The sequence below is a fragment of the Sabethes cyaneus genome, chromosome 2 (genome assembly GCF_943734655.1).
Source record: "Sabethes cyaneus chromosome 2, idSabCyanKW18_F2, whole genome shotgun sequence".
Lineage (NCBI taxonomy): Eukaryota > Metazoa > Arthropoda > Insecta > Diptera > Culicidae > Sabethes > Sabethes cyaneus.
Window position 1 is genome coordinate 8285515 of NC_071354.1, and position 72089 is coordinate 8357603.

Below are 72089 nucleotides of genomic sequence, written 5' to 3' on the forward strand. Positions count from 1 at the left end.
AGTCGAGTTGAGCAGTTGAGTTGAAGAGTCCATTCGAACAATTTATTCGAGCAGTTGAGTCGAGTAGTCCAGTCGAGCAGTTGTATCGAGCAGTTAAGTCGAGCTGTCGATTCAAACAGAAGTCAATCAGTTGAGTCAAGCAGTCAAGTCGAGAAGTCTAGTCGAGCAGTTAAATCGAGCAGTCGCGTCGAGCAGTTGAATCGAGTGGTCGAGTCGAGCACTTGAGTCGAGTAGTCGAATCGAATGATTTAGTCAAGCGGTTAAGTCGAACAGTTGAGTCGAGCAGTTCATTCGAGCAGTCGAGTCGAGCGGTTGAGTTGAAGAGTCCAGTCGAACAGTTTATTGGAGCAGTTGAGTCGAGTAGTCCAGTTGAGCAGCTGAGTCGAGCAGTCGAGTCGAGTAGTTAAGTCGAGCAGTCCACTCGAGCAGTTAAATCGAGCTGTTCAGTCAAGTGGACAAGTCGATCTGTCCAATCAAGCAGTTGAGTCGAGCAGTCTAATCGACCAGTCCAGTCGAGCAGTCCAGTTGAGCAATCCAGTCGAGCAGTCTAGTCAACCAGTTGAGCAATCGAGCAGTCCAGCAGTCGACCAGTGAGGTGACTGAGGATAGAACTCATTGCTACGAAAACATGATGTCCTGTCAGGAGCCTGTTTTTAATTGACCAAACTCGTGACTTTAGTCATGACCTTGAAATGCGGTCAGGCATATATAAATATTTATTTTGAAACGATGATTCTACAATTGATGAAGGGACGGTAAGGGAAAGTAATGAAGAAGGATTTTTTCGGGAATGCAGGGGAAGGGTGGAAAGGAAGGGGGGGGGGTAATAGGTAGCTATGGTTAACAAGTTGTCGCTGTGACTCCTATCTTTTGTCCAATGCTGGAAGGTGCATGGGTCGAACCAAGCTGTAATAATTATAATCTCTGATTACAGCTTGGTTCGACCCATGCACCTTCCAGCATTGGACAAAAGATAGGAGTCACAGCGACAACTTGTTAACCATAGCTACCTATTACCCCCCCCCCCTTCCTTTCCACCCTTCCCCTGCATTCCCGAAAAAATCCCTCTTCATTACTTTCCCTTACCGTCCCTTCATCAATTGTAGAATCATCGTTTCAAAATAAATATCTGTTTTTAATTACCGATAAGCCTTTTATGACGTCCTGTCAGAGACCTGATTTTCGGTACAGACATAAGCCTCTTATATAAATATAGATAGATAGATTGTATCTATTATTTTCTTCCTTTTTTATAGTCATCTTCGTCTTTTTTTATTCTTTTACTAGTCTTATTTAGGGGTTTGTTCTTTAGGGTGTTCTTTAGTCATCTTCAATATTTTTTTATCTTCTTTCAGTTTTTTCCATTATGTTTGCAATTTTTTGTATTGTCCTTTTCTAGTCCTTTTTTCCTTAGTTTAGTGTTTTTATTTTTAATATCCCATTCGTGTTTATTTCTCACAAGTTATGCTTTCTGAGCACTTTCACATCCGTTGAAAACGCGCACATATTAGGCCATTACAAATATTTTATAAAGTTTTTGTTCTTCCAGTGTTCGGCCACTGAAGGGGGGGGGGGGGGTCGAAAAAAAAACCAAAGTGAATTTTTTAATCGAGCAAAAAAAACATGGATTTTAACAATTTTTATTCAAGGTTTAAACGTGAAAACCGAATCTATTCTTGCTTTTAATATATACGTTACTAGCTGACCCGACAAACTTGGTATTGCCACAAATTAACCTGTGTTGTACATAAATCATGAATCTCGGATGATCTTTGTCACAATCTCGAGTTTTGCAAGCCCCCCAGTGGGCGGCGTTTCCGACGGCGGGTCACCGGCAACACTCGCGACCGTCTCGTCCTGAATGATCTAGTGTTACTATAGATAGTTTATGTGGTCTTGTATTGACTAATGTTTTATGGAAGAGTCTCGAATTTCTCGAGTTCGATTAGTTTTTGAGTTTCGCAAAAATTTCCGTTTTATTTGTACCACAGGGGTGAGAGGTCACTAACTATCGTAAAATAAATTCAAGACTCCAAAATCTCCCACATGCCAAATTTGGTTCCATTTGCTTGATTAGTTCTAGAGTTATGAGGAAATTTGAATTTCGTTTGTATGAGAGCCCCCCCCCCCTCTTAAAAAGGTAAGGGGTCTTAACTCATCATATAAAAAATGGTTGCCTCCAAAAACACCCACATGCCAAATTTGGTTCCATTTGCTTGATTAGTTCTCGAGTTATGAGGAAATTTGTATTTCGTTTGTATAGGAGCCCCCCCTCTTAAAGTTGGGAGGAGTCCTAATTCACCATAGAAAATATTTTTGCCTCCAGAAACCTCCACATGCCAAATTTGGTTCTATTTGCTTGATTAGTTCTCGAGTTTTGAGGAAATTTGAATTTCATTTGTATGGGAGCCCCCCCTCCTAAAGCGGGTAGGGGTCCCAATTCATCATAGAAAAAATTTTTGTCTCCAAAAACACCCACGTGCCAAATTTGGTTCCATTTGCTTGATTAGTTCTTCAGTTATGAGGAAATTTGTATTTCGTTTGTATAGGAGCCCCCCCTCTTAAAGTTGGGAGGGGTCCTAATTCACCATAGAAAATATTCTTGCTCTCGAAAACTTTCACATGCCAAATTTGGTTTCATTTGCTTGATTAGCTCTCGAGTTATGAGGAAATTTGTATTTCATTTGTATAGGAACCCCCCCCCTCCTAAAACGGGGAGGGGTACCAATTCATCATAGAAAAAATTTTTGTCTCCAAAAACACCCACGTGTCAAATTTGGTTCCATTTGCTTGATTAGTTCTCGAGTTATGAGGAAATTTGTATTTCGTTTGTATAGGAGCCCCCCCTCCTAAAGTGGGGAGGGGTCCTTATTTACCATAGAAAATATTCTTGCCCTCGAAAACTCCCACATGCCAAATTTTGTTCCATTTGCTTGATTAGTTCTTCAGTTATGAGGAAATTTGTATTTCATGTGTATAGAATCCCCCCCTCCTAAAACGGGGAGGGGTACCAATTCATCATAGAAAAAATTTTTGTCTCCAAAAACACCCACATGCCAAATTTGGTTCCATTTGCTTAATTACTTCTCGAGTTATGAGGAAAATTGTGTTTCTTTGGTACAGGAGCCCCCCCCTCTTAAAGTGGGGAGGGGTCCTAATTTACTATAGAAAATATTCTTGCCCTCGAAAACCTTCACATGCCAAATTTGGTTCCATTTGCTTGATTAGTTCTCGAGTTATGAGGAAATTTGTATGGAAGCCCCCCCTTTTAAAGAGGGGAGGAGTTATAATTCCTCTTATAAAGAGGGGAGGGGTCTCAATTTACCATAGAATAAATTCTTGTCACCGAAAACACCCACATGCCAAATTTTGTTCTATTTGCTTGATTAGTTGTCGAGTTATGCAGAAATTTGTGTTTCATTTGCATGGGAGCCCCCCCTCTTAGTGGGGGGAGGGGTTTCTAACCATCACTAAAACCTTTCCTGGCCCCAAAAAACCTCTACATGCATATTTTCATGCCGATTGGTTCAGTAGTTTTCGGTTCTATAAGGAACATACGGACAGACAGACAGACAGACAGACAGACAGACAGACAGAAATCCTTCTTTATAGGTATAGATATCCCGCATTTTGCACCTTACTGGACACCGCAGTCTAAAAGTGCGACTGGCACAAAAAGTGCGACAATGCGAATGCTGTGAGTAAGAAAGAGAAAGACTGACAATTTCAATCTTGCTGTTTTGTTTTGTCATATACATTGGCATTAGAGAAAATAATCTGGATTAATCCAGGTACAACTGCAAAGCACAATAAAAGGTTTCGATCTTAGTTAAATTAAGAAAAGTCATGTAATATATACAAATTAGTAGTAACTTGTACAGTGATAGATTACAATGCAAGTTATTGCGATATGTTCAAATATAGGCAGTGACTGTTAATTTGCAGTTTGCGATTAGTGATTCGCGAAATTTCCACAATTATCGAGCAAATTGTATCGGTTAGCGAATTAGCGAATTAGCGGTGCCCAACACTGCTTATTTTGCATTTTTTTCTTTTTTGTTCACCTTACGTCCTCACTTACACACGCGGATAAGACTGCGAGCCCTCAGCTGCTTGGATTGCAATGACGAGCGAGAGAAATACACACTCGCAAAAACTTGTCGCAGTGCATGAAAAAATAAGAGCGAGAGTCCGTAGGAGATACTCATGCCGGCGTGTTCGTTACAACTAAAACGCGCGTGTGAGAAAATTAGACCACACGAGTGCGGTCTTGCAACACTGGAAATCAGTATGGGGCAGACCGGCACCTAATTTTGGCACCAGTCAGTTTACAACCGCGAAATGAAAAGCAATACTAGCTCTCACCATTCCGCTGTTTCTCACCACTCTAAAAATTTCATTACTTTCTTCTACCGTCCCTTCGTCAATTGTAAAAGAATTACAGTTTCAAAAAATATTCTTTTTCCTTTTTCTCAAGCTGCGATTAGTTTACAAAGCACAAAAGTTATAAAAGTCTTTGCCAAGCTTCTACTAATAAAACTAAAAAAATTTTTTCAATACGGTGTGTAGTTTCTGAGGTACATAAAGCTTGAAAATCGTGGTTTTACAGGAGTGGCGTTTTATTCCAGCGAGGTTGTTCCACGCCGCAGTAGAATGCTTAGGTGTTCGATCGTTTTTCAGTCACTTCCCGTGGTCGGATCATTACAAAATTAGTATCGAAATAAGCAAAAAAGACTGCAGAATTAAAATCTGAAATAGAAAATTTGACTTTTTCAAAAATTTTGGTCGCTTATGTCTCCTTAAAAAGTAATGAACACCGGGAAGCAAGACAGAAGTTGTATGTGTATGTATGTATGGGGATAGCCACCATCACCTCAAGGGTTTCCCATTGTATGCAAGTAGATTTACTGCAGAATCGAATTTATTTACTAAGTAACTTTCACGCCAATGCTGTTTGTGAAGGACCAAAAGGGGTTGGGTGGACCTGTAAGCAAAGTCGCATACAAGATTCCACGGGAATATAAGACATTCCTTCCAGCATAGATATCCGGCTACTTGATAAATAACTTCGCCGTGCAAACTTAACTTGCGTGATGATTTGTGTGTTAGAAGGGCGCGTCAAAATCCTCTCCGACCTTATATGACTTGGGCTGGTTACCACATCCCTCATCCAGTCTTCGATTCATTCGATACCCTGGTGCTTACAATTGTAATATATGTATCTATATATATCTATATCTATATATTATATGAGTATATTTATATGAAGAAAATATAGTGTAGCGTATAAATAATAGTATAATCATGTGAATAATAATATTATATTAATAATAAAACATATACTGCAATTTAACCTGTTTTGAACGCTAAAAGTCAAGTTGTTTGCACTGCTATAAGAATTTGTTTACGTGCGTATTGCGTATTGAGCAAGTCATTAAATGCATGATTTTAGAAGATATGTCAGGCCCTGCTCACAGTCCGGATAATTCGAGGTCCGTTGCCAATCAGTACCTAATCATGCTTTTTCCACTGTTCATCCATAATCCACCTATTTTCGATGATGGAGTTCCACGATCTCTTTTAATCTCATAAACTTCCCATATGGCACATGTGTGCAAAACTCTGCATTTTTATTTCTATCTTTTGAAATCTTTAACAAATTATTCAATATCATAACTTCGTCAACGCGACTACCGCGACTACGCGATAACTAACAGTCACTATCATCACAATAACCGCTTTATATAACTAGCTAAGCGCTCATTTATCCCCAATTCACACCACAGTATGCACTGCAGCCAAACAGAAATAATCGCACACACACTTAGCATATAGGTACACTGTTATTCGCAAAAGTCACCATCATCTAACTAGCAGCTCGCTTCGCATCAATATGCGTTCTACACAGTTCACCTAAAGAAATATGTAAACAACTGCTATCGCGATATACACCTATCACAAGCAAAAATTAGACAAGCTTCACACCAACACAGTCAACGCTTTTCTTTCATGTTTTAAAGCAAACGAATGCTAGCGCTATGCCCCTTTCCCAACATACAATCTTTCCTTTAGACAGTCACTATTCAAAATATGTTCCAAAGCAATCACTAAACGATAATACAGGTTGTCCAACCATAGTAACTAAGTAGTCTAAGTAACCGTATATTTTGAGACAATAACTTAGCTGATATTTTTCTCTTCATTTCTTTCTGCACCAAGCGCCTATCATTTTACAGCGACCGACGCCATGTTGTTGGGCAAACTCCGATTTTTCACTTCTAATAAAAACCGGGCAGCAAACACATGTACTTATGAACTTAACTAATAATTTTAAAGCTTAATCACTTTTGCCAAAAAATCACAACACATTCACGCGATACACAATTTGATTCGAACAGGTCAAAATCAGCACCATGCAACAAACAGGCAGACGTGACTATACCAGCTTACACTTCGAAGCGAACTGACCGGGAAGCAAGACAGAAGTTTGACAGAAAACGTCATGCTAAAGTTCGTTTACGTTAGGTTTTTCGATTCGCACTCAGTTGGACGCATGGTAGCAGTTTAATTGAATCTAAATTAAAGGTACATTATAAGAATGAATTCACAAAACGGGTTCACTATGTGCTGTCAACATGTTGACCCGCATTTTTGTCAATGTTGGACTACATCGTCGGCGTGGGTAAATGGCTTCGGCGGCGTGGGAAAAAGGACCTAGGCGGTGCGCCGGTTCTAAATCATCGGCGGCGGCGGCGCGTGCAAGTGTCGGCGGCGGCGGCGCACACCTCTAGTCGAGCAGTCAAATAGAGTAGTCTAGTCGAGCAGTTAAATCGAGCAGTTAAGTCGAGTAGTCCAGTCGAGCAGTTAAATCGAGTAGTCGAATCAAATGATTTAGTCAAGCGGTTAAGTCGAACAGTTGAGTCGAGCAGTCCATTCGAGCAGTTGAGTCCAAGAGTCCAGTCGAACAGTTTATTGGAGCAGTTGAGGGGAGTAGTCCAGTTGAGCAGCTGAGTCGAGCAGTGGAGTAGTTAAGTCGAGCAGTCCACTCGAGCAGTTAAATCGAGCTGTTCAGTCAAGTGGACAAGTCGATATGTCCAATCAAGCAGTTGAGTCGAGCTGCCGAATCAAACAGTTCGGTTAAGCAGTCCAGTTGAGCAATCAAATCGAGCAGTCTAATTGAGCAGTCCAGTCGAGCAGTCCAGTTGAGGAATCCAGTCGAGCAGTCCAGTCGAACAGTCTAGTCAACCAGTTGAGCAATCGAGCAGTCCAGCAGTCGACCAGTGAGGTGACTGAGGATAGAACTCATTGCTACGATAACATGATGTCCTGTCAGGGGCCTGTTTTTAATTACCCATAAGCCTTTTATGACGTTCTGTCAGAGACCTGATTTTCGGTACAGACATAAACCTTTTATATAAATATAAATAGATAGATTGTATCTATTATTTTCTTTCTTTTTTTTAGTCATCTTCGTTTTTTTATTCTTTTACTAGTCTTATTTAGGGGTTTGTTCTTTAGAGTGTTCTTTAGTCAGCTTCAATATTTTTTTTGTCTTCCTTCAGTTTTTTCCGTTGTGTTTGCAATTTTTTGTATTGTCCTTTTCTGGTCCTTTTTATCCTTAGTTTAGTTTTTTATTCTTAATATCCCATTCGAGTTTATTTCTCACAAGTTATGCTTCCTGAGCACTTTTACATCTGTTGAAAACGCGCACATATTACTAAACATCTATACAAAATTTGAGTTGCTGCTTTTAAGCAGTTTTTACGTCATTGACATTTGAAACGTTCCTGCGGTAAACGTTCCAGAAGGACTAGTTGACCTCGACACCTTTGAAATTACCCCAATAATGGTTATGGAAGCAGCACGTAAGTTGAAGCGATCCTTCTCTGCGGGGCCCGATGGAATTCCTGCTGCTATTTTTTGCCGCTGCGCATCAGAATTATCAACGCCACTGTGTCGCATTTTCAACAAATCCTTTACGCAAGGCAAATTTCCTGTTATCTGGAAACAATCCTTCATGTTTCCCGTCCATAAGAGTGGTGATCGCCGAAATGTACGGAACTACAGAGGTATCACAAGCTTGTCTGCTGGCTCCAAGCTTTTCGAAATTATCGTAAGCAGCGAAATTCTCAATCGTACGAAGAACTATATATCCTTATACCAGCACGGGTTTATGTCTGGGCGATCGGTCTCAACTAACCTACTCGATTTTGCTTCCACGTGCATTGTGCTACTCGAGGAAAAAGCACAAGTGGACGCAGTATACACTGACCTGAAAGCTGCATTTGACCGTATCGACCACCGTATCCTTCTACGAAAACTTCAGCGACTGGGGGCCTCACAGCGGCTATTGTTGTGGATTAGTTCATATTTGAGCGACAGAGTCTTGCAAGTTAAATTAGAATCTGCCGTATCGAGTGTGTTCGCCAATAAATCTGGTGTCCCCCAAGGAAGCAACATGGGACCTTTGCTCTTCATTATATTTTTCAACGACGTGACTACACTGCTTGAAGCCGGATGCGCACTTATCTACGCTGACGACCTTAAATTGTTTCTTCCCATGCGTTCCATCGACGATTGTCTCCGGCTGCAAGAATTACTAGACGTCTTCGTGAACTGGTGCAAGTTGAACTACTTGATTGTAAGCACAGGAAAATGAGAGGTAATCACATTTCACCGCATCCAGAGCCCAATTATCTTCGACTATAACATAGACGGGAGTACCCTCAGGAGGGTGGATCACGTTAGCGACCTCGGCATCAACTCGACTCCAAACTTACGTTTAACCTTCACTATTCTGCTATTATTTCGAAAGCATCTGGACAGCTTGGGTTTATTGCCAAAATAGGGAGAGATTTCAAGGATCCTCACTGCCCAAAATTGTTATACTGTGCGTTAGTCCGTCCTGTGCTTGAAAATGCAAGTATGATCTGGCAGCCCTATCGGCTCACCTGGATTTTAAGAATCGAGTGCATTCAAAGAAGATTCATCCCTATGGCCCTAAGGGATTTGCCTTGGAGAGATCCTGATAATCTTCCGCCGTATCAAGAACAATGTCGCCTGCTAGACTTAGACACTTTGGAACGGCGCCGCAAAGTTCAACAGGCAACGCTTGTGGCAAAAATACTTAACCATGACATTGATTCACCGACCTTACTGACAAAACTAAACTTTCGTGCATCGCAAAGACATTTACGCACCACGGCGCTATTGCATACCGAGTTTCATCGAACCACGTTTGGGTACCATGAACCAATGGCTGCATGTATCCGGACATTCACGCAGGCTGAAGGACTGATCGAGTTTGGTGAATCTACCGGAAAATTTGTGCAAAAATTAAAGAGAACTGACTGGATAAAATATTAATTTGTTGACTTGTGCTATATGTTTCATTAAGACTTAGTCAGATGAACATAGTTTATAATAAATAAATAAATAAATAAATAAAAAAGCATATTGTTGTTAGAAAAAATACCTGTAGCTTCAGTACTGAAGGAGATTCCTTGAAACAAAAGGAAGTTTTCTACTATTCTTTATATTTTCTTTTAGTCGGTTTCTAGTCTGTTTAGTCTTTTCCTAGTTTTTTTTTGTAGTTCTTTTCTACCTTTTTCCCTTTTTTTACACCATTTTTCTAGTTTCCTTCTAGTCTTTTTGCTAGTATTTTTCTAGTATTTTTCAAGTCCGTTCCTAGTCCTTTTCTAGTATTCTTCTAGAGTGAGTGTTTAGTGATAATGACTACATTTCAAATTTGTTCTGACCTTTCAACAGTCTTTTTTTAAATTTTAAATCTTTTTTCTTGTTTTTTTTTTATTTTTTATAGCATTCTGCCACTCTTTTTGTAGTTTTCTTCTAGCCTTTTCCTAGAATATTTTTATTTTTTTTCCTAATACTCATCTAGTTTGCTTCTAGTCTGTTCTTAGTCATTAGATAACCTTTTTTAGTTTTTGACTGGTCTTTTTTAAGTCTTTTTGTGGTGTTGTATTTGTAGTTTTTTTTAACTTTTGTTTTGGTTTTTTAGTTTTTTTAATATTATTCGCCTAGTCTTCTAGTTTTTTCTAGATTTCTTTTAGTCATTTTCTGATCTTTTTCCAGTATTTTTCGAGTTTTTTTAATCTTTTCCGTCTTTTTGAATTTTGTCGTTTTCAAGATATTCTAGTCTTTTTCTAATGCTTTTCAAGTATTCTTCTTGTCTTTTTCATTTTTCTAGTCTTCTTGTAGTCTTTCCCTAGTCTTTTTTCTAGACTTTTCTTAGTCTTCATCTAACTTTTTTATTCTTTTACCGGCCTTTTTGATAGTCTTTTTCTACGTTTTTTTTGCAATCTATTATCTAGTCCATTTCTAGTCTTTCCGTAACATTTTCACTCTTTTTTAATCTTTTCCCTTCTCGGTCTTTTTCTAGCATATTTCCTTCTCCTAGCCTTTTTCTACCATGTTTGTAGTCCTTTCGTAATGCTTTTGTAGTCCTTTTCTAGTCATTTTCAAATTTTTCAGGAAGATAACTGATACAGGGGGTAATTCCAAAAAAATCGAAAAATAAAGGATTTTGAGCGCCAATAGCTTAGCGGTTTCCAGATCGATTTTAAATATTTTTACGCCAATCGATCGGAAAATCTTTTACGCATCCACACCAATAATGAAACCTATTGATTCCAAAGTAAATACTATTGAAAAATTGAAAATAATGAAGCACTGTCCAAGTGGAAATCCTTGCTTCGTAATTGGTTGGAAGATTCTTTACGATGATCCAAACCTATACTATTTTGATATCTGTGTTTGGGAAGTAGGCCAAAACAAGTGACAAAGCTTCCTCATTTCACCGCGATTAAACCTAGACCATTTTGATGTCCTTGATTGGGAAGTACGCCGGAAAGAGTGACAAAGCCCTCTCGTGCCAACAAATTTCTTTCGAACGCGATCAAACCTTGTCCAATTTGATGTCTGTGTTAAGGAAATGTGCCAGAAAAAATGACACAAGTCCCAACAGATCGCAAATTCTTTACTGCGAGACTATTAAGCCTAGGCGAAGTTGATATCTGTGTTGGAAAAATCTGTTTCAGCTGTAGTGTTCGGTTATAACACAACTCTGTATGAATACGCATGCTTGCCGTTTCATTAGAAGTGTAGTGAAAAGATGTGCTGTTGATAAAATAGGATTGAATTGGTAAAATCTCTTCAACGTGGGGAACCATGGGTAATAAAAACAATCTTTAATTTCTGTAAGGTAGCAGGAAAGCAATAGTTTGTGTTCTTGGTTTTTATGTAAAAATATAGGCCCACCCAAGATCAGAATTCGACTAAGTCCACTCAAGATCATTTACGCTACTAAAAGCAATGCATGAAAAAACGAATTTCTGAAACATATCCGAAGGTTTGATGCATGCAAATTTCAAATTACTAACACAGTAGGGATAGGAAAACAATCATTTTGCACCATATATATTTGGATTTTATTGCCAAACCGGGTAATTTTGTAGGTCGGCTGGGCATCGCAGAGTTTCACGAGAGGGTGATGAAGTCCATCAGAACTGGCGTGGGAAATATAAGAAAATGAATTTTTAAACATATCCGAAGGTTTGATGCAAGCAAATTTTAAAGCCGTAAAAATAAGAATCACGTTTCAACCGCCGAACGCCCGGTTCATTCGGATGACCGTTGGTGTTGATGTCTGTGCTGGAAAAATTGTGATCAAAATGCAGAACTTATCGCTAAGTCCCCGTGTAAAGTGTACCCTGTACAAGACGCTAATGAATCATGGAATATTACTGCCAGCAACAATCTAAATTTTAGCGAGCATCATCATTGACCCACTAAACGCCGCGGCCGTTAATTTTCCTCTCACCTGTCATTGTCCAGTCCAGTCCCATTGCAAGGCGTTTCAAATTCAACTCAACCAAAAGTCATTTTGCATTACTATCCTCGGTTGCCGCCGCCCCGACCAGTCAGTGACAGCCAGAACGATCAAAAATTTGTCCCACTTATTAACAACGCCTGCTCGCTCGCTTGACACGTTAGCATCCTTCGCGCCACGGTTGCTGCTGCATTAAAATCTCTTAATTATTTCCATTGTAGAAGAATTTGCTTCTTCTTAGTTCAATTTGTGTCCCCCAGCCGCAGCCCCAGCCCCAGTCCCACGCCCTCGGCATCCGTCATCGAATCGAACGGCAGTAAATACAGAATGCCGCCACACGCATGATCTTTCACTCGAGTCGAGTTCCGTCTTTCACACACCGTTCCGTTGTCGCTTCCGCGAACAGTGACACGGCTTCGGGTCGGCGGGCATCCAAATCGCAGCAACCGACGACGCAGGACCGACGACCGGGCGAAAAATTCTCAATTCGCTGCCCACGCAGCAGCTTCCTTCCGCCAACGTCGTCGTCGTCGGATGATGCCGCCGATGATGGTTGGTGTGTGCCGGTGGTGTTATAAAGTGGTTTAATTTTAAAAACACTGGAGTTATATTTCACCTCATGTTTCGCTCTTTTCGCTCAAGTAGGTCCTATCTACTGTTGCAACCGGCACGGCACGGCAGTCGGCAGTGGGGCTGACTGGGGAGAAATGAAATGAGCTGCTGCTGGCTGGTGTGTTTCGGTTGATCCAGTTGTTGTTTTGCTCGAGTAACTTTTCCGATTCTCTGACACTTTCTCTGCATACCTTTGGGATGGATTTTCGAGGGGTCTTCCCTATACTTTGTTGCGGTTTGCTCTTCCCAAGTTTTTAGTGTAATTTAGCTATTCTAAAAATAGGATCATAACCCTAAAAATAGTTTGCTTTCAGCAAGTTTTCCATTGATAGGCCCCTCGTTCGGAAGGAATTTTTGATATAAAATACCGTTCTAATTAGATTGTTTTTATTTGCACCAAAGTGTCGTACGTACGTACGTAACAACATTAATTTATCTCTCTCATTTTCGCCGCCAGGTCGAAGCCGCCCAAGTTGACAGCGACTGCCACCCACCCACCCATCCACCCAGCAATCAACAACGATAGAGAGATAGATAGCTCAACCGAACCCTGTCGCCGGCACATCCAAGTAGTCCGGGGCTGCGAAAGCAAAAACATTCCAAAACACGAACGCACCATGCATGGTTGCAGTTGTTTTGGTTCGTGTTGTCGTCGTCGTCGTTGTTGTTGTTGTTGTTCTGGTTGTTGCCGTTGTTGAGTGTCCTCCGGAGTCCGGCGGAATATGGCGGAAGGGACTCTGCCATCTCCATCACCATCGTCACCTTCAGCAGCATCGTCAGCAACAGGGCCGTCCTCGGCGGCAGCAGCCGCAGCCGCAGCAGCAGCAGCCGCGACAGCAGCACTGCTAGACACACTTTTACTGGAGAACAATAATAGCGTCGGCGGCGGCGGTGGCAACGGGGGCATCAACAGCAGCTGCAGCAGCAGCAGCATAGCCATCAACAACAATAGCAAATTGTGTGGAATGCTCGGGATCAGCATGCCCTGTGAGGTGGCAGGACATGATTTCAGCAGCACGAGCAGCAGCAGCAGCAACGTCCGAAAAGAACTAGAATACGCCCACTCGATTGCATCCCATTACTCGGCCGCGGGGCTGGTCGTGGAAAAGGGCGACCTGAGGGAGCATCGCGCAACGAGCTTCAAGATTGAGGTAAGTTTTTTTTCTTATTCCACATTGAATTGATTCGTAATTGATACCGTCGTCGTCGTCGTCGTCGTCGTCGCCGAGGCATGGCACACTTTGTCGTTGTTTTATATCGAATCTAACACGGAGTTCGCATTCCTAACCGAATATTTCTATGCAAATTATCCGAGTACAAATCGAATTGTTGCTACTGTTTCACGCTAAGGTATTTGCCCAGGAGAAATAATACATATTAAATGGGACCAGTCTTGAAGGTGTTCGGCGTAAACTGCCTCGCTAGTCACCGAACCAGGTATCGATATAATTTATGCACAATAATTTCAATTTGTTGGGAGATTATAATTCCTCGTGGATCCGAGTGAGCCGTTCGTCTGTTCGTACTGCTGCCTTTACTTTGCGCGTATGTGTTGGTAGCAACTATGGTTATCGGGGCGAAGCCTACTTCGAGCCAAACGAGCAAAATAAGGGTATAATTATAAATCAATGCTTGATTTATATTAATGATTGCGTTCGTTGTAAAAAGGAAAATGTCCATGTGCAATACTTAACGAACGCTGTTCACTCACACACACAGTCACACGTGTGGGTTTGCTGGCTAGTGAAAGACGTGCTGCATACTGGCAGATACTCTAACGGATACGTGACAGTTGGACAAGAATTTGTTTATTTTTTCCTCGCGGCCCGGCGCGGCTACGGCCGGCCACTATACACGCATGCATAAAGGGACCAGTTTTGCAGCCGTCCAGTTTGTCGTCGCGGTTCACTTCGGCCACTGCTGGCAGGCACCGATAGGCGCGGCTTCGACGACGGGACGCGACGCGACGGAGGGAAGGGAACATGATTGAGAACATTAATATGATTTCTGGCGTTCAATTAAAGGCAATTGTCGTCAATCAATGAGTGTGTATCGATATGCCCAGCAGCAACAGCAGCAGTAGCAGCAACGCGCGGTGGCGTTCGATCCCGTCGATCGGTACACCGCCCGGCTTGACTGGGGGTTTTGAAATTTTAAGAAAGCGAGGGCCGAGCTAAACGAACGGTTGTTGCATTGAAATCGATTTTTGTACTGGAATTTTAAGCACTTTGGACGTGATTATGAGTCAGCGCTGATTATTAAATATGCTGGGGGATTAATTTCAAGATATATTGACAAGAAGGGATAGAAAAGTAAAAAGTAAAAGGTAAAATATAAAGCATAAGCATAAGCATACTCCGTTATTGACCAGGACCGAAGAAAATTGGAAAATGATGGCTGGAAAAAGGCAAAAGGTAAAAAGTTAAAAGTAAAAAGTAAAAAGTAAAAAGTAAAAAGTAAAAAGTAAAAAGTAAAAAGTAAAAAGTAAAAAGTAAAAAGTAAAAAGTAAAAAGTAAAAGTAAAAAGTAAAAAGTAAAAAGTAAAAAGTAAAAAGTAAAAAGTAAAAAGTAAAAAGTAAAAAGTAAAAAGTAAAAAGTAAAAAGTAAAAAGTAAAAAGTAAAAAGTAAAAAGTAAAAAGTAAAAAGTAAAAAGTAAAAAGTAAAAAGTAAAAAGTAAAAAGTAAAAAGTAAAAAGTAAAAAGCAAAAAGCAAAAAGTAAAAAGGAAAAAGTAAAAAGTAAAAAGTGAAAAGTGGAAAGTAAAAAGTAAAAAGTAAAAAGTAAAAAGTAAAAAGTAAAAAGTAAAAAGTAAAAAGTAAAAAGTAAAAAGTAAAAAGTAAAAAGTAAAAAGTAAAAAGTAAAAAGTAAAAAGTAAAAAGTAAAAAGTAAACAGTAAAAAGAAAACAGTGAAAATTCATAGGTCAAAAGACAGTTAACATTACAGGTCGAAAATCGAGAGATCGAAAAGTCAGTTGATTGAACAGTTGAGAAGCCGAAATGTCTTCAAGAAGTCGAAAAATCGAAAAGTTAATGAGACGATAAACAAAATTTTGAGAATCAAAGTGTCAAAACCAAACTGGTCAAAGTGGCCGCCCAGTTTGCTTCGGGGTACGATGCTGTCGATGCTAACGAACCAGTCGTCGTATGTTCGAATCCCGGTTGGGAGGTGCTGCTATAGAGTCAGCTATAGAACCGTAGCACTTGAACTCTAATAGCCGGTTGTGAAGTCTGTCGATAAAGAAGGGTCAAGTTCTTAACAGGACGTTTATACCCATGGCTTTGCTTTTTGGAATGGTTAAAATGCTGATGAAAAATTGAAACGTGGAAAAGTCAATGAATCGAAAATTGAAAAAGGCGATAAGTAGAAAAGAAAAGTTTGAAAAAGGTCGAAAGTAAAGAAGTCGAAACGTCGAAAAATTAAAAAATCGAAAAGATTAAAAGACAAGTACAAAAGTATGAGAATCGAAAAAGCAAAAGAAACCAGGTTGAAAAGAGCCTTTTCGGATAAACGAAAGTTTGAAATTCTAAAAGGTAAAAGTCGTCGTGGTCGTCGTCGTCGTCAGTTGAAAAGTAAAAGTTCCAAGGTCGAAAAGCCGTAAAGTCGAGAAAACGAAAAGTCGAAAACTCGAAAAGTTGAACAGTCGAAATGCTCCAAAGTCGAAAAGTCGTGTAGTTAAAATACTGAAATGTCGGAGAATCCTAAAGTCGAAAATTCGCAGTCAAAAAGCCAAAATATCGAAAACTCGAAAAGACAAAAAGCTGAAAATTAGAAAAAAAGAAGCAAAGTCGAAAAACCGAAAAGTCGAGAAGCCTCAAAATCGAAAACTTGAAAAGTCGGAATGTCGAAAAATCAAAAATTGAAAAGTCGTAAAGCCGAAATGGTGAAAATTCGAGAAGTCCCAAGGTCGAAAATTCGAAAAGTTGGAAAGTCGAAAAGTTGCGAAATCGCAAAGTCAAAAAGTCGAAAAAACAAGAATCCCTTAAGTCGAAAATTCGAAAGCTCCAAAAGCCGTGAAGTTGAAAAGTCGAAAAGTTCCAAAGCCCTAAAGTCGAAAAGTTCCCAAAGTCGTATAGTTAAAATGCAGAAAAGTCGAATATTCGAAAAGTTGAAAAGTCGAAAAATCGAAAGCCGAAAAGTGGAAAGTCGAGAAGTCGCAAAGTCGTAAAGTCGAAATGTTCGAATAGTAGAAATCGCGTTTTTGGATAAACGAAAGTTTGAGAATCTAAAAGACAAAAGTACAAAGGTGAATAGTCGAAGTCGAATAGAAATGCCGAAAAGAAGCAAAAATTAAAAGTCAAAAAGCCGAAAAGTCGAAAAAAGGCAAAAAGTGCTGAGGATGGAAAAGAAGAAAGTCCGAAATTAGAAAAGTTCGAAAAGATCAGAAATCTGAGAATCCAAAAGGAGAAAATCAAAATGTCGAAAAGACGAAGGTTGTGAAGTTGAGAAATTGAAAAGTCGAAAAGTTGAAAAGTCACGGAGCTAAAAAGTACAAAAAACTAAGAATCGAAAAGGTGATAGTCCGAAAGTAGAAATCGAAAAGAATCGAAAAGACGAAAACTGAAAGGTCGAAACGTCGAAAAATAGAAGGTCGAAATATTGAAAAGTCGAAGAATACAAAAGTCGCGAAACCGGAAAGTCGGAAAGTGAGTCAACAAGACGAAAAGCTGAAAAATTAAACAGGCGATAAGTACAAAAGTTTGGGAATCGACAAGACGAAAAAAACAAGTTTAAAAAGCCGTATAGTTAAAAGTTCGAATAGTAGAAATCGCCGTTTTGGATAAATGCAAAATTGAGAATCGAAAATGCCAAGTAAAAAGGTTGAATAGTCAAAGTTTAAATTCAAAAGTCGAAAAGTTAAAATGTAGAAAAGCCAAGAAGTCGTAAATCCGAAGAGTCAAAAAGTACAAAAATCTGAGGACAGAGAAGGCGTAAGTCGAAAGTTCGAAAGCAGAAAAGTTCGATAATGAAAAATTCGAAAAGACGAAGTTTCTGAGCCGATAAAGTGAGAATCGAAATGTCGAAAAAACGCATGTTCGAAAGTTGAAAAATTCGAAAGTCAAAAAGACATTGAAACGTCTTAGAATCGACATGGCGAAAAACGGAAGGTCGAAAAGTCGGAAAATCGAAGGTCGAAAAGACAAAAATCCAGAATTTGAAACGTCGAAAAGTGAAAAAATGGGAATGTCAAAAAGGCGATAAGTACAAGAGTTTGAGAAACGACAAGACGGAAGTAACAAGGTTGAAAAGTCGAATAATAGAAATTGTTTTTTTGGATAAACGAAAGTTTGAGAATCGAAAAGGCAACAGATTGAGGAAACATTAAAAGCTGAAGTCGGAAAGTTTAAAAGTCGAAAAGTTGAAAAGTCAGAAAACCGGGAAGTCAAAGAGCTAAAAGGTACAAAATTTTGCAGAGAGAAAAGGCGAAAGTCGAAAGTTCGCAGTTCGAGAATCAAAAAATTCGAAAAGTCAGCGAATCTAAAAGATGAAAATCGAAACAATGGTCGTGAAATCCAGAATTCGAAAAGTCGAAAAGTCGAAAAACGGAAAAATCGAATGGTGGAAAAGTTAAAAGTCAAAGACGTCCAAAGCACAAAAGTCTAAGAATCGAAATAACGAAAGTCAGAAAGCTTGAAAATTCGAAAACCTAAAAGTCTTAGAATCGAAAAGGCGAAAACCGGAAGGTCGAAAAGCGGAAAAGTCGAAGGCCGAAAAGATGAAAATCCAGAAGTCTAAACGTCGAAATATCAAAACGACGATAAGTATAAGCTTTTGAGAATGAATAAGACGGAAGTAACAAGGTTGAAAGGTCGAATAGCTAAAAATTCGAATGGTCGAAGTCACTTTTTTGGATAAACAAGTTTAAGAATCTAAAAGGCATAAGTAGAAAGATTGAAAAGCAGAAATTATAAAGTGTAAAAGCCGGACAGCTGAAAAGTCGAAAGGGCAACACGTCAAAAAACCGAAGTGGTGTCGATTACTTGGCTTTAATTTTTCGACTTCTCGACTTCTTCTGAAAATTTTCAGTCAAACAGGTCAAAGTTTTTTTTGTCGAAAAGCTGAAAAGTCAAACAGGCGAGAGGTACAAAAGTTTGAGAGTCGAAAGCCAAAAGTTAAAAGTTAAAAGTCTAAAGTCAAGTCAAAAGTCAAGAGTCGGAAGTCAGAAGTCAAAGGTCAAAAGTCTAAACTCTAAACTCAAAAGTCGAAAGTTGAAAATCAGCAATCAAAAGTCAAAATTGAAAAGTAAAACTTAAAGACTACAAATCGTTAATCGAGAAGTCGAAAAATATAACAGTCAAACGACGATAAACCTGAGAATCGAAAAAAACTAAAGACGAAAAGACAAAAATCGAAAGTTGTGAAGTCGAAGAGTTGCAAAGTTCAAGTTTATAAGGCGTCCGAAAAGTCGAAAAGTGGAATTGTTTGAAAATTCGAAAGTCAAAATATTGATAAGTCGAAAAATAGAGAAATTGAATAGTCGAAAAGTCAATGACTCGTAGTTTAGAAATGTCGAAAAGTCAAAAAGCCGAAAAGGAATAAAATCAAAGCAAAGTAATGGGTACAAACGTCCTTAAGAACTTGGCCCTTGTTTATCAACAGACTACGCAGCCGGTTATAAGTTTTATTAGTGCAAAGATCCCATTGACTCTATAGCGGTACCGACCAGTCGAGACTCGAACATACGACAACTGACTTGTTAAGGCTAGCATCGTCCCACGGAACTAACTGGGCGGGCATTCACGTGCAAGCCGAAAAGAAAAAAATTCTAAAATTTAAAAAGTTTGAAAGTCGACGAAACGAAAAACTAAAAATCTGAAAAGTTGAAAGTCAAAAAGCCACAAATCGAAAGTCGTAAACTCGAAAAGTTGAAAAGTCGTAAAGCCGAAAGTTGATGGTTTGAAGCTCATAGTTGGAAGTTAAAAATCGACAACAGAAAGTTGAAAGACGAAAAACCCAAAACTTGACATGATATAGATCGAATAGCCGAAAAGTCGCGAAAAGAACGTAATATCGAATAGTCAAAAAGTCGGCAAATTGAACTTCGGAATGCAGATAATCGAAAATTGAAAGTTCATCAATCGAGAAGAAAAGTATCGAACAGTCCAAAGGCGAAAAATTAAAAATTTGAACAGTTAGAAATTCGAATAGTTGAAAGTCAAAAACTAAAATTTAAGAGTCAAAAGTTAACAGTCAAATTTCTTAAATCAAAAGTTAAAAATCAATAGTAAAAATGCGAAATATCGAACATGTTAGAAGAGTGGGGATTGTTACAGAAGCAAAACTAACGTCCAAAAACTCTAAAAAGTCTAAAAATGTAAAAAATGTCAGTCCAATAAGTCGGACTTACTCAGTCTGTCGAAAATTCAAACAAGGGATAAAATGTAAAGAATTAGAAATAACGAAAAAGGAAATTTTAGAATTAGCAAAAAAGCGTATAATAATATAAATGTATAAATAATAAAATAAAAAAAGTAAGTATAACTCAAAAGAAAGGATTTCAAAATAGTAGAAAACAGTCAAAACTAGCATAAAAGTACGAAATTTTGAACAGTTAAATAAAATCAAGTGAGTCAAAAAGGAAAAAAACTAAATAGATCAAATTAAAATTAAAAATTAGAAGTTTAAATTGTTAAACTGAATAAAGTTAGGAAAATGCAGCAACTGAAAAAGAAACTTTCAACCAACAAGTTATATTGAAGTTAACAAAAGCAAAAACTTGTACTCAAATAAAACCAAACGCAAAAAAGTTGAACGATTGAAAAGTTGAAAATTTGAAAAGTTTAAAGGTCGAAACAAGAAAAGTCAAAAAGTTAAAAAGTTGTAACGCTAAAAGGTCGAAAATCCGATAAGTCAAACAGTCGAGAAGTCGAAAAGTCGAAAAGTAGACAGTTGAAAGTCAAAAAGTTAAAAAGTCGAAAAGTGGAACGTTAAAAAACCGAAAGCTTGCGAGGTCGCAAAGTCGAAAATTCGGAAAGTGGTGAGGTCGCCAACTCGAAAGTCGAGAAACTCCAAAGTCAAAAAGTCGAAAGCTCGAAAATCCAAAAAGTTGAAAAGTCGTAAAGTCGAAATGCTGAAAAGTCCAATAAGGCCATTGCAAATTATTTTTAAAGTTCTTGTCAACTCCCGCTTGGAAATTGGCTTTAAAAATCGGGGGGCAAAAAAAATGATTTGTAGGATACGAGTTAATTTTTTTTCTATAAAACCAATTTTCTGTGGACTCTACAGCTTGAAAAACTCGAAAAATGAGTGTACGAGTTGAGTTAATGCTTCTAGCATGAAACAGAAATGGAAGTTTGAACAGTGGAATTTTCGAAACTCGGCCAAAAAAAATTTCTTTCGTTTTTGTCTTTTTGTTCGTAGATTTTTACATGAAAAATAACAACGTATTTATCAAAAGCAAGAATAGATTTGGTTTTAACGTTTAAACTTTAAGTGCCTAAAATTCATATTTCTTTTGCTCGATTAAAAAATTCTCTTTGTTTTTTTACGCCCCCCCCCCTTTCAGTAGCCCAGCATCGGAGGGACAAAAACTTTTTAAAATATTTGTAATAGCCTAATCTCAAAGTCGAAAAATCGCAATGACGAACGGTCAAAGAGTGGAAAGTCGAGAAGTCGAAAGTCGCAAAGTTACAAAGTCGAAAAACCGAAAAGTTGAAAAGACGAAAATCGAAAAGCCTTAAAGTAGAAAGCTCTAAAAGCCGAAAAGTTGCAAAGTCGAAAAATCCCAAAGTCAAAAATTCAAAAAGTTGAAAAGTCGAAAAATCGGAAAGTCGAAAAATTGAAAGCCGAAAAGTCGAGAAGCCGAAATTTGAAAAGTAGAACGTCGAGAAGCCGAAAAGTGGAAATTCGAAAAGTTGCGAGATTGCAAAGCCAAAAAGCCCAAAAGTCCAAAAAACGAAAAATTGAGAAATCCCAATGTCGAAAACTCGAAAGGCAGAAAGCGAAATCCAAATGTCGAAAAGTCGTAAAGCCGAAATGCTGAAAAGGCGCAAAGTCGAAAAACCGAAAAGTCGAAAGCTCGAACAGTCATAAAGCTGAAAATTCGATAAGTACCAAAGTCGAAAATCAAAAAGTTCCAAAGTCGTAAAGTCGAGAAACAGAAAAATCGTATAGTCGAAATGCCGAAAAGCCGGAATGTCCCAAAGTCGAAAAGTTGAAAAATCGAGAAGTCGAAAGGTGGAAGGTGGAGGGTCGAGAAGCTCTAAAGTCGAAAACCCAAAAAGCTAAAAATTAGAATAGTTGCAAAGTCCCAGTGTCGTAAAGTTGAAAAGACGAAAAGTCGAGATGCCTCAAAGTCGAAAACTCGAAAAGCCGAAAAGTTCCAAAGTCCCAAAGTCGAAAAGTTGTATAGTCGAAATGCTGAATAGTCGAAAATTCGAAATGTTGAAAAGTCGGAAAGTCGAAAAGTACCAAAATCCCAAGTTCGACAAGTCGCATAGCCGAAATGTTAAAAAGTTGAAAATTCGAAAGGTCGAGAAGTTCGAAAATTGGAAAGTCGAAAAGTTGCGAGATCGCAAAGTCAAAAAACTGAAAATCGAAAAAAAAAACGAAAAGCCAAAATGCTGAAAATTAGAAAAGTTTCAAAATCTCAATGTCGAGAAGTCGAAAAGTCGAAATTGGGGCATCTGATCGAAAAGTCAAAGTCCAAAGCTCGAAAAGCCAAAAAGTTGAAAAGTCGAAAAGTCGGAAAGTCGATTAATCAGAAGTTGAAAAACCGAAAAGTCGAGAATTTGGCGCTTCTCGAAAGCAGAAAAGTTTATAAGTCGAAAACTCGAAAGCTTGAAAAGCCAAAAAGTTGAAAAGGCCAAAAGTCCCAAAGACGAAAGGTAGTCTAGTCGAAATACTGAAAAGTCGGAAAGTCCCAAAGTCGAAAATACGAAAAGTTGAATATTCGGAAAATCGAAGGTCGAAAAGTCGAGAAGCCGAAAAGTCGATAGTTGACAAGCGGGAAGTCGAGAAATCGAACAATCGAAAAAGCGAGAAGTCGCCGAGTCGTAAAGTCTGAATAGTCGCAAAGTCGAAGAGTCGTAAAGTCGAAAAACCGAAAAATCGAGAAGCGCCAAAGTCGAAAGCGCGAAAAGCCGAAAAGCTGATAAGTCGGAAAATCGAAAAGTCGAGAAGCCGAAAACTTGAAAGCTCGAAAAGCCAAAAACTTGAAAATTTCCAAAGTCGAAAGGCCGTATAGTCGAAATGCTGAAAAGACGGAAAATCCCTAAGTCGAAAAGTCGGAAAGTCGAAAAGTCGATAAGTCGAAAAATCTAAAAGTCAAGAAGTCGCAAAGTTAAAGTCGAAATGCTGAATAATCGCAAAGTGGAAGAGTCATAAAGTCCAAAAACCAAAAAGTCGAGAAACCCCAAAATTGAAAGCTCGAGAAGCCGAAAAGTCGAAAAGTTCCAGCGTCCTAATGTCGAAAAGTCGTTAAGTCCAAGTACTGAAAAGTCGAAAAATCGGAAATCAAAGAAACAAAACAAATTACACAAAATGCGGGCGTTCGGAGAAAGCCTTCAAATCAAAATAATCAAAAGGTCGAATAATCGGGGAATCTAAAAGTCGAAAATGCAAGAAGTATTAATAGCCTTGACAAGTCGAGAATAAGAATAGTCGAATTCGTAGTTTAGTTAATTAATAGTAGTTAGTTAATTCGAAATGCTGAAAAGTTCAAAAGCTAAAAAGGGAAAAATTCTAAAAGTTAAAAACTTTGAAAGTGAACAAATTGAAAAGTTCGATAGTCAAAATGCTGACAAGTCGAAAAGAAGTAAAGTCGATAGTGGAGAAGTCGGTATTTGACGGCGTCCATAGTCGCAAGTTAAAAATCGAAACCCGAAAATTGTAAGATGAAAACCCAAAACAGGAAAGGATAAAAGACGAAAAATTCAAAACTGAACCGATTGGCCGAAAAATCGAAAAAAAAAGAATGTTGGAATATCCAAAAGCTAAAACGAAAAGTTGAAAATTAGAATTGAAAGACGAAAAGTTTGGAAAAAATTGTTGAAATGACGAACAGGCCTAAATTAGAAAAATGGAATGGTTGACAAAAATCAAAATTTAAGAGTTTAACTCTATGAATAGTCAAACTCAAAATATCGGACATTTTAGTTGGGATTGTTACAAAAAGCAAAGATTAGAAATAGCGAAAAAGGAAATTTGAGAATAAAATCCATGATGTCGGAAGAGGTCGAAAGAAAAACTTGAGAAAAGTAACATTTTTTGATAAAGCAAAAAAAAAGTTATATAGAAAAAAATCTAGAAAAAGAGAGATTTTAAAATAGCAGAAAACAGTCAAAACTAACTTTGAAAACGTTAACTAAAATCAAGTAATTCAAAAAAGAAAAGGAAATAAATCGAAACAATCAGAAGAGTTTCGTTTATCAATAAAACTAGGGTCAAAAGGAAAAATTGAAAGTTTAACTTGTTAAGTTGAAAAAAGTATGGAAAGTACAATGACTGAAAAAGAAGCTTTTAACTAAAAAGTTATTAAAGTCGACGAAAATAAAAACCTGTAAGTAAATAAAACAAAAAGCAAAACTAGTTGATAGATCAAACAGCTCAAAAGAAACGAAATTTGAAAAATGAGAATGAGTGTCGAGAAGTCGAAAAGTAGACAGTCGAAAGTCGAAAAGTCGTAAATTGGAAAATCGAAAGACGAGAAGACGAAAAGTCGAATAGCCGAGAAGTCGAAAAGCTAAAAAGTTGAAAAAATGTTGAAAAGGGTAATAGTTTCAAAATCGAAAATTTAAAAGGTTGGAATGCCGAAAAGTGGAAAATCGAGAAGTCGGAAAGTTGAAAAGTGCAAAGTCGAGAAATTGAAGAAAAAGACGAGAGGTCGAAAAATCGAAAAGTGGAAAGTCGAAAACTCGAGAAGTTGAAAGTCACAAAGTCAAAAAGTCGACAAACCAAAAAGTTACAAAGACGAAAAGCCGAGAAGCCCCGAAGTCGAAAGCTCGAAAAGTCAAAAAGTTCCAAAGTTGAAAATTCCAAAAATCTGAAAGTCGTACAATCGAAAGAGGAAAGTCGAGAAACCGAAAAGCCGAAATTTGAAAAGTGGAGTCGAGAAGTCGAAAGATCAAAAAGTCGAAAAGTTGAGAAGTCCCAAAATTGACAACTCGAAAGCTCGAAAAGCCAAAACACTGAAAATTAAAATTGAAATATCGAAAAGTCAAAAAGCCTGAAAGTCAAAGAGCTGAAATTTGAAAAGTTGGAAAGAGAAATGTCGAACAGTCCAAATGCGAAAAATCTAAAAGATGAATAGTTAGAAATTCGAATAGTAGAAAGTCAAAAGCTAAAATTTAAAATTCAAAAGTCAAAAAACAAAAGCTAAAACTCGAAATGAGAAGAGTTGGGATTATTACAAAAAGCAAAAATAAAGTAAGTAGTAAGGGGGAAATCCACCATCATTTCAAGGACATGCCAGTGTATGTGGGTAGACTTACAGTAGATCCAAATTTGATTATCAAATGAATATCACACTAATGCTGTTATAGAAGGACCAAAAGGGATTAGGCGGACCCACAAGCAGAGACACTTGTGCGCATTCCGGGGTTTTGAGATTTTCCTTCCAGTATTAGGATCCTTCCATGTAATAATCAATTTCGCTGCACCAGCTTTAACCCACGTGATTTTTTGTGAGAAGAAGAACTTGACATAATTGTTTCGGACCTTAAGGACTCTGGTTGGCAATCCACTCCATCATCCAGCCTTCCACAATTATGCTGTTCGTTGTTACAAAAAGCAAAAATAAAGTCCAAAAACTCGAAAAAGTCTAAAACTGTAAAAAACGTCAGTCCAATAAATCAGACTTACTCAGTCTGTCGAAAATTAAAAAAAAAAGAATAAAATATAAAGAACTAGACATATCGAAAAAGAAAATTTGGAAATAAGCTGAAAATTAGAAAAGTTTCAAAGTCCCAAAGTCGAAAAGACGTAAAGTTGAAATGATGAAAAGTCGAAGGTTCGAAAAGTAGAAAAGTCGAAAAATCAGAAAGTCGAAATATCGAAAGTCGAAAAGTCGAGAAGCCAAAAAGTCGAATACTGGAAATCTCGAAAAGCCAAAAAGCTAAAAATTACAAAAATTTCAAAGTCCCAATGCCAAAAAGTCCTAAAGTTGAAATGCTGAAAAGACGCAAAGATGTATGGTTTAAAAACCGAAAAGTTGGAAAGTCTCAAAGTCGAAAGCTCAAAAAGCCAAAAAGTTGAAAAGTCGAAAAGTCCCAAAGTTGAAACAATGGAAAGTTGAAAAGTAGAGAAGCCGAAATGTCGAAAACTCGAAAGCTTGAATAGCCAAAGAAGTTGAAAATCCCAAAATTTTCAAAGTCGAAATGTCGTATAGCCGAAATGCTGAAAAGCCGGAAAGTCCCAAAGCCGAAAATTCAAAAAATTGAAAAATCGGAAAGTCGAAAAATCGAAAGTCGAAAAGCCGAAAAGTCGAAAGTTGAAAAGTGGAAAGTGGAAAGTCGAGAAGTCGAAAAATCGAAACATCGAGAAGTCGAAAGTTCGAAAAGCCGAAAAGTTGAAAAGTAGAAAAATCGAGAATCCCCAAAGTCGAAACCTCAAAAGCTCGGTAAGCCAAAAAGCTGAAAATTAGAAAAATTTCAAAGTCTCAATGTCGAAAAGTTGTTAATTCTAAATGCCGTAAAGTCGAAAAATCAAAAATAAAAAACAAAACAAATAAACTAACAAAACAAATAAACGAACAAAACAAACTATACAAAATTATTAAATATATTGGATATGTCAGAAAAGGAAGGTGTTCGACGATGATTCTCAACGCGGATATTCGGAGAAAGCCTTTCTCCGCACATGTCAGAAGAGTTAAGATTGTCACAAAAACAAAAGAGGCAAAAATTACAAATGTTAAATCTGTCGAAATACACTCATATCTTCTTTAACACGGTTTATTTTTGTAATTTTTTATTTAAGCCATTGCAAATAATTTCAAAACTGTGCTCCCCCCTTGGAAATTGGCTTGAAAAATGGGGGGGGCAAAAAATAATTTGTAGGATATAAGTTAATTTTTTTTTCATAAAATCAATTGTCTGTGGGTTCTACAGCCTGAAAAACTCGAAAAATAAGTGTACGAGTTGAGTTAATGCTTCTAGCACGAAACAGACATGAAAATTCCAACAACGGAATTTCCGAAAATGGGCCGAAAATTTTTTCTTTCGTTTTTGTCTTTTTTCATAGATTTTTGCTTGGAAAATAATAACGTATATGTTAAAAGCAAGAATAGATTTGGTTTTCACGTTTAAATTTAAAGTAAAAACGCCTAAAATCAATTTATTTTGCTCGATTAAAAAAATCTTTTTGTTTTTTTTTCGAAATAATTTAACGTGAAACTGAAAATATTTTATATGTCAGAAAACAACGTCGTTAGCGCCTACGCTAAGATTGTCCTTCTAGAAAACTAACAAATTTATGATCGAAATTTTTTGCAATGATCAAATTACCCAGCATAATTAGAAAGAATAATTAGTTTTAGTCATGTTTTAGACAAAAAGAGTGAGTGCATGCATTTCTTTCCTTAGAAAAATGCGATGCAATAATGCGCAGATTTTTTATTCGTGTAATGTAATGCGCAGTAATGTATCCTACGAATACGCAACCTCACCCAAATGGCTGAGGTATAGAGGCATGAAAATTCAAGTAGAATCTTTAACTTGCATTGATTGGCATCCTGTGCTGTGTCTCGGGGTCCGAACCTACGAGCGCCAATTCATCAAACCATGTCTTCTATTTTTTTAATGTCCAACCTCATGGGGCTGGCAGAGTGGGGAAGTGGTTTCTATATGAAAACACAATTTTTAGTATTAGTCTAAAGTGTAATGTTCAGTATGCAGAAAACCCCGCCTTTCACGTTATCGAGAATAAAATATTTAAAATGAGGCAATCAAAATGATAACAATATTGCTTTACCACCCGGACAGCACAAGAAGGCCGGATCATGGATTTAATTATGGTAATGGCTAATGTTGGATTTTTTGGTGTGCTTTCAGCGTATGAAGACATAAACAGCATGGCAGGAGTATTTATTTTCACCTTTTTGGGTGCGCAGAATTAGGAGCAAACATGCGCAGAATTAGGAACATGGGCAAGAAAGTGCGCAGAATCAGGCACCGTGGATGAGTTTACAAAATATACTCAATTGTTGGTAGACTTATAATTCCCATATTTTTTACCAGATATTATAGACCGTAGCACTACACGTTGCTGCTAACCACGTTGTTAATTTAAATCCAGAATACTTAGAATAGCGGAAGAATCATAAAAATGTCTTAACTGCGCGGAATATGGTACGTTCACGGTACACAAAATTATCAAATATATTGGATATGTCTGAAGAGGAAGCTGTTCGATCGCAATTCTTAACGCGGGTGTTCGGGGAGAGCCTTCCCCCGAACGTGTCAAAAAAGTTAAGATTGTCACAAAAAAGGTACAAAAAAAATCAAAGATTTTAATCTGTCAACGTATCTTTAACGTGTTTTATTTTTGTAATTTTTTAATTAACGGAGTTTTTTACGACGATTTTTTGAACGAAAAATTGACAAATCCCAATTAAAGCGGTTCTTTACAGTGATTTTTGAATTCGGGCGGTTTTTTCCGAGGAGTTTTGGACTTTAAATAGTTTTTCCGGTGATGATTTATGATTTTTTTTGAAGAAAAGCCTTGAGTGTGTTGAAAAGTCAGTAAGTTGAAACAGTCAATATAAAATTGACTGAAGTTCAAAAATGGAACAACATTTAAAAATTAGAAAAATCAGAATAGCTAAACATAGATTCTGCAATACCAAGAACAATTAGAAATGTTGAAAAATTTGATTCAAAAAATTCAAAATATTTGAAGTTGTCAAAAAACTTGAAAAACTCACAAGAAAGTGAGAAATGTTTAAGAAATGCATAAAGTTACAATAAAAATTGTCAAAACTAGCAAAAGTATCAGAAAAAAAGAATTAAATTTTAAAATCAGAAGTTTAAACTGTCGAGGTTAATGTGAAGGGACTGAAAAAGAAGTGAAACAAATTCAAAACATAAAACGCAAAAGAAAAAAGTTGAAGTCAAAAAGGCGAAAGAGTAGGGACATTTAAAAGGTCTAAGAGTTGGAAATAAAATACCAAAAAAGTCGATAGAGGTAAATAAACTAAAAAATAAAGTCGAAAGTATTAGTGAAAAAAGTAACAAAAATTGTCAAATCTGAAAAAGTTAATGTAACACAGTTTCAAAATGTAAAACGTAAAATGTGAATGTAAGTGGAAGTGCAATTTGAATAAAAGATGATGAAGATTAAAGGAAAAAATCATAAGGAAATCATTGAGTTTGTTAGTTTCACAATAATGTATTAAATTTGATTTGATTTAATTCTTTATTTTAAAGGCTTTCAGCCTGCGGCTGGATCGCCTCTTTAATATGTATTAAATTGTTTAGATATTTTCTCATTAAATGTTGAAAACAAGCTAAAAATACAGCTTAATTAGGCACCTTTCGTTACCTGCGTACAGCCCAGTAATTATTGCTGCTCTTACTGTTGCCGACTCAAAGGCTTCCAGCAGCACAAAGTTTGTGATTCAAAAATTTCCAAGCATAGAATAACATTCACCGCCTTAATTATAAATCAATTGCTTCCTGCTAGCACAGTTCCTCACTGCACACCGCGTGTTTTGCCGTCTTCGACTCGCTGCAGAAAACGTTTCCTCCCTTCCCCTTTTTGCATTCTCTAAGAAAGTCAAAGCAGGCCTGGCTGACGTTTTGCGGAGAGCTACAAAGGAGAAAAACTGAGGGGTGGGACCGTTCGATTAGAAGACCCCGAAGTAGGCTGCTTGCTTTGCTTGTCTGCCTGCCCGCCTGCCTGCCTGCCAGCCAGCAGCACCGAACACGGAAAAGTTGAAGTTGAAGTTGAACTTTTCCTGCCACCTCTCTAAGCTAGGCAGTGGAGTGCATACTCCGGCAGGCAGGCCAGGCAAGCATCCAATGCCGCATATTAGTTTCATTCTTGCTCTTATTATTGTATAAATGAAAAATATTTACTCTTATTTATAGGCGCATCGAGGAGACTGAGGCGGAAACCAACCACCTTTCGCTCCTTCCTTGTACTTGTACCGCTCTACCAGCTGCCCGCTTTGCGGTGGCTGGTCCGGGCCTGGGGTTCGAACGAACGCAAAAACCAAACCTTCTTCCAGATGATGCTAATAATGCAAGTTCTCCTCGGTCGTGTATTGAATTTCGAGAGCGTGTGTTGTACGGTACACGGAGACCGGAGCATCCTTGGGCCCGTCAGAAGATGTGAAACTTAATTTAAATATAAATTTTCTATTATGTTTGAATTATAAATTTTGACCATTACATATTAAGACGTCGGGTTTTGTGGGGAATGTGAAAAAGGATACGTGCATGTTCCTACCACTCGAGTAGTCTGAACTTTGCTGCTGCTGCTGCTGCTCTGTCCGAGTTCGAGCAGCAGGCCTACTTCGTTTGAGTCCGGCAGTCCGGCAGTGTGAGTGATTGTGTGTGTGTGTGTGTGTGCACGGATGGAGTGCATTTGAGGGGAAAGTGCGGTTACTGCTTGGCTTCAATGGTTCCTTGGATCCTTGACCGGACCGACTGCAGTCACTTTTGCAAGGGTTTGTTTTTCTTAACCCGAGATACCGGTATTTTCCTGCCCTGTGCTCTTTTTTGCTGTCAAGGAAAAACAGGACCTATAGGAAGTTCTGCAGTTCGGTTCAAAGAAATAAAAACACAGGGTGTGAGGGTTGTGTTTTGACCGGTTGACTTGTTTCAGATTTTTTTTGATCATCTATAAGAACCCATTAACAACCGGGTGGTTGTTGGTTTGACGTTTGAATTAAAAATTTTCACACAATCTTCGAACACCGCCGACTGTGATTTAGTTACATTCGAAAGTTAATCACGAAAGGATATGTTTCTTTAGCGATTCAGCGGATTCGATCGTGTTTACCCTGCTACTGCTGCACACCGTCGCTCGGTCGTCGTCCGGCAGTCTCAAACGATGTTATTGATTACATCGTTTAACTGAACCGTCGTCGGTTCAGAAGTTTTGTGCTTTCCCCTACATGCCGTGTTGGTTGTAATTCGGTGTGGTGCATGTTAATGCGCTCCTCTGCTGTGAGGATCTACTGCCCGGCAATCTGCCTGCCATCTTACACGACGAAACCGGCTTTCCTCACTCATCCCTCACTGAGTGGTGCCGGTTAAGTCCATCCGGCATGCACTGATTTATTGATTTGCGACTGCGAACTGATCATTTCGATAATTGGTTTCGACCCTTCCCCTCCCCCCCCGGTTCGGAACGCGAGATCATTTTCAACAGCAGCGGTGAAGATCGGGCTTCCTGATGACGATCCGGAGCGCACATAGAAGGCCAGCAGCCAAACAGCCTGCAACGCCCTGGTTCGGTTCGAAAGAAGCAAAAAAAAACGCAAAACACATTCTTTCTTCGCATTGCATTTATCGGTTCATGTGCAACTATAGCAACAGCAGCAACAGCAGCAGTAACAACAGCTTACTTTGCCCGGTCGCGAGTGGAAAGGAAAGAGCATTTTTAATATTATTTCTCCTTACCAACAGACGTCATATGCATCTCATTAATAATTAATTACAAATTACATACGCCTACGTTTCTTCAATAAATTTTGCACTATGCAACGTTTATCGCTGTTTTACTCCGTCCGTCCTTCCTGTGAGTTGGTTTGGACTGGAGTGGAGTGGAATGCAGTGGAGTGCCGGCCGAGGCCGGGAGCCTCGATTTTGCGTTCTTGTTTAAGCACTTTTACACAGAAGTGAGTGTGTGTATAATTTTAATTCATCCACTAAATAATTTTTATGGTTTTCTCTGGTTGCTTTGCCTCTGGTCGGTGTATACGAACCGAACCGAACCGAGGGAGGTGCCGCACCGAATGCCCTACCGCAGTCAGTCATACCACCACCAGGACCAGCAGCAGCACCACCACAGTTTTTGCTCGTTCATACGCACAGAAAGAAGGAGGGCACAGTGGGAGATCCAATCGATCGAGCCTGGTAAGAACGGCGGCGGGAATTGATCGATTGTCAGCGTGATCGTTTGTTTTTATTTTCAGTTTTTATTATTTTTTCGGTTTTTTTTCTTTTTCGGGTGAGAGGCACTCGACGACTTGTGGCTTAATTTGTTTGATTTTTATTGTACTGTGAAGAAGGTTGAGGCTTCGCGTCGTACGCCCATCACCGTCTGTCACGCCATACGAACGAGCAGGATATGCGTTGATGATTCACTGCCAGCATCAAGGGATGAGCACGGTTTGCGGTTTTAATGGCACTTTTCTAATTGGCTTTTTAATTTGTAAGAATGTTGAAATTCCTTTTACAGTAGATAAAAACACAATGTTTTTATTCATTACACACTAGGTCACATGCTCAAGTTCGTTTAAGAGACATAAACGACTAAAAATTTTGTCGAAAACTATCTAACGCATTTGAACGATTTTCGTCGAGCGCAGCGAGCGCTTCTTTCACAGAGCGAACGAAACGCTCCCAAATCCCTCCCATGTGAGACGCACCGTGAGAATTGAATGTCCACTTTGTCCGAACTTCAGTTTCAGTTTCGTTCAGTTTCGAACAGTTTTCACAATCTTTACTTGACTGGCTCCCCGCGGTTGCGGACTTGTTGGCGGCCGTCTTTGAGGGTCAAAGCACCTAGCTTTACAAGGGAAGGTAGAGCTTCATCTAGTAGGGGCGCGTAGTTCTCGGTAACTCGTGGGTTATCTAATTGCTGAATGCTTAACCGAGGAGGGTGGCTTTGTTGCGAGGTATATACCGTCCATTGTTCTAGGCGCACATGTACTGCTACTAGGTAAGGTACCAGTGGATATCTTTGCGGGGAAAGAAAGTGCTTCTGATTACTAGGCCTCGGGAAGTTTAAAAGTTTATGTATCACAAAGCCTGTTCCTAGCTTGTTGGTCGCACCAACGCTCTAGTAAAATTGGGCTTTACTGCCATGAATCCTCCACACCTTCTCGCCTTTGCGGCAGATCTGAAGTGACATGATGCCGAACTTTCGAGGGTCTAGTTACTCCAGCAGGACCCGGTCACAACCCACGAAATTCGGCGATCTACAATTCCAGGTTGTTTACCCAATTACTTTTAAGGTACGATGCTGGGCGACGACGGTGGTTCGTCGCCTTTGTCTATGCTGAATGTTTCGAGTCGAATTTGCTTGATTATTCGTAGAATCCTGAGCAGTTACTTCCAAAACCGGAGTGCTTGTTTACGAGTCCGCCGAGGGGCGATAGATGATGAATATCACGGCGGGAGTTCCGCAAGGCTTTATCCTCGGCCCAACGCTTTGGAACGGGATAATTCTAAACGGGATAACTCTAAAACTGGTGTGCTTATCGTCGACTTTGCCAATGACATTGTCTTATTGGTGATAGGCGAAATACTAGAGGGGATGGAAATGTTAGTGACCGGAGTGATAAGAGCAAAAAAAAATAACCATAAATAGGAGGTCCTGCTGGTCAGTAATCGAACCTAATAACAAGGGCAAATATATGTTATTGTACTTCCCATCTATATTATTTTGGAGGAAGATAACCGATGCTACAAACAAAAACACATAAGAAGAATTCGAAAGCTAGTGAGAGAGGAATCGTTGGCTAAATGACAGCAAGACTGGGCCAGGACCGAGAATGTTAGATAGACGTATAGGCGTATACCGGTTATGTTAACCTCGTTGAAAAGGAATCATAAACAAGTCAGCTTTCACTTAACGCATTTTTTTCGGCAATCACCTTTATTTCTGTTTACGGCCATATCCTGCATTCTTACGAATAGTTTGTTTCGAATGAATAGAGCACAAATTTCATATTCGAATGAATAAAAGGAATTGATTCGAACGAAAACAAGAATACGAATCGACTTAACTTTCGAAAGAATACCATTCGAGCGAAAGTAAGAATAAAGGTGAATACCTGCACCAATTCGGACACGCAGCGACTCTTATCTGTCCAGAATGACGCGGCGCTACGCAATGAGATGCCGCCTTTGACCGTGCCGGGAGGATTACATTTGGAATACCGTCAATAATCTAATTGCGGGTTATGGTGTAGCAGCAATAAAAACAGAGAGACGACCAACGGACAAACAACGCTAACTAGGACACCTGGATAGACGTGGTGGAAGCGGAGCGGCAAGCAGAAAACCTGAAAGGAAGCAAGTCATGTAGGTCGCCATCCCTAGATCGGTACACGTCTCGATAGGTGAAGTGGCCAACTCAACGGAGCAGCTGCTATTGAGCTCGATAAGAAACCCTACAAGGATGGCCGTGAGGAGATGGAAGTCACGTCTCGGCAGGTCTAAGGAGTAATTCACAGGCACAGTCTCCCCCTGAAGTAATACTTAACGGTAGTTTGCGGAGGATTTCGGAAAGGGAAGTCAACGGTTGACGCTATCCGGCAGTAGTCGAAAAGTCAGCCCAACGGAAGCGACAACGGAGCCATCGCCATCGATATTACGCGGTCCGCGGTGATAACGACTGACGTCAAAATTGCCTTCAACAGCGCCAGCTGGGAGGCTACCGCCGCACCATGGAATGAAACCCAAATCTAGGTGGGCAAAAGTAATTAGTATCTTCGGAGAAAATTTGTTATTTCAACTTTCGCATTTTTTGGTGTATGTATATGACATGACGGTGACCATCATAGTAACCGAGTGCAACACATAAACTTTTTTATGGTTTAAGTTAGCTGAATAAAATGTTCAGCAAAATTAAAGAACATTAAATTTCGAGTAACTTTGCTTAAGAAATGAAAGTCCTATCTTTTATGGTTGATAGCCTGGAGCAATTGAAAATTTTTTGGTCGGGGTGGACCTAAAAAATCCGTTTTTTCTTAATATCTCCTTTCGTGTTTATTTCTCACAAATCTTGCCTTCTAAGCACTTCCACATCCAATGAAAATGCACGTTTTGTTTAAAGGAATCAAGTCGCTATGTCCTTCGGTTCTGTAGCTATAGCCATTTTTCCTAAAAAATATTCATTTTTCAAATGTCAATAACGTAAAAACTGCTCAAAAGCAGCAAACCAAATTTTGTATAGATGTTTAGTAATATATTAGCCACCAAAATTAATTGAAACCGCATCGGTCCAGGTCGGCCCTTTTTTGCTAGACCGTATTGAATAATGAAGGAAAAATAACCGTTTTACTTACCAAAATCACAATTTTTACATTAATAGAATGAATTGAAAAAGCGAAAAAAACATCTATACAAAATTTGATTTGCTGCTTTCGAGCACTTTTTACGTTATTGACATTTGAAAAATGCAGATTTTTTTAGGAAAAATGGCTATAGCTACAGAGCCGAAGGAGAAGGCGACTTCATTTCTTCAAATAAAATGTGCGCTTTCATTGAATGTAAAGTGCTCAGAAGGCAAGATTTGTGAGAAATAAACACGAAAGGAGATATTAAGAAAAAACGGATTTTTTTAGGACCGCCCTGTCCAAAAAACTTTAAATTGTTCCATCCTATCAACCATAATAGATAGAACTTTCATATCTTTAGCAAAGTAATTCAAAATTTAACGTTCTTTAATTTTGCTGAACATTTTATTCAGCTAACTTAAGCCATAAAAAAGTTTATGTTTTGCATTTGTTTACTATGATGGTCACCCTAGTGTCAAGTGCACCAGAAAATGCGAATATTGAAATAACTAATTTTCTCCAAAGATACTAGAATAACCTTGGACTAACGGTTTAAGCGTAATTACTTTTGTCCACCTAGATTTGGTTGATTTCATCCCACAGTGCGCCGCGTTACTGCATAGAATGAGAGTGCCTGACTACCTGATCGTATAAGATCCTGAAGAGTTACTTACAAAATCGAGTGTTGGTCTACGAGGCTACTAAAAGGTAGCGATTAGTGAAGATAACGGCGGAAATTCTCCAAGGTTTCATTCTTGATCCAACGCTATGGAATGGAATGTACAATGTTAACTCTAAAACTGCCTAAAGGGGAGCCAACGATCGTTGGCTTTGCGGACGTCATCGTACTGTTGATAGCAGGTGAAACGCCGGAAGAGGTAGAAATACAGGCCACGGAGGCAATCGGTATGATTGATATATTAATGCAAGGAGCAAGCAGTAGTAAGCATCGACTTCTAGCTAGTGTTCCTTTTCGATGTTCAGGTCCTGGAGGTCCAGATTTCAGTGTTGAAGACCAATCGAAATGTAGCGAGTTGGACAACAAATTCTGACTGATGGACATGTGATTCGCGAGTACACATACAACTGGTATCACACTAGTGAAAAATAGCGAAAGAAAATCAGATGAATCCCGAAAGTTGCCAGAGATGACTCGCTGTAAGATATAACTCAGTAGAGAGAGAGATAACTCAGTAAGATGAGCTAGAATCAAGGAGTTGAGATGCAAAACACGGCTCAAATTCATCGCTGTAGGCTGGAACTTCCACATAGAGAAATCCTGTAGGCCCAGAGAACGGCCTGTCAAACACGCAGAGCACTTTGACTCTCCTCGTTTCGGCTTAATTCGAAGGGCAATGTTTGTCACCAGCAGAGCAGATACTGTACAAAGTCTAAATTGCAGCCACAAAGAATAGCCCAAATCTTGATCGTTTAACCAACTGCATGCGACTGACCGTGCTCAGTAGTCAGGTCCTTTAACACGGTCGGAATCAAAATAACACTGTTCAGATCGAACTGTTCAGAAAGTTCGTCGCATCGGTAGCACAATGTATCGCTGTCGAGATAGTATATTGCTGGCTATATTGATGGCTCTGCAGCGAAAATGGCGGAAAGACAAAGGGGGGAGCCGTGAAAGCAGTAGCGGGCATCCGGTATCAGGATGTTCTATTGTTGGGGAAGCCTCCGTCGATGTAGAACAGATCTACCGCAAGCGACTGGTTAAGTTGACTGCACATATCCGACGTTTAGGCCGTTGGTTTTTCGGCCTTTTTCAAAGATTTCCTTTGAAAAAGGCCGAAACCAACGGCCAAAACGTCGAATATACAACAAATATCGTTTTCAAATCATTTTCGTAGACTGCAAACGCCGTATATCGAAACCATTTTACTGATGTATTGCAAACTTGTCCCAAATTGTCACTGACCGTGACATCAAATGACGGAAGCGCTCACATGTCTATAATACGGTTTGCGAAAATTGAGTGTTTGATTTTTAGAAATACTGTAATCAGTGCTCAAAGTAGCGAGGTGGCGATTCTCTTCAGCAGCTGAAAAAATGCAAGTTTTTTGACAACAATTATATTTCTTGTCGAAAATACGGTAAATTGTGTTTGTGTGAATCACATCTATGGTTAAGAAATTCAAGACTTTGAACTTATCAAAAGATTTTGAAAATATGAACAAAATACTGCATTTTGAGTTCATTTATTTTCAACTGATTAAAATAGGCGATCCCTGATTAATCTGTTCCTTACCCGTTAACAAAGGTAAAAAGTAGAAACTAGGGTACGGGAGTGTATTTCCAGCCCATTAAGCGGTAGCCTGAACAATATTCAAAAATTACGTTGAAACTATATTTATTCGAGACAACATTTTTATACCAGTTGATAGAATATTATTTACTGAATATCGGCGTGTATTTTGGTCTTAATGAAACGCTACTGAATTTGAGTTATAGTCGCGAGAAATGATAAAGTCGCTGCGGCTTAATTGGGCTCATTTTCTATAGTGGTGTCTGTGTTTTTTGAATCCGACAGGCCGAAATAGCCTGCACAGGGACTAGATGCTTTGCAAAAACAGATCAAAAGAGAGAACGATGAATAACGTGTCGCTATTGCCTACATTCCGGACTCATTGAAGATAATTAGTTTTGCAGTAACAGCTGACAGCTTGCTGCTGGCGCTAGTGTATCATTGAATCGTTCATATACATTAGCACCAGAAGCAAGTGGTAGTCACTCAAATACTATGTCAGCACGATAGAAGCGTTTCAGGCGTTCAGGCCTCACATATTGGTAGTAGTGAAAATAACGCACCATATGCTGGAATTAAAAACAAAATGCTGCTAATGGCTAGTGTATGAAAATTGATTTATATTTTCATATCAGAGGGGAATTTTTGTGTTCTTCTGTGATAAAAAGAAGTAGAATTGTTCTGTGATAGCATATTCACAGCTCTTTAGTTTCTAGAATAAGTAAACGTGATCATAATTGTGTGTTTTCCAAACCATCATCAAGAGTGGATACGTGTAAGCGATTGCTGCTGGTTTTGTCAGCCTGGTTACGTGCAAGTGGAAAAACAGAGGTTTTGATGTTTATTGAATAAAATTTAGCAAATTACTTACATTTTTACATTACCTACATTACCACCATTACTTACATTACCTTCCCGTACTCTATTTCTTTCAAATCGGTTGTTTAAATAATATTTCACAGTGCGACTCGCAGACTTAATTAATATTGAAACGGAATTGCAAGGCAGCAGCATCTGTTAGAATCTATACCTATAAAAAAGGATTTCTGTCGGTCTGTCTGTCTGTCTGTCTGTCTGTCTGTCTGTCTGTCTGTCTGTCTGTCTGTCTGTCTGTCTGTCTGTCTGTCTGTATGTCTGTCTGTATGTCTGTCTGTCTGTCTGTCTGTCTGTCTGTCTGTCTGTCTGTCTGTCTGTCTGTCTGTCTGTCTGTCTGTCTGTCTGTCTGTCTGTCTGTCTGTCTGTCTGTCTGTCTGTCTGTCTGTCTGTCTGTCTGTCTGTCTGTCTGTCTGTCTGTCTGTCTGTCTGTCTGTCTGTCTGTCTGTCTGTCTGTCTGTCTGTCTGTCTGTCTGTCTGTCTGTCTGTCTGTCTGTCTGTCTGTCTGTCTGTCTGTCTGTCTGTCTGTCTGTCTGTCTGTCTGTCTGTCTGTCTGTCTGTCTGTCTGTCTGTCTGTCTGTCTGTCTGTCTGTCTGTCTGTCTGTCTGTCTGTCTGTCTGTCTGTCTGTCTGTCTGTCTGTCTGTCTGTCTGTCTGTCTGTCTGTCTGTCTGTCTGTCTGTCTGTCTGTCTGTCTGTCTGTCTGTCTGTCTGTCTGTCTGTCTGTCTGTCTGTCTGTCTGTCTGTCTGTCTGTCTGTCTGTCTGTCTGTCTGTCTGTCTGTCTGTCTGTCTGTCTGTCTGTCTGTCTGTCTGTCTGTCTGTCTGTCTGTCTGTCTGTCTGTCTGTCTGTCTGTCTGTCTGTCTGTCTGTCTGTCTGTCTGTCTGTCTGTCTGTCTGTCTGTCTGTCTGTCTGTCTGTCTGTCTGTCTGTCTGTCTGTCTGTCTGTCTGTCTGTCTGTCTGTCTGTCTGTCTGTCTGTCTGTCTGTCTGTCTGTCTGTCTGTCTGTCTGTCTGTCTGTCTGTCTGTCTGTCTGTCTGTCTGTCTGTCTGTCTGTCTGTCTGTCTGTCTGTCTGTCTGTCTGTCTGTCTGTCTGTCTGTCTGTCTGTCTGTCTGTCTGTCTGTCTGTCTGTCTGTCTGTCTGTCTGTCTGTCTGTCTGTCTGTCTGTCTGTCTGTCTGTCTGTCTGTCTGTCTGTCTGTCTGTCTGTCTGTCTGTCTGTCTGTCTGTCTGTCTGTCTGTCTGTCTGTCTGTCTGTCTGTCTGTCTGTCTGTCTGTCTGTCTGTCTGTCTGTCTGTCTGTCTGTCTGTCTGTCTGTCTGTCTGTCTGTCTGTCTGTCTGTCTGTCTGTCTGTCTGTCTGTCTGTCTGTCTGTCTGTCTGTCTGTCTGTCTGTCTGTCTGTCTGTCTGTCTGTCTGTCTGTCTGTCTGTCTGTCTGTCTGTCTGTCTGTCTGTCTGTCTGTCTGTCTGTCTGTCTGTCTGTCTGTCTGTCTGTCTGTCTGTCTGTCTGTCTGTCTGTCTGTCTGTCTGTCTGTCTGTCTGTCTGTCTGTCTGTCTGTCTGTCTGTCTGTCTGTCTGTCTGTCTGTCTGTCTGTCTGTCTGTCTGTCTGTCTGTCTGTCTGTCTGTCTGTCTGTCTGTCTGTCTGTCTGTCTGTCTGTCTGTCTGTCTGTCTGTCTGTCTGTCTGTCTGTCTGTCTGTCTGTCTGTCTGTCTGTCTGTCTGTCTGTCTGTCTGTCTGTCTGTCTGTCTGTCTGTCTGTCTGTCTGTCTGTCTGTCTGTCTGTCTGTCTGTCTGTCTGTCTGTCTGTCTGTCTGTCTGTCTGGCTGTCTGGCTGTCTGGCTGTCTGGCTGTCTGTCTGTCTGTCTGTCTGTCTGTCTGGCTGTCTGGCTGTCTGGCTGTCTGTCTGTCTGTCTGTCTGTCTGTCTGTCTGTCTGTCTGTCTGTCTGTCTGTCTGTCTGTCTGTCTGTCTGTCTGTCTGTCTGTCTGTCTGTCTGTCTGTCTGTCTGTCTGTCTGTCTGTCTGTCTGTCTGTCTGTCTGTCTGTCTGTCTGTCTGTCTGTCTGTCTGTCTGTCTGTCTGTCTGTCTGTCTGTCTGTCTGTCTGTCTGTCTGTCTGTCTGTCTGTCTGTCTGTCTGTCTGTCTGTCTGTCTGTCTGTCTGTCTGTCTGTCTGTCTGTCTGTCTGTCTGTCTGTCTGTCTGTCTGTCTGTCTGTCTGTCTGTCTGTCTGTCTGTCTGTCTGTCTGTCTGTCTGTCTGTCTGTCTGTCTGTCTGTCTGTCTGTCTGTCTGTCTGTCTGTCTGTCTGTCTGTCTGTCTGTCTGTCTGTCTGTCTGTCTGTCTGTCTGTCTGTCTGTCTGTCTGTCTGTCTGTCTGTCTGTCTGTCTGTCTGTCTGTCTGTCTGTCTGTCTGTCTGTCTGTCTGTCTGTCTGTCTGTCTGTCTGTCTGTCTGTCTGTCTGTCTGTCTGTCTGTCTGTCTGTCTGTCTGTCTGTCTGTCTGTCTGTCTGTCTGTCTGTCTGTCTGTCTGTCTGTCTGTCTGTCTGTCTGTCTGTCTGTCTGTCTGTCTGTCTGTCTGTCTGTCTGTCTGTCTGTCTGTCTGTCTGTCTGTCTGTCTGTCTGTCTGTCTGTCTGTCTGTCTGTCTGTCTGTCTGTCTGTCTGTCTGTCTGTCTGTCTGTCTGTCTGTCTGTCTGTCTGTCTGTCTGTCTGTCTGTCTGTCTGTCTGTCTGTCTGTCTGTCTGTCTGTCTGTCTGTCTGTCTGTCTGTCTGTCTGTCTGTCTGTCTGTCTGTCTGTCTGTCTGTCTGTCTGTCTGTCTGTCTGTCTGTCTGTCTGTCTGTCCGTATGTTCCTTATAGAATCGAAAACTACTGAACCGATCAGCGTGAAAATTTGCATGTAGAGGTTTTTGGGGCCAGGAAAGGTTTTAGTGATGGTTAGAGGACCCTCCCCACACTAAGAGGGGTGTCTCCCATACAAATGAAACACATATTTCTGCATAACTCGAAAAACAATCAAGCAAATAGAACAAAATTTGGCATGTGAAACTTTCGAGGGCAAGAATATTTTCTATGGTGAATTAGGACCCCTCCCTATTTTAGGAGAAATTCGAGACTCTTCCATAAAACATTAGTCAAAAACAAGACCACAAAAGCTATTTATAGTAACACTAGATCATTCAGAACGAAACGGCCGCGAGTGTTGCCGGTGAACCGCCGTCGGAAGCGCCGCCCACTGGGGGGAGGCAACTCCCCGCAGAAATCACTACTGTCTAGGTTTATTTGTTTTCCTAGGTCTACCTGGGTTTTCAGGAACGAGCGACAGTGAGTAAGGAGAGGATCGCGAAATGGTACTTTCCACAAAAAAATTTTCCGTGAAATGGTACATTCCGCTTAAGGTTTTTCGCAAAATGATATTCGGCGAAATGTTGTACAATCACGGCGAATATTACTATCCGCTTTCTGGCTATGCAATGAGGGGACAGGAGAGTTATTTTCTACTTTACTGTGAGGAAAAATTGCAAATTTTTATATTAATCTACCCATCCCTGGTAACTAATAAGCATTAACATAAGCAGCAAATCAGCATATCTGGCATTTTTTACTGCACGTTGTTGTATATTAGCTTTTTGACTGCATAGGTGTTGTAAATTATCATCCAAAATTGTATTCAAATTCTTCGTGTTGTAATTAGCTGTAAATTAGCATTGTCAGCACTATAAGAAGGTTATCAGTAAAGTAGCTGTATATTTTGCTAAAATAGCATTTAAGTAGCATTTAAGGTGACTTAAATGCTTATTGGCCTACATTTGAATAGCATTGGTGATGCTTATTGGTTACCTGGGATGCTTTCATAGTTACGTAACTGCCAAAATCAATCATCTAAGGTTGAACTCCTCAGAAACTTGCAAAACTCGAGATTGTGACAAAGGTCATCCGAGATTCACGATTTATGTACAACACAGTTTAAATTGTAGCAATACGAAGTTTGTCGGATTAGCTAGTGAATAAATAAATAGCAAATTTTCAATTTTTCTTATTAGCAAAGTTAGCATAAACTATAAGTCAAATTGGTTTTCTGTCCTACAATGTTCACTGTTATTTTCAAGTTTTGAGCAGCTTGTCTTCAAAAACAAATTTAAAATTTAACACAAATTTTCATCAAATTCACATTATGATTACATTCAGGCTTATAATATAGAACCAAAATAAAAATTTTGAAAAATTCAACTTTCATGTGCGCTGAAGTTTGTCCAGTTTCAAATCATATTCGTTCACTATTCCATGTTCGTCAAGCGAACGTTAATTAACTTTAGCTAAAGAATTATTCAGCACTTGACAGACATCTAATAAGAATCTAAAAGTTTTTAATGCAAACTCCATTCCGGTTTAGTTCAGCTTCTAACTCACCGTGAAAGCACTTTCAATTCAAACATTTTAGCGCAGTCTAAGTCAGTCAGCCAGTCTCTGTAAGGGAGCGGGGCGGGGGCCTCCAACCGGTCCGCAGAGTCAGAGGCTGTCATCGCAGGGCCAAAAACCGTCCCGCTGCTGGCTGGCTGGTCCGTAAAATGGCCCCGTAGTGCGATCCGCGCGATTCGAGCGCAGATAATAAATAATAAGTGAGTAATGAATTAAATGGCACATTAAATTATTTTAGAATTACATCGCCAAGCACCAGCGCGCGTCCAAGTGGGAGGGGTCTCCGGCGGTCGTGTTGATACGTTTGTGGGGGTCATTGTCATTGTTTATAGCTGAGAGGACGCGTTTAGCGTTGTCCGTCGGACAAGCGGGCGTGCGTGTGTGCCACTACTGACCGTAAGGAAGGAAGGACTGATTGGCACTGTCCACACCTACCAACCAACCAACCAACCAACCAACCAACCAACCAACCAACTGAAAAGCAAATTTCATTTCAAGAAAGGCGCAGCAGCCTGCAGCCACAGCCACAGCTCAGCAGGCTGTGGCAAAGTTGTAAAATTTAAATAACCTACAGGCGATGATCGCACAGTGCACCACGTGCGATAAGGATTTGCTACTTTTCCACGCTTTCGCACGCGTTTTTCTGGTCCCCGTTTTTCTTGCGTTCCCGTTTGTTCGGGGTTTCGCGGACCCTATCAAGAAGAAGCGCAAACGGGGTGAGGTTCTATTTGGGATGATAGTCCCGACGCATGGTTTGCTGCGTGTGTTTTTTTTTCATTTTGGGTTAAAATGTTTGAATTTAAAATTCGTACTTTTCCCCTTCTTTCACCGTGGCAGATTCAGTGCGCTGCACTTCGCTGGGTGTGAAACTAAAGGGTACTCGTTCTGTTTATTCTCCGGTGAGCTTATTTACTGCAGACGCAGGGGTGATTTTTTCTTTATCTGAATCGTTATTTCCGAGTGTTGAATAAAGGAAAATAATTGCACTCGGAAGGTTTTAGGTTCATTGGCATGCCGCTGGTAGTCGGATTTGCTCTATTTCAAATCGATAACAGTGAAAGGGAACATCAAGATAAAAGACACACACGCATGGTAGGGAGATTTTATTTTTATTAAAAATATCTTCGTTTTTGCACATAAAATATGCATGTATAATGCGATTAGTCTGTTTCGGAAAGGGATAAGGCGGCGAGTTGATAAAATCAACGTCGCGATTCGAACAATTATTGTTTGTCATGTGCCAAACCCGTCGCCTACTTTTTCCTACAAAAACTTTCCATTCGCTTGCTGTGACGGTTGATTCCCCACCCGCTTCCGCCCGCTTGTCTGCCGTTTTAGCAGGCGGTGTTTTTTCTCCTACTTCTCCATTACTGCTCCTCAAACAGAGAACGTTTCATTTAGCATATTGTAAATTCGTCCGATTCTGAGTTCTGCACCACCCTGCGCGCCACCATTCGCATTCGTATTTGCATCGATGGATGGGTGGCCGAAGTGGGTGGGTGGGGTGAAGCATAAAAACCTCCTCATTTACCACAACAGTGTCCCAAAGTCTCACTCGACTCTGACCACCACCCATTTTCTGTAGTTGAAAACAATTCCTATCGGTCCTTGTTTTCCATACTCAATCTACTTTTCCATTTTTACCGATAGATTTTAATCAGCATCATTGAATGTATTGTTAGACGTCATTTAAATTTTAAATAAGCTTAAGAATGCTCGACATATACCTACCTACTCACATACACACGGTCCCGATCGGGTATAAATTAATCGAAGTGTGCGATGCGATGCTTTCTTGTTCGGTCGACCGTCCGTCCATCGGTCACTGTGAGCTTGTGTCCGTTAGTCCTTGTTTTCTATTACAATATAGACAGACACTCACACACTCCCACACATAAACTACATTCGAACTTATCTGCATATTATCTCTTATGTCCTCTTCGCTGGCTGCATATTAGCTTCGACTCGTACACCTCTGCCCGTGCCTGCTTTACTTCTCCCATCCCACTAGCTATAGCTACCCAGCTGGACGATGGCTTTTACCGCCGCCGATGCTACCAACCACCACCGACCGGAGGTCGGGAGTAGAATTTATGTAGCTTTTCCAATATAGAGAAGACACTCTTCGCTTTTCACTCCAACAGTCCAATCCAACAGTCGAAGCAAGCCTTGAATGCAGCGCACATCGTCACGGCGGCTGCAGCGGCAGCGGCGGCGACGGCGACGCCGGCAGTCGTCCTGTCAATTTCCGTCGTGCCGTCGTCGTACGAATCGTCGGACGGATCTAGTTAGCCTTGCTCGCATAAGCATACGAAACATTTATGTTCGAATTTTCCATTCCCGTGCCCCCATCATGCGTCCCCCCCCACCAACCTTGCGTAGTGTTTGCTTGTTGTTGGTAGGTTCCGATGTGATGTGATGAAGAAGTCTTAACCGTGATGCACACTCATCTTCTTGACTTGACCGATCGGCATTTCGGAATCGAGGCAGCTTATGATAATTCTTGTGTTTTGTTTTTCACTTATTGCGAGATGCCACCCGGCCCGGCCCGGCTGGGACGATGGTGACTACGGTGATGAAGACGTATGAGCGAGGTGAGTAAGTAGTAAGCTGCCCCAGTAGGCCCTTGTCTACGTTCTGCTACGTGTTTTGTTTGTTTGAATGTCTTTTTCGAATAAGGTATGAGAATCGCCACAGAATCGCGAGCAATAGAGTCTTCCGATTAAATTTTTTCCGGCATTTTCCCACGCAGGGCTTTAACCGATCCTTTTTTTCTACCGCGTTCACACCACCGCGCATTCAAATTCACACCGTCTGTTTAGTAGTGGATTACGAACGCTATGCATAACGCAACTAGCAGCCAGGCTTCATTCTCGTTTTTTTGCTCAGTAGATGCTCAATTAACTATAGCGCTTCAATTAAACAGAATTCGAAAAAGTAGTGTAAAGCGCGATTGTAGAGATTATTATTATCTAAATTATTGTTGAAGAAAGTAGGGTAATGCCGTTATCGTCGGGCCACTGTTATGGTCGGGCCACCACGATTTTTTCAGTTTTAGTAACTCGTGATACGTATATACAAGCAATGTAAAACTTCTTACTGTGACAGCTAACTTTTCACAATATTGTGAGTTTCAACCGTGTATTCAATACAAAAAAAGTTTTGCAGGTGCAGTGAACTTTTCTTCAAAAAATGATTCATGAAATGCAATTTTCGGGATAAATATGGAAAATTTATTAAGTGTGTTATGCTCTATTCGAAGGATATTGAAAAATCCCGTCCAGTTAGGTATTTGGGTAGGATAAGGGGGTAAATGCTACAAAAGCGCTTATTGTAAAGGTCGGGTCACTTGTGTAGCCATGGTTGGGCCACCATAATTTTAAGCACAGAAGCGCAATTTTCGCTAGAGAACCTCAGTCGCGGGAAATGTGATGAAATAAAGCCTAATTAGTACAATAAAAACCTAGATTGTTGTTGATTTTTCATTGCAGTAGTACACATCGGAAAACGCGTTTGTAGTAATATTGATTTTACAAGATCACCAAAAATTTCGCAAGGATGTTATTAAAAATAGGATATTTATACTTATATGGGCCGTTGCTCACGAAATTCCTTCTTTTGAAGTCTCTACATAGAGTTTCAATACGTATTTCTTGGATTAAGAGCTGTGGCCCAACCTGTACAACGTGGCCCGAGTATGACAACATTTTTTGTCTTCACGTAAATGCCTATAACTTTAGTATTTTTTAAGCAATCAGCTCAAAATTTTCCAGAATTATAGCTTATTCTTAGACCTTTCCAACAATCTATTTAGATTTTTAAAAATCTTTTTAAAACGGAAGTTATGGGCGAATGTCAAAAAGGCGGCCCAACCACGACGACATTCCCCTATGGTTTTATCTTTTGTATCTACGGCGCACAGTGGGATAATTTAAAAAATAGTGAGACATAAGGAATAACATCGAAACTTTAAAGCATAGCATAATAGTACCTTCGGAAAAGTTTCTCCATTCAAAAAGCGCTTTCTAGTGGAGGAAAAATATTTGAACATTAGGGTGTCCCTAAGCAGATACAAAAAATATTTTCTCTATTTCAAGTCAGAAACGGTTACGATCTACAGAAGATTTATTGATAAACTAATTTTAAGAAACTTTGTTGAATACTGAAGGTTTCTATCTCTTACATGAAAAAAGTTATAGAGCCAAACTCTTAGGGACACCCTTAAAAACAGTTTTTTCGATGTAGCTCTTGAATTACGCTTCGTATACTTTTCAAATGTACTAAGAAATTGGTAATCTAATTAAATTGCACATTTTTGTTGAAGATAGTAGAGCTCTATCTTGTTTCCTTTAGAAGCCATCACTGGTTTTTATATTTTTTCACGTAATTTTTGAAGGGGTGTATCTCGGGGGAGAGCAGCTATGAGCAGCTAATCTCACTTGTTTTTTGTGAATCAATTTATGCTGTATCCCACCATGTACAACTTAGGGTGGAACACTGTGGAACATCTGAAAAAACTTATCACGAAAGCAACCGTTTTTAAAACCTTCACTAAGCCAATAAAAAATTAAGACATTGCAGTTTAATATGAATATATGGTACTACCACCTGCCTTAGCAGAACATCCGTTCATAGCAATGAGCCTATCATGTCAAAAAGAGTTGAACATATTCAACGATTGGTCATGCTTCCCAACTCTTGTATGAAGGGCCAAAAGGGAATTGGTCGATAAGCAACATTACTTACACGTACCAGGGATTTAGAGAATCTCCTTCCAAGGGCTAAGTCACCTGAGTCAATCGTTGAATAAAGCGTCTTAATGCAGAATGACTCCAGCAGGTGGGGAGAAGAGCCCGCTCATTATCCACGATGTGTTGTTAGCCCTAGAAAGTTGACTGTTTCACTCTCCCTAGGTCCACCGCTTCAAACAAGTGCTCTGATGGTCCCTCCCTCTTCCCGATTCTAGTTTATTTATGAAATGTGGTATATATGGGTAAAAATAGAACAATCTCACCAGCAGTCCTTCGAATGGAATAGAGTTGCGTCCTTTTAGTTTCCATAAATGCTTCTAATAATTAATTAATTAATTAATTAATTAATACATTGCAGTTTAATAGGATTTTATTTAAATTGATGAATTGTGTGTTGCTGTTTAGTGTAGTAGTGAATTGAGTGTTGTTGTTTAGTATAGTAATTTTAGTGAAATTTTTTCTTTTTTGAATATTTTATTTAATTTTTATTGTCACCTCACTCATCTTCTTCATCTTCATCTACGACATTGGTTGAAAGAACTGGTTCTTTCATTAGTTTCAGTGCAGTTTCACTGAACGGTATACTTTTTCTTTTACAAATTTTCTGTATGGACGACACCAACGGATCGGAAGATACCATAAGCCTATTGAAAATATCTTGATTTGTGGCTTCCCTGTTGATAATGGCAAAGATATTGAAAAAAACTATGTTGAATCAAATATTCATACCGTGTACACTTTCTTGCTCTCTGCTCCCGGAACCTTTTTATGTCCTTATTCCTACATTCTTGTGGTTCTTCCGATAATGTGCCAATTGGAAGAACGGCAGCTGCCATAATTGCTGCCCCATGAATTAAAATGCGGTGTACGCTGGCGGGCATTTTGTACCAACCCGATCAGGAGGGCATAACAAAATTATAACTGATCCTGTTATTTTTCGACCGATTTTTTGCTAACAACGGCTGTTATAATTTAGCTACTGCAAGTGGTTAAAATAACTCAAATTCTAACAAAACTGCTTAGCAGTGATAGCAAAAATATAACAACGTTTGTTATGTTTTGAACAAAATTATATCAAATTTTGTTACCATATTTCTAACAAATTTTGTTATTATTTTGATAAAACAAAAACTTCTTTACCTCTGTCTACTATATCGACATTTCCCCACCAATTGTCAAAAATAGTACAAGTATTTATCGGGAACATTTACAAATACAAATAGCAACAGAAAAAAATCTTCACACATTCTTTCAATTTCAAAAATCGCACCCTTGCAGTCGGAATTGAACTCATGACATACCGCACACGATGCCATCGTCTTAACCACTGTGCCAGAACTACTCTTGAATGCAGGTAGTTTAAATGCTCATATGATTTGACCGATAGCTTATTCTGTCAGTTGTCAGTTTTTGCTGTTCGAGCTGTCTATAAATAGATTTCTTTTGGTACGAGACCGTGATCAAGAAAAAGAAATCGAATCCGTTTTTTCAGTGTTGCACCGTTCTGACAGTGTTGCTCGAAGTGCTTTCAAATATACCAGAAAATAAATTGAAGTGAACCTGGCCATTCAAACTTTTTTTTAAATAAGTTTTATATTTCAGGTTTTGATTCTATAAATGTTGTTGATGATTTTGGTAGGAACCAACCACAGTAAAGATTAAAAACAATTATGAACCTAATTATTTTAGTGATGCGTGGAAGAAAATATTTCTCAATTGTACGAGGTTTTGTTAGTAAAGGATTGGAGAAAACACTTGTTGCTTTTAAATTTTGTAAACAAGACGTAAACCGAGAAAAAAACTAAAACATTTTATTTTATCGTTAATTATTTTTTTCATAATGTGTTTGCTCGATTACGTTTTGTTCCAAGCATCTACCAACAAAATAAAAGTTTGAGAGATTTTCTTTTTAATCCTAATTCGTTGTTAGAACCTAATAAAGTGCAGAAAATACATAAAAGATGGCTTAACAGGAGCGGCATTTTGCATCGAGTATATTTCTAACTGCAATAGTTTATGTTTTCATTTTATATACTTGCTGTTGTCGGATGCTTAAAAAATTGTTATCCAAACAAACAAAAAAAGTCTAGAATTGACGACAAAATTTTCTTAATGCAAAATTGATAGATATAAGAATTGGCTACATGTAATCATTATTTCGTTCCGATGCACTGAAACTGAACACTGAAAACTGAACAACTGAATAGGACTTAGATTGCAATTTGCAATTGCACTTGAAATTAGACACGAAATTTCACTTTGAATTTCATTTGAAATTGCATGTCAAATGGACATGGTATTGGATTTGATATTGGACCAAAAATTTAAACTTGAAATTGGACAATAAATTCAAATCAAATTTAGAATTCAAATTGAATTCAAAATGAACATGAAATTTGACTTGAAATAGTACTTGAAATTTTATTTGAAGTTAGGCTGGTATTGCATGTAAAATTTGGCTTGAAATCAGATTTGAAATTACACATAAAATTTGCGTTAAATTTTAAATAAAAGGTATGGCACGTTCCCCATTGTGTGTCCCGGGCACACCAGTGATTATATGTAACATTTTTAGTAGTGGCCAAGGCCCTAATTCTCCTATATAACTCAATGAGTTATAACTATCAGAATCTGTTACAAACTTGAAACTTCTGTTTTCACTTCCTGATCAGTTTATTTCCGATTTGTAACACAATGTGTTATAAATATCAGAATGTGTTATAAATTTGAAGTTATCTTGTTATGCCCTCCTGATCGGGAACCGTATAGCTCAACGTACAGCCTAGCTATAAACGCGATAAAACAAGTATAACCAAAGTATTGACAGGTTTTGTAGCGGGTTACTAAGTTACCGTTACAAAATTTGTTGATTTGATTCAGAGAACATGCGAAAGCGGTACAAAACTATGGTTTTCATAGTTTCAGGTTTTAAAAACGGTTGCCTTCGTGATAAGTTTTTTCAAATGTTCCACAGTGTTCCACCCTAAGTTGTACATGGTGGGATACAGCATAAATTGATTCACAAAAAACAAGTGAGATTAGCTGCTCATAGCTGCTCTCCCCCGAGATACACCCCTTCAAAAATTACGTGAAAAAATATAAAAACCAGTGATGGCTTCTAAAGGAAACAAGATAGAGCTCTACTATCTTCAACAAAAATGTGCAATTTAATTAGATTACTGATTTCTTAGTACATTTGAAAAGTATACGAAGCGTAATTCAAGAGCTACATCGAAAAAACTGTTTTTAAGGATGTCCCTAAGAGTATGGCTCTATAACTTTTTTCATGTAAGAGATAGAAACCTTCAGTATTCAACAAAGTTTCTTAAAATTAGTTTATCTATAAATCTTCTGTAGATCGTAACCGTTTCTGACTTGAAATAGAGAAAATATTTTTTGTATCTGCTTAGGGACACCCTATTGTTCAAATATTTTTCCCCCACTAGAAAGCGCTTTTTGAATGGAGAAACTTTTCCGAAGGTACTATTATGCTATGCTTTAAGGTTTCGATGTTATTCCTTATGTCTCACTATTTTTTAAATTGTCCCACTGTGCGGCGGTATGGGGTTGCTATCCCGTTGGCAGCAAAAAGAGCGCTCATTTGGCTACCAACGGGGTAGCAATTACTGTGGAGAGGGCCATGGGTCCACAGGCTATCACCCCCCTCCCATTGTACACCAAACTTTGCGTTAGGGGTTTATCCATTCAAGTTTTTATGTAATAGCCATAAATGAACATTTTTAGAAGCTTTGTATATACTGCTACGAAGATCCGTTTAACCGGTAGAAATCCTCCTAAGTTTCTACCGGTTACCCGTTTTCCACTAATGTATGTATTCCGGATCTGGTACCACGGGAAAGTACTTACTTACTTAGGTACCCAAGTAACGATTTGGGTTTTATTACACTCTTATGATGGCATTTAAGACCAAAATTGGTCATGAAAACCGCCTTAAGAGTACAATAAAACTCACATTGTTACTTGGGTGGCTTGCCGTGCTAAGACAAAGCCTGTTGAACAAGGATTCTCTAATTAACACGGTTGTGGGCTACTGCTCTCCAATTTCTCGAACACCGGGTACTCTCCGCCAGATCTCGCTCCGCCAGATCTCGCTCCACCTGGTCTAACCATCTTCCTCGATGCGCTCCTGGTCGTCTTGTTCCTACCGAATTTGAGACGAACACCATCTTTCCAGGGTAGTTGTCCGGCATTCTTGCAACATGCCCCGTCCATCGTAGCCGTCCAGTTTTAGCCACATTTTGAATACTGGGATCACCATAGAGCTGTGTGAGTTCATGATTTATCCTCTGCCTCTATACTCCGTTTTCCTGTACGCCGTCGAAGATCGTTCTTCCTCGAGCACTGAGCATTGTTCAACTGATTCCGGACGTTCATTAGACCGGTTGTTCTCTGTGGGCATGAACACACAGAACAACCGATCGAATGAGCGCCCGGAATCACTTTGATGAACTTCCTAGGGAAGCTGTTCACGCCCATGATTTTCCATAGCTCTTTCCGGTCGATGGTATCATATGCGGTTTTGAAATCAACGAACAAATGGTACGTGGGAACTCTGTAAATATTCATGATCCTTTTGGAGGCCCTGCCGCAGTGTAAATATTTGATCCGTTGTAGATCGTCCTTCGACGAAGCCGGCTTGATAAGTTTCCACAAATTTGCTCATCAGCTAGTTGAGAAAGTGGAATCGGTGAGAAGTTTGTGCCAACTGCCATCCTACGTTTTTCTATCGTTTTTCTTTCTAGTAGCGCCATGATTCGTTGTCTTGGAAATCGACTTGACTTGATTGAGACTCATAACTGGACTAATTTTCGATAGCGATGGAAATAAACTAAAAACGATAAACCAATGGAACAAATTTTCTTTGAATCCTATGTTTATTAAGCCTTCAACTTAAATGCTTCGATGCCCTACCGGACGGCCTTACGGCAGTTGCCCGGACGCTTAGCCATCCATAACCGATGAAAATATGTATATCGACATATTCTGTAGCTCTCGAAATACCAATTCGTTGAAAATATAGAATAGCGGACAATACGATTTTAATATAAGTAAAATAACCTTTAAACTTAGAATCTTCTATTTATATAAGAGGCCTATGTCTGTACCGAAAACCAGGTCTCTGACAAGACGTCATAAGAGGCTTATCGGTAACTAAAAACTGGTCCCTGACATGACGTCATGCTTTCGTAGTAATGGGTTGTATTCTCAGTCACTTCACTGGTCGACTGCTGGACTACTCGATTGCTCAACTGCTCGACTAGACTACTCGATTTGATTGCTCGACCCAACTGATGATTCAAAAGCTCGACTAGACTAGACTCAACTAGACCACTCGACTGAACTACTCGACTCAACTGTTCGACTTAACTGCTCGACTGGACAACTCGATTAAACTGCTTGACTCGACTGCTCAGTTCAACTGCTTAACTCGAGTGCTCAACTTAACTGCTCGGCTGGACTGCGTGACTGAACAGCTTGATTTAACTGCTCGATTTGATTGCTCGACTCAACTGCTTGACTTAACCGCTTGACCCAACTGCTTGACTAAACCATTCGATTCGACTGCTCGACTCAAGTGCTCGACTAGACTACTCGATTCAACTGCTCGATTGGATTACTCGACTTAACTGCTCAATTAAACTGCTCGACTGTACTGCTCGATTTAACTGCTCAACTTGACTGCTCGACTTAACCAATCGATTCAACTGCTCGACTCGACTGCTCGACCAGACTGCTTGACTGAATAGCATGATTTAACTGCTCGACTAGACTGATCGATTTGACTGCTCGACTTGAATGTTCGACTCGTAAGCAGACCCAACTGCTAGACTCGATTGCTCTAATTCGACTGTTCGACTCGATTGCTTGTCGCGATATCATATGGTCGGAGTTAAATCAGACCGGACCAAATTGCAAAATTTTGAGTTATTGATAGCATTTTTTACTCTAATCAGACTACATAAATGTTGCAAACAGCCAGAAGTTTTTATTCAGTTAAATAAAATCCAATATGACCATAAAAACTATTTGATTCAGCTTCCGGCTGACTCTTTTATGCAATATAAGAACTCAAAGAACTAATACAAAGATTAAACATCTTCGCAAACACTGGGCAATGGAATGTATCCGCAGTTTTCTGAATTCTGAACAGACGTTTATATTTTCCGGATCGTAGGATTCGGGCTCAACTAGTAAGTAATATGTAGCGACAGTCTGTACGAATTAGTCGAAGACTTGTAAATAAATAAATGTAAAATAAATAAGACTGGCTTCGATAGCTTGGTGTGGGATATACAATTGGCCTCATCACTTACATCCTTGGGACGTAAAGTACACGGTCCCCTGCCAGTCATTTCCGTCCAGCGTCAAGTAGCTCTAGTCATCCATTATGACCATGACGTAGCGCCTCACCCGAGAGAGATGTTTATCTTCAGCTTTTATGCCCCCTCTTTCGGAGTGATAGCCTGCTGCTCAGACACCCCCTGGCTCAACTGACACTTCCACTTAAAAATGTGAATTTTAGCTGCTGTCGTTTGCCCGTTGCACTGACCGTTCGCCCCAAGGCGTGGAACGTTTAAGGACACCTTGCTCTCCGTCTCTCTCTTCAGCTTCTGCTGCGCTTTACGGTCGCGCAGCGTCTTGATCGACGCTCTCGGCTTTTTCCAGAAGGGAGAGTAAGTGATTTACTGATTGTGTAAATTGGTTGTATCCGACGAAACACGGCCCCACGACCGTCAACTTCTTCGCTCCGGCCGGCGTTGAGCTGGCATGGCAGTACGAACAAAACATCGAGCGTAGTTGCTTGACCGTTTTCGTCATGGTTGCTGCTATGAAATTTTGCCTTGACACGGCAGGGCTACTTCGATTGGCGATGCATAGGTGGATTCACCACCAGGTGGCAGGCTAATTGCACAAAAAATCGCTAGATTCCGTCCACTTTATTAATGCATACGTTAGGATTGTAATCCCATACAGTGGAGTCTTATGTATAGTAGATGCTCGAACAGAAAATTGATCGGACGCTAGCTACAATTCTTTCCAGTTTTCAATATTGTTGTTACTTCCAAGCGGCAGGGGAATAACCGGGCTCCAGGAAATGGTTGAGAATGTTCAACGGTTTTAGGCCGATGTTGAATAGTGAGTATGTCGAAGCTCAGCGCCTTCATATTTTTGGTAAACTAGGTCTTTCCGACGGGATTTTGCGACCCGACCCAAGTTACGCGAAGACATAAAATGGCGGGTAACGTAAATAGCTTTCTCGGCTAATGTGATATGATGAGCTTCGTAAGGTGCTCTGAAGAGGTTCTGTGTCCTTTGGAACTAATGGTTAACGCGGTTTCTAAAGGAATTCATACATTTGGAGATTGGTACACTTGATCGTTTGTCAGTTATTTAAAAATTCATCGGACACAGAGCGGTCTGAATGAATGTTAATACTATTACAAAAACTAAAATACAATTACTTTATACGTAAAGGAACACATAACGACCGTCCCCTGGAGAGTCGTCTCTTAAAAGTATCGATGGATATACGAAATCGAGTATCTCACGGAGCTGTGTTAGATTGCGTGCTGCCATGTGCCTTGTTGGATTTAACAAACCGTAGTTAACTTTTGCCTCGAAATGGAGGACGTTGGAAGAGCTCGTTCTGGGGTAAGCCCCAGGGTGAGTAGTAATAACTGTCAGTAATGAAAATGTCACAAAAATAAGATATGTCCTTAAATTTTAATTTTGAGTGTATTTCGGGTAAAGTATATTCATAACATTTGTCCTAAATTAGTTCAATCCAAATCTTTTTCCTTTTACTTTAATTGCGAGTCGCAATCGTTGTTGAAAAGCGTTACAGCTGGCACGCAACATATTTTGAGGCATTTCATCTCAAATCGTTTCCAAACGTTGCTTGAAAGTATCCACAATCAATCCTTTGGTGCTTTCTAGTTTGCTTAGCATGTAACCCCATGCATAGGATTCGAGAGGATTCAAATTAGGCGAAGAGCCAGGCCACTCGTCCGAAGAAATAAAATCCGGGAAATTGTCCTCACACCAAGCCTGCGTAGCTTTCACCTGGTGAGACGGTGCAGAACTTTTTGAAAGCAGTATAGTGCATTCTTGTAGTGTTTTTTGACGATAAGAAGTAAATGGTTCTTCGAAATATTATCGATGTAATGTGAATTGTTTGTAGTGAATAAGTTATATCTATATATTATTTATATCAAAAAGAAGCTGGGTTTTTGTGCCGGCTTGAAAAGTGTCATTCATAATTTTCAAGGTGGTTTTTCCCAAATAACAAATATTTAGTGTTGATTTTAACACCAGGCTCGATGAACAGCTGTGGAACCTTCAACTTTTTGGAGAAACATCACCATGTCTGTCTGTCTGTCTGTCTGTCTGTCTGTCTGTCTGTCTGTCTGTCTGTCTGTCTGTCTGTCTGTCTGTCTGTCTGTCTGTCTGTCTGTCTGTCTGTCTGTCTGTCTGTCTGTCTGTCTGTCTGTCTGTCTGTCTGTCTGTCTGTCTGTCTGTCTGTCTGTCTGTCTGTCTGTCTGTCTGTCTGTCTGTCTGTCTGTCTGTCTGTCTGTCTGTCTGTCTGTCTGTCTGTCTGTCTGTCTGTCTGTCTGTCTGTCTGTCTGTCTGTCTGTCTGTCTGTCTGTCTGTCTGTCTGTCTGTCTGTCTGTCTGTCTGTCTGTCTGTCTGTCTGTCTGTCTGTCTGTCTGTCTGTCTGTCTGTCTGTCTGTCTGTCTGTCTGTCTGTCTGTCTGTCTGTCTGTCTGTCTGTCTGTCTGTCTGTCTGTCTGTCTGTCTGTCTGTCTGTCTGTCTGTCTGTCTGTCTGTCTGTCTGTCTGTCTGTCTGTCTGTCTGTCTGTCTGTCTGTCTGTCTGTCTGTCTGTCTGTCTGTCTGTCTGTCTGTCTGTCTGTCTGTCTGTCTGTCTGTCTGTCTGTCTGTCTGTCTGTCTGTCTGTCTGTCTGTCTGTCTGTCTGTCTGTCTGTCTGTCTGTCTGTCTGTCTGTCTGTCTGTCTGTCTGTCTGTCTGTCTGTCTGTCTGTCTGTCTGTCTGTCTGTCTGTCTGTCTGTCTGTCTGTCTGTCTGTCTGTCTGTCTGTCTGTCTGTCTGTCTGTCTGTCTGTCTGTCTGTCTGTCTGTCTGTCTGTCTGTCTGTCTGTCTGTCTGTCTGTCTGTCTGTCTGTCTGTCTGTCTGTCTGTCTGTCTGTCTGTCTGTCTGTCTGTCTGTCTGTCTGTCTGTCTGTCTGTCTGTCTGTCTGTCTGTCTGTCTGTCTGTCTGTCTGTCTGTCTGTCTGTCTGTCTGTCTGTCTGTCTGTCTGTCTGTCTGTCTGTCTGTCTGTCTGTCTGTCTGTCTGTCTGTCTGTCTGTCTGTCTGTCTGTCTGTCTGTCTGTCTGTCTGTCTGTCTGTCTGTCTGTCTGTCTGTCTGTCTGTCTGTCTGTCTGTCTGTCTGTCTGTCTGTCTGTCTGTCTGTCTGTCTGTCTGTCTGTCTGTCTGTCTGTCTGTCTGTCTGTCTGTCTGTCTGTCTGTCTGTCTGTCTGTCTGTCTGTCTGTCTGTCTGTCTGTCTGTCTGTCTGTCTGTCTGTCTGTCTGTCTGTCTGTCTGTCTGTCTGTCTGTCTGTCTGTCTGTCTGTCTGTCTGTCTGTCTGTCTGTCTGTCTGTCTGTCTGTCTGTCTGTCTGTCGGTCTGTTTGTCTGTCTGTCTGTCTGTCTGTCTGTCTGTCTGTCTGTCTGTCTGTCTGTCTGTCTGTCTGTCGGTCTGTCTGTCTGTCTGTCTGTCTGTCTGTCTGTCTGTCTGTCGGTCTGTCTGTCTGTCTGTCTGTCTGTCTGTCTGTCTGTCTGTCTGTCTGTCTGTCTGTCTGTCTGTCTGTCTGTCTGTCTGTCTGTCTGTCTGTCTGTCTGTCTGTCTGTCTGTCTGTCTGTCTGTCTGTCTGTCTGTCTGTCTGTCTGTCTGTCTGTCTGTCTGTCTGTCTGTCTGTCTGTCTGTCTGTCTGTCTGTCTGTCTGTCTGTCTGTCTGTCTGTCTGTCTGTCTGTCTGTCTGTCTGTCTGTCTGTCTGTCTGTCTGTCTGTCTGTCTGTCTGTCTGTCTGTCTGTCTGTCTGTCTGTCTGTCTGTCTGTCTGTCTGTCTGTCTGTCTGTCTGTCTGTCTGTCTGTCTGTCTGTCTGTCTGTCTGTCTGTCTGTCTGTCTGTCTGTCTGTCTGTCTGTCTGTCTGTCTGTCTGTCTGTCTGTCTGTCTGTCTGTCTGTCTGTCTGTCTGTCTGTCTGTCTGTCTGTCTGTCTGTCTGTCTGTCTGTCTGTCTGTCTGTCTGTCTGTCTGTCTGTCTGTCTGTCTGTCTGTCTGTCTGTCTGTCTGTCTGTCTGTCTGTCTGTCTGTCTGTCTGTCTGTCTGTCTGTCTGTCTGTCTGTCTGTCTGTCTGTCTGTCTGTCTGTCTGTCTGTCTGTCTGTCTGTCTGTCTGTCTGTCTGTCTGTCTGTCTGTCTGTCTGTCTGTCTGTCTGTCTGTCTGTCTGTCTGTCTGTCTGTCTGTCTGTCTGTCTGTCTGTCTGTCTGTCTGTCTGTCTGTCTGTCTGTCTGTCTGTCTGTCTGTCTGTCTGTCTGTCTGTCTGTCTGTCTGTCTGTCTGTCTGTCTGTCTGTCTGTCTGTCTGTCTGTCTGTCTGTCTGTCTGTCTGTCTGTCTGTCTGTCTGTCTGTCTGTCTGTCTGTCTGTCTGTCTGTCTGTCTGTCTGTCTGTCTGTCTGTCTGTCTGTCTGTCTGTCTGTCTGTCTGTCTGTCTGTCTGTCTGTCTGTCTGTCTGTCTGTCTGTCTGTCTGTCTGTCTGTCTGTCTGTCTGTCTGTCTGTCTGTCTGTCTGTCTGTCTGTCTGTCTGTCTGTCTGTCTGTCTGTCTGTCTGTCTGTCTGTCTGTCTGTCTGTCTGTCTGTCTGTCTGTCTGTCTGTCTGTCTGTCTGTCTGTCTGTCTGTCTGTCTGTCTGTCTGTCTGTCTGTCTGTCTGTCTGTCTGTCTGTCTGTCTGTCTGTCTGTCTGTCTGTCTGTCTGTCTGTCTGTCTGTCTGTCTGTCTGTCTGTCTGTCTGTCTGTCTGTCTGTCTGTCTGTCTGTCTGTCTGTCTGTCTGTCTGTCTGTCTGTCTGTCTGTCTGTCTGTCTGTCTGTCTGTCTGTCTGTCTGTCTGTCTGTCTGTCTGTCTGTCTGTCTGTCTGTCTGTCTGTCTGTCTGTCTGTCTGTCTGTCTGTCTGTCTGTCTGTCTGTCTGTCTGTCTGTCTGTCTGTCTGTCTGTCTGTCTGTCTGTCTGTCTGTCTGTCTGTCTGTCTGTCTGTCTGTCTGTCTGTCTGTCTGTCTGTCTGTCTGTCTGTCTGTCTGTCTGTCTGTCTGTCTGTCTGTCTGTCTGTCTGTCTGTCTGTCTGTCTGTCTGTCTGTCTGTCTGTCTGTCTGTCTGTCTGTCTGTCTGTCTGTCTGTCTGTCTGTCTGTCTGTCTGTCTGTCTGTCTGTCTGTCTGTCTGTCTGTCTGTCTGTCTGTCTGTCTGTCTGTCTGTGTCATTCATTGTGACCATACCGTCGCGCCTCACCACAGAGATGTCTATTTCCAGCACCTTCAGATCCAGATCAGGAGACGCAACAGTAAAAATGTTTTTTTCAATCACACCACTTCAACTGACCCAGCGCAGGGTGTACAATCCAGCCGCGCAGAGTGCGGCTCTTGGTGTGGTAATTAATTTTTTTTAATGCACTCGTTAAATATATTTCCATACAGTGTAATCCTATGTAGAGGAGGAGCTTCTCGAACATTTTGCTAAGCAAGAACAGAAAAGTGATCGGATGGTAGCTAGATTCTTTTCTCGTAAACTATTTAGTGGCTCTGAATAAGAAGCCAGGTGTTTTGGAAGCTTTAGAATAGATAAAAGTTATATGATTCTTTCTTAGATGTCAATTTGATGAAATTTTCCCGCATAAGAACAATGTTTGAGATTTTATAATCAAATGATACGACTGACCGTTTGCGTGCAAGGGAGTATTTGCAAGAGCACTTTGAAGCATTTAACACCATCTTGTTGATATTGCAGCAGTTAACAAAAATCTCCTGCAGCTGCGATTGTAAAAATTTGCTGCCCGAAATATTTTTAGTTAAGGAGAAAAGTTTGAAATCAACGGCATACGATAATTTCATACAACAGGAAAATGCATGGACCTAGATGATTGCCTTGTGGCACGCCAGATGTGACAGAAAAGCGCCAAGAAATAGTATTTCTGGTTTTGACGGACATAATTCTACCGGTAAAGTATGATTCGAACCAGTTAAGTATATTGCCATTTAATCCTAGCCACTGGAGTTTTGTCGAAGACCGCTGATAAATCCGTATAGTTTTTTGTTTTTTACTGGTACTGACTTTATCGCGGTCAAACGTAAAACTCTTTTTTGATTAAAGCAGAGGAGCGTTTGGTGCGAAAAATGTTAGACTGAATACTGGGCAAGTTTCGATCTGCGGCTAAAAATATTGGGCTTAGCGTGGCACCGGGACTCCAACCCGGAATTTCTCGAATTTTGTTCAGGCTGCCGCTTAATAGGCTGAAAAATAGTCTTCTGCCCTACAATCGAAAGCCATCAAGGGCCGTACGCTCAGGAAAAACTCTAACCTTCTAGGATGACAATTTCCTTCAATGGCCTCTCAATGATCACTCTCATACAGCTGCCTCTGAAGCTGTCATTAGACCTCTTGCTAAAACAGCACTGCTGCCGGTTACAGAGCAGGAAAAAGACTTGCTAGAACACGTTAAATTTCCGATAATTGCTCTTTCAATTCTCTTGTTTTGTGACCCGTTCAACTTATCTTGGTTTTGTTCTTCCCACCCCCAGGTCATCAATAAGCAATTATTATTAATTTCTTTCACATTTTATTAGTACGAATTCAGTCGAAAAGTAACATGCTTGGTTTAGGTTTACCTCTTCAGGAAATTGAAAATAAGAGATATTCCTTCCCTGGGATTGAGAGAAAAGGGTGTAAAACGTAAATGCCTTGTTTATAAGAATTTTTTGTATTATTCAAAACCAAACGGATTTGAATGAAGATATCTGTTGAGCTCTGGTATCAATTTCAAGGAAAAGTATACTAGCTGCAGCCCGCGTGCGTCGCTTCACATCTAATTGAATGCGAATCGGAGGTACCCAACCTCATTTCAACCTAAATTCAATATAACGGAGATGACTAGAATATATGACCAAAACGCCTAAATGTACTTCTCCGCAAAATAAAAAACAATTTTTGTGAAAAATATGCAGATTGCGTGCAAACCCACCCAACTTGTCGAGATCTAGAACAGATCAAACGAAGAGCAAGACAAAACAATGCAAACCCAATCATTGAAGCCGATAGCTATCCCATTCGAGAAGGGTGTAATTTCACCGGCAAAAAGAATTGCACAAAAATCTGGCATTTTCCGCTCAAATCATGTAACTCGCCCAAACACACACACACACTCATACACATGATCCTGCACCGTGTCACCCCAACCAGCAAGCGCAAATCTAACGCCGCCGATTCCGGAACGCGCGAAAAGGAAAGGGATAGTCCAATAAAGGAAAAAGCCAAATTTTGGCCGAACAAAGCGGAAAAATAATATTAAAACCCTAATTTATTTCGTTCAATTCACCTCCGTCGCATCAACGCCATCGCATCGTTTGCATCGTCTTCCCGTAGTGTAGTTCGCTGAATATTTTTTTTTTTTGCACGCGTCCTTCCCTGATCACAATAAGCCGAGATTGCACCGTTCATTCGTTCCGTTCGTTCGTTCCGTTCAAACCATTTCGCGTCTCCATTGTTTTTGTTAATTAATGTTTAATCAGTACAAAAAACGAAATGGAGCTTAGAGTTGGCACCGCACACCGACCGACCGATAGCATAGGGAAGTCCCTGGCCCGGAGTGGATGCGAGTGGGTTGAGTTTTCCGAACTGGTATGTGAGAGGAAAAAAAACTACAGAGGGAAATCGAAGAGTCTATCGCTTCAACAGAAGCTCAATTTTTCTCGCTTTGGTTTTGGTCCTTAATATGCAAGTAACTCGTTCACACTTGCACTGTGCTGCCGCACAGTGGGGTAACCATTTTTGGCTGATGTTTTGGGTAAATTTTCCCCAAGTAAGACAGTTTTCAATTGTACCACTGTGCAACCCTCACTCGCTCGTATGTGCTGCTCAATGCAGTTCGTGGTTTTTCTGTGTCCGTAACTTTTTGTCACTATTATTTCGCTCTTAACTACAATTCTATACTTGGCACTGGTACTGGTGCAACCTTGCCTACTTTGGCAACTTTTTCATCCAGCGCACAGTTTTGTAAAACATGCTTTACCTACCGTATGTGCTGGTATTGTAACAAACTAAAACGGACGCCTACTTGATCCGGGTGACATGACACACTGAGAGAGGTCGTACGGAATTATTCCGTAGTTTTTCCTTTGTTTTCGAATTTCGTGACTGTTATTGATGGGACAAACGCTTATCGATGACGCAAAGTCATCAAAGAATGATTTGAGAAAGGTGTAGTTTAACAATCCATTATTGATCGACAGTAGTAAAAATATAACGACGCGAATTTGCGTTGCTCATTGCAATAATGAAATGTCAATATTACAAAAGTTAAAACGCTTATTACATACTCTTAACTTTTTTTGGTTAGGTTTTCACAGAAATATACTTTAATCCAAAACCTTTACAACAATGTATTTAGCGTGCCAATATTGGTTCAATAGGAAATTATACGAAAATGCCGAAAAGTGGCTCAACCAGTTAGTTATTTTACATATCGACTCAACCTACTAATCAACTGGAACCTACCAGCTAATTCATCATTGTGATGGCTCATCTATCTTCTACATATATAGAAATGAAATACGGTTCGAGTGTCCGGTATAGACTCGGAAACCGCTCGACGGATTTTGATGAAACTTGGTATACATATTGCGTATGATGTGAGGAACGTTGTTAGCATGGTTTGCGACATGAGCATGAAACACAAATTTTTGCATAACTCGGAAACTAATCAAGCAAATGCAACCAAATTTGGCATGTGGGGGTTACTGGAGGCAGAATTTTATTCTCTAGAAGGGGGTGGGGGGGGGGGGGGGGGGTCTCCCATACAAATGAAACAAAATTTCAGCATAACTTGAGAACTAATCAAGCAAATAGAACCAAATTTGGCAACCTAAGCCCCCAACCCAAATTTTTTCTATGGTGGATTGAGACCCATCCTTCCTCTAATAGTGAGGACTTCCATACAAATAAAACAGAAATTTCCTCATAACTCGACTATTAATCAAGCAAATGGAACCAAATTTGGCGTGCGGGGGTTTCTAGAGACAGGGTTTTTATTCTATGTTGGTTCAAGACCCCTTTCCCCTCTGAAAGGCGGGGCTCCCATGCAAATGAAACTCAAATTTCTGCATAATTCGAGCAAAAATCAAGCAAATTTAAACACATGTGGCCTCCCACATGCCTACATTTTTGGAGACAAGTTTTTTTTCTATGGTAGTTTGTGACACTTTCCCCCTTTGGAAGGAGGAGGGGGGAGGGCTCTCATACAAATTAAAGACATTTTTGCATAATTAAAAAGTAATCGAACTCGAGAAATTTTGAATTTTGAAATTTGAGGTAATGTTGACAGGTATTCAATTCTTCTGGAAGTTTAGTTCACGACGGCACATTCGCCGAGAAATATCGCGAACAGATCCTCAAAGAGTCAAATCAAAGTCATCATAGGAAAAAATAATAACTCAAACCTCCAATAACTAAAAAAAAAGAGAAGAAACCAGTGTTTATTTTTCCGTATTATTAAAAATCTAATAAAAACTTTTGTACAGTACCTAAACCGAGCCAAACTTCAATATTTTCTGACCCACATAATATAAAGTAAGCATCCTGTTAGAGATGAACCAGCTTAATAATAGTGGAGTGTCACATCTAAGAGAGCCACAAACATAGAACATGCGTGTCACTCAGTTAGTTACCGTGTATTTTAAAATAATCTAAATCCGTGTCACTTACTAGTTCAGAACTCGGTAACCACGAACTAATATGAATAACAGGGCACTCCTCAGCTGATGTTGGTTCTCCAACAATTACCTTTATATTAAGAATGCAAATCATTTCGATAACAACTCTTTGACAATCGAAAAAGCTCGCAACTCTTTGACATCTTTAATTCCTTCTAAAAAAGCAACATAACTTAACATGACTTGATTTGATGTTAGGATCGAGGTGACTATTGTTCCCAATGATAATCATAATATGCCAACCAACAGTCAGAAAATTTCAAGTTTCGAATACTTTAGTGACATCTTTCTGCATGTATCCAATGCATGGTAAAAATTGTTTCTTTAAATTTTTCGTCCATAGCATCCAAAATAAGGGTAGCCGAGTACCTACACTACGGTATAAAACGACCAATGTGGAGCCCCCAAAGCACCGATAGCTGATATTCCGGAATATTTGTCGAATTTATTCGGTTTAAATAAAGGTTCTCTTAAAACAAGTTGAATTAAAATGAAATAAAATTTCAATTGAATTAAAATGAAATCTTAAAGTCTGATTGCAAGCACCCCAATTTTCGACGTCCGAAACTTAAAGGTTAGGCAAAATAGTCGCCTGTGACCTGCAGCAGGGATCAGGAAGCTCAGTTAGTGAAAGAAAGTTCTTCGAGGCTCACGGAATAATTACTTTAACTTCGCACTTATTAGGTATTTAGAGATGTAAACTCGTTGAACTGTAAAAAATCTGCTTATCAGTAAAGAATGCAATATAGTAATATGACATCTTATTTTTTGCCATTCCACATTTCGAAAATTTTTGAATGGGGGGGGGGGGGGGCGACATAAATTGTTTTTCAAATTTGTATAAGCCTAACGGCACATAATACATGGGTGTGGTATAGTTTAAATGCGTAAAGCACTCGGGTATCAACCGCGAAATTGTGGGTTGGAGTCCCACTACCACAAACTGCCCAATAAAAAGACCGAAATTTTCCCATTATTCAGTCAACATTTTTCGCACCAAACGCTCCTCTGCTTCAATCAAAATAGAGTTTACGTTTGACCACGAAAAACTCAGAGATAGTAAAACGAAAAAATATAACGGCAGTCTTTCCAATAGACGGGGAGAATGATAGCAGAAAGTATTTTATAGTATCCCTGGAGCGGAACAAGATGTAAAAAGACAGAGCCCTTGGTGACGTCCATTTAGTGAAATTGTGACAAAACCTGGACAAATGGGTTAGAATAGGAGGAAGAACGCGAAAGAGAACAGAGAATGGGAGAGGAAAAGAGGAAAAAACAGAACGGAACAAGACGGAAAAGATCAATAATGAAAGATAAAAGAAGCAAACTGAATGAAAAGAAGGAAGAACCCTAAATGAAACGAAGAAAACGAAAATAAACTGAACAGAAAAACGGAAAAACCTGGACAAAAACGGAGAAAGGCAAGTAGGAAAAGACAATGAGAAAACACGGAAGCTGTGGCGAAACGTGAACAAACAGAAAATGAAAAGGGAAGACAAAAGCGGCAAAACGCATGAGAGAAACCGAACGTGACAAAAAAAGGAGAAAAGCAGAAGAGGAAAAACCGAGACCGACAAACGAAACATTGGATAGAAAAGAATTTAAAGGCAAAAGACGGGACGAGACTAAAGACGGGACCGAAAAAATAAATAAAAACGGGAAATAACAATAAAAATGACAAAAAAACAAAACAGGAAAAGCGGACAAAACGGACTATAAGGAACAGAGAAAGAACAGTGAACAAAGAAACAGTGGGCACAAACGAGGAAAAACTAGGAAAGAGACAAGAGAAACTAATAGATGAAACGAGAAAAACGTGAAAAAGAGGTTAAACAGGATAGAAATGAAAAAAATATGAGACAAAAAACGGGAAATCATAATAAGAAAATAATAATAATACGGATCAAAGAAAAAGGTAAAACTGAAGAAAAAGACGAAAAACGGAAGATAAAAAAGAAAGTCCGGAGAGGATAGGGAAAAAAGGAGTCAAAAACAAAATACATAAAAGGACAGAAAAGATAAAAAATGAGACATCAAAAAGAAGAAAATAGCACAGACGAAGGCGAAAAACGAGAAGGGAGTTGAAAAAATACGAATACTGGAAACGAAAAATAAAGGTAAAAAGAGAAGAGAAAAGACGGGAATTAAAATAATAAGAAACGAGTGAAAAGTATGTGGGAAAATAGGACTGAAAATAAGTTAGAATTGAACAGGAAACGAATGGAACGAATGGGTTTGAACGGAATGGAAAAAGAGAAAAAAATTATAAACATGACTGAGAAACGCTAGCAAAGGTTCTCCACAGGGTGATTTCGAGGATTTGGGAGGAGGAACAGCTACCGGATGAATGGATGGAAGGAGTAGTGTGTCCCATCTACAAAAAAGGTGTTCGGCTAGACTGCTGCAACTATCGCGGTATTACACTGGTAAACGCCGCCTAGAAGGTACTCCCCAGATCATGTTACGCCGGTTATCACCGATATCATAAGGTTTCGTATGGAATTATCAGGCGGGTTTCATGGGGGCTCGCGCAACTACGGACCAAATTTTTACTATTCGACAGATTTTGCAGAAATGTCGGGAGTACAACGTGCCCACGCAACACATCTTTATTGATTTCAAAGCAGCATACGATACAGTCGATCGAGACAAGCTATGGGAGATAATGCACGAACACGGTTTACCGGACAAACTGACGCGACTGATCAGAGCGGATTCGAAATTGCAATCTTAACGAAGTAAAGTTTTTCATATCAATTGAAGGGAACAGTTTGGGCAAAATCATTACAATGTCTTACCAGATAACTGGACGGGTGGTAAATTAAAGTTTTCTGTGTTTCAAGTTAAGTTTCGCGAGTGATGTGATGAATGGAACGGCCGAAAAAAATTAAAGAAAAATCGACAGCGAAAAAGTGAAAATGTAGGGATGAATTTTAATTGGGCAGAAATCTCAGTATTTAGTGTAAGTTATGCCCCAAAAAGTAATGGAACCTATAGAATGCAATGTTTAGTGCTTCGAGTTGCAAGATCTGATTACGGCTAGCAGGTTAGTTGAACTAATTTTAATTTTTTTGTGATGGTTTCCCGAGTCTATGGGAGCATGTTGATACACTGAAGAAGGGAAGGGAAGGGTGATATTCGGTGCCATACTGACTGCCATAAATGGACTCTGACGACCTTGTCCTTAAGCCTACCTACGCCGTATGCATATCGCCCATGATGCCTAACGTCGCGCACCCGGAAGATTAGCGTTATAAAAAATTAAATAATGCCTGATCAATATAAGCCAAAAAATATAAAAAAGTACTACTTGCATCCACTGTCGTGCTCAGGCTAAAGTCCCGTGCAGTTTCTGTAAAATTTAACGTAAAGCGAAATAATTTCTGTTATCCAGAATTCCGCAGTTCTTAACTTAATCGACTGCTATTTTTGCGATAAATAAATTATTTGCGTAATAATTATTCCAGTTAAGACCACTTTCCGTCCCAGTTATAAATTAAATTTCAAGTTGTACTTTAAGCCGGATGTATGCTCAATTTTAAGCTCAAATTCAATTTCAATTTCATGTCCAATTTCAACACCAATTTCAGGTCCTAAAATCCCCACATACTAAATTTACTTCCATTTGCTTGATTACTTCTCGAGTTATGAGGAAATTTGTATTTCATTTGTATAGGAGCTCCTCCTCCTAAAAAAGGGAGGGATCCTAACTCACCATAGGAAAAATTCTTGCACTCAAAAACCCCCTCATGCCAAATTTGGTCCCAGTAGCTTGATTACTTCTAGTTATGCAGAAATTTGAGTTTCATTTGTATTGGAGCCCCACCCTCTTAGTGGGGGGAGGGGTCTCTAACCATCATAGGAACCTTCCCCGGCCCCAAAAACCTTAACATCAATTTTTTTACGCCGATCGGTTCAGTAGTTTTCGATTCTAGAAGGATCATACAGACAGAAATTCATTTTTATGGGTTAACAGATTTAAATACCTGCTTTAAGCGCAATTTCAAGTTTAACTTCATGAAGAAAACATGAAGGAAAACGTGACAAAACCTGGACAAATGGGTTAGAATAGGAGGAAGAACGCGAGAGAGAAAAGTATAAAAACTGACCTAAAAAAAGAAAAAAATTGTGAGAGAATGGAAGGAGAAAAAGAAAGAAAGGAAAGGAAGCGAACAACAGAACGTGAGAAAAAAAAGAGGCAAAAATAAGGAGACTGGAAGCAAAAAGATGAAGAGCGGAAAAGAAAAGAAGAAAAATGAGTGAAAAGTATAGGAAAAACCTTAATTGAAACGAAGAAAACGAGTAGTAAACTGAGGATAAATTGGATAGAAACAAGAAAAAACTGGACAAGAAAAGAAATCATGAATTATGAACAAAAAAAAAGGAAAAAGGAACAAGAAAGAAAATAAAATTGGAAGAAGAAATTTAAAACGTAAAGAAACGAGACAAAAAACGGAGAAAAACAGGACATAACAAGACGAAAAACTAAGAAAGAATGGAAAATGGGATGAAAAAGGAATTAATGAGCGAAAAAAGACGGGACCAAGAAAAAGAAAAATATGAAAAGGGAAATGACAAAGAAAATCGCAAAATAAGAAACAAAGGTGAACAGAGAAAGGGGAGACAGCGGGCACAAAAGCGGAATAACGAGTGATAGGAGAAATGACAAAAACGAGAAAACAGGTTAAACAGGATAGAAAAGAAAAAATATGGGACAAAAAACGGTTAAAAATAAGAAGAAAAGAATAACAGTAAATACGGATTAAAGAAAAGGGTGAAACTGAAAAAAAATAAAAAAGAAAAAAGAAATGTGGAAGAGAAAATGGGAATCTGGAAAGGATAGGAAAAAAAGGAAGTCAAAATCAAAATAAAAGAACAGAAAAGACCGGAAACTGGGCATTAAAAAGAGGAAAACAGCACAGACGAAGGTTAAAAACGAAGAGAAAAGGAGATAAACAGAAGTAGAAAAATATGAAAACCGGAAACGAAAAATAAAGGAAAAAAAGAAGAGAAAAAATGGGAAAGCTTATAACAAAAAACGAATGATAAGTAAGAGGAAAAACAGAGCTGACAATAAGTAAAAAACGGACCAAGAAACGAAGGAAAATGGATACCCGAAAAAAACGAGTGAAAAATAGGAAAAACGAATGAAAAATGAAAGAAAAACCTAGAAATCCAAGAAACGGAGAAAAAAGAGGTAAAAGGTGTGAGAGAATAAGATGAAAAGATGATGTTAAATTTCAAGCTTAAATTAATCCAAATTCAAGTTTTGTTTGATGGCCTATGTTGCCTATGTCAAGTTTAATTGCGTGTCTATTTTAATCCCTATTTCGAGTCTAATTATTTATTTATTTATTTATTTATTTATTTATTTATTAAGTCCAATTTAAATCCAATTTATGTCCAATTTCATGTACAATTTAAATTCCATTCTTTTTTAAGTTAAATTTTAATCTTATTCTAATCTAATTTCAACTCAAATTTCAAGTTCCATATCAAATCCATTTCCAAGTTTATTACCAATTTCCAGTAATAAATAACTTTAAATTCCGTTTTAAGTCCGATTTCATGTCTAGTTTTAAGTAAAACGTGCAGTCCAAATTACTCCAAATGTACGTCCAATTTTAAATCCAATTTCCAGTTCAATTTGAGGTAAAACTTCAAGCTCAAATGGGTCCGATTTCAGTACCAATGCAATACCCTATGTCAAGTTCAATTTCAACACTACATTTTTCCAGACCAAAACATTCTTCCGAACGGTCGGGTGTCCCACCTTTTGTTTATGTCTGGACACGCTAGTGCTAGCAGCACATACTACAAAACTGAGGAAGAAAGTAAAACACTCATCGTTTTGGAAAACGATTAAATTAAGATGCCTGCAATTTGTGGTGATTTAGGAGCTCGGGAAACTTTCAACATCAAGTTAGACGAAAATAAGTTGGTTTTACGAAAAAGAGAAGTGCAAGATTTTGACGTGACAAAAAGTTGGAAAGACAGAAAATGTTAAAATGAGCAAATCCGTAGTTTAACGGCAGAGATAGAGTTGAATAACGGAAAGCTGAAAAACGAAACATCATCGAAATATTGCGTGAAGAAGAGGGAAGTTTCAGGGTGGGAGAGAGGAAGAGAAAAGAGGTAAGAAGTAGAATAAGGAAAGGAAAAGGAGAGAAATAACGGGGAGAGAAGCAGGAAAACAGAAGGGGAGAAAGAGGCGGTACGAGAGTGGGAGGAAGAGAGTGAAATAGAGCGAGAGATTGAGACAGAGACAGATTTATTTTTAATATTAATATTAGAATTACAGTGGTGGTTGAGAAACAAATAAAGAATAAAAAACAGAAAACGAAATTGAATATTTAGTGAAATTAATGTAAGTAAGTAATACCAAATACAATTTGATGATTTTGCATTATTCGAATTCTCTAAGTATGATTCTAAATTGAAAAATATGTATTAAAATAAATGAAAAATTAGTTTTAGGTACCATAAATAACATATCAAACAAATAAACATATTAGCCACGGTATCTTAATTAAATAACAAAACTTCAAAAGAAATAAAAAATTACAAATTGAACATCACTACAAAAAATTTTCAACATTATTATTTCAATAGTTATAGCCTAGGCATTTAGCTAATCCCTCCAAGTCAGCCGATTAAAATACGATGTTTTTCCACTATAGAGCAATCGACGTTTCGGCTCCATGTTGTTCGAAACTTTTTCGGAAAAAGTGGTTTTGATTGACAAAATACGAAGTTGGGTTTAATTATAATCCTTTACGCTTAGCATAACCAACTTTGTGTGGGAAGGCGGGATTTTTTTTATCCCTCTGACAGCATGGTGTTTCCTTTTCTCCTGGTCAAACAGTTTTCAGACCAATTGGTATATCTGCTCTTACTGCGGCAACCGACTTTTGCTCGATGCTGGAAAAACACCGCCATCTGTGGCATTTGACGCTATTGACAGAAAAAAATTATCGGGTAAATTTTCGCGAACGGAGAAATCAAACAGGCAAGTCCCTAAGCAACACCGTGAACAGCAGGCTTTGGAGGAAAAAAACGAAACAACCGAAAACCGAAGTTTGTCTATCCCTTCTTCTGTGTTGCAGGGGGTTGCAGGACGGTTTTTCCGGAATCTCCCGGGAGCTAGCACCGGTAAAATGACAGTTTGAAGCGAGTAAATGAATTATATCTTTGAATGGGGCTAAACAAGTTTACATTCTTCGTGAAAAACAGTATCGTGCTGGAATTTAAGTTTACTTATGGGACTAAGAGGTTTCAAATAGTCATGACATTGCGCCTCCCGTAAATTGATTGATCGGTAATCAATTTCTGTAGTTTTCACACAGCAGGCTACCAATTTGTATTATTGCAATCACCAAGACTTCACGATTATGCTTCAACAACAGCACGATTGTGGAAAATTTATATTCTAAGCGACGATTTGCATTCGTGTCAAAGAGCATAAATTACACAAGTATCAAATCAGATTTCAATATTTATGGGCTGCTCCGGCGAGTTCTACATTCTAGAAAATCGGCATTCCTTCATAACCCCCGCACACACATACACGGCAGGCATGCAGGCGAGCGGCATGACGCCGCATCAAGCCTGCGAGTCCCGTCAGCATATCAACAGGCTGCCAGCCCTGCCAGCCAGCCACACACAATCGGCGGGACTAGTCCTGATTCATTAGCAAACCATTCCGACCTATTTGCAAGCGTATTAAATATCCGAGCCGAGGGGAAAACGACAAATAAAACAAAAAGTCATCACATGAGCGCGCGTGACTCCAATGACGGATTAGTCCCAAGTAGGCTTTGACTTTGCAACAAAGCAGGCCAGATGGTCAACAACACACGGATCGGCGACAATCAAACCTTCGCTTCGGCGGCAGCGTCAGGCCAGGACAGGCCTGGCCAGCAACTGCCCAAGCGATGTATGAGGCTTAATTGCATGCCAGCGAGTCACTCCTCGGTTTTTAAGTCGGCCCTCGGCCCAAGTGTTTCGCGTTACTAAATTATTTCACCGTGCGACGATAATTCGAATTCCATCAAGCGCCAATATTTACGGTACAGTAAAATATCTACCCCCAAACTCTTTCTGCCTCGCAACGCACCCTCCCCCCTCCCCGGGGGACATGAAACCAGGATACTTTGCACAAAAGAAATAAAAATTAAAATTATCATACTTGGAGCGGGTTTTTTTTTTATTCCGCTCTCTGGCATTCGGTTTCGCGCCTTTGCCCCACACTGCTTCGGCACTACCCTTAATCATTCGCAAACTCTTGGCAACGCGACGCATATGTCTCACCTCCCGCTTGATTTCATTAAAACAAAATGTACACGTACATACGTACGTACAAATGCATCCCCACTCCCGTGCCGTCTGAGCTGGCGTCCGCGCGCCTGGTCATGAGTACCTACGTGTACGTATCGGGAGCCTTCGAGAATGAGATGCAACTTGGCCCCATTTGCCCCCCAACCGGCGCGGTGCGGTGCAGCGTCGTCAGCTGGGCTGTTGTAGCGCGATGCAACCGCAGCAGCAACCGAGGGCGGCCGGACGCGAAGCGAAAACAAAACGTAAACGAGAATGAAACATATTAAATAATTAATTTTCTAGAAGCAATAAATAATTTTCGAGAGAAAAAAAATTCGCCTGTCAAACAACGGTATGCGTGCCACGCCTTATGACATTCAGACTGTTGACGGTGGTTGTGACGGCGGCGGCGGCGGTTGCTGCAACAACGCGTCCTCGCAACCGTGAATGGAAGCTCCCTTCGTCGTCGGTTGAAACAAAAACAAAAAAAAAACAAAACAGCTTCACCGTAAAGAAGGGTTTTGCGCGCTCCTCCCGGCGGAGCTCAATCGAAGCAAGCGAGCCCACGTCTTGAAATATATTTAATTAATGCTTATAAAATTTTGTAATAATTACTAATTATATTAGGCTGCCTTCTTGGAACTTCGTTCTCATTTACTGTCTGTTGCTCTTGTTGTTTTCACGACGTGCGAAACCGCCGCAGCGAATCCGCCAAGTGCATTCGGAGCGGAGCAAAGAAATGGATGCCTGCCTAGAAGGCTCCGGCTGGCAGGCTGGCTGGCTGACTGGGTTCTGCGATTTCGTTTGAGTCTGGTCGGAGC

General features: G+C 39.9%; 1 protein-coding gene across 1 annotated transcript; it reads left to right on the top strand.

The window, feature by feature from the left end:
* The first annotated feature begins 13182 nt into the window (after positions 1 to 13182).
* LOC128733595 (protein couch potato-like) lies at positions 13183 to 44447 on the top strand. Its single transcript, XM_053827305.1, has 2 exons — positions 13183 to 13611; positions 44313 to 44447. Exons 1-2 carry the CDS (start codon positions 13183 to 13185, stop codon positions 44445 to 44447), a joined length of 564 nt encoding a protein of 187 aa, XP_053683280.1.
* The last annotated feature ends 27642 nt before the right edge of the window (positions 44448 to 72089 follow it).

Bases quoted from the DNA above. Each gene is read 5' to 3' on its own strand.
- LOC128733595 (XM_053827305.1), top strand. From the start codon at position 13,183: ATGGCGGAAGGGACTCTGCCATCTCCATCACCATCGTCACCTTCAGCA. The intron at 13,612-44,312 runs GTAAGTTTTTTT...CCAATCCAACAG, and splicing joins CAACGAGCTTCAAGATTGAG to TCGAAGCAAGCCTTGAATGC.